At 43.4% G+C, this 72,089-nt stretch overlaps 1 non-coding gene across 1 annotated transcript; it reads right to left on the reverse strand.

Annotated features, from left to right (window-relative positions):
• Window positions 1-38,883: 38,883 nt before the first annotated feature.
• LOC140279109 (U5 spliceosomal RNA) lies at window positions 38,884-38,997 on the reverse strand. The gene has a single exon (XR_011909305.1). It is a non-coding gene; the product is annotated as a U5 spliceosomal RNA (small nuclear RNA).
• Between the last annotated feature and the right edge of the window lie 33,092 nt (window positions 38,998-72,089).

A 72,089-nucleotide genomic window follows, 5' to 3' on the forward strand; every position in this document is an offset into this window, starting at 1 on the left:
CCCGACTATACACCATCAAATGTGGGAGCGGAGTTGTTCGGCTGTGAGTAGGTGTGAATCTCTGACCATAATTGCTGAAAAATGTGTTAGAAAAGGTAAGAATGCCGGTCCATACATCATCAAAAGCGAGAGAGGTTGTGTTCGGCTGCAAGTAGGTGTGAATGTCCAGCCAAAATTACTCACAAACGGGTAAGAAAAGGTAGTATTGCCAGACCATATATGATCAAAACAGGGAGCGGAGGTGGTTCAGCTGCAAGAAGGTTTGAATGTCCGACTAAAGTTCAAATATATTAACAAAAGCGGGAGGAGAGGTCTTCGGATGAGAGTGGTTGAAAATTTCCGACCATAATGTATAAAATGCGGTGAAAAAAAGGAGTGATAGAACACTAAAAGGTGGACCGGAAGTGTTCGGCTGCAAGAAGGTGTGAATGTCCGACTATATTTGGTGAAAAGCAGGTGAAGCAAGGTCTGAATGCCCAACCTTACATCATCAAAAGCGAGATCAGAGGTGTTTGGCTGCAAGAAGGCCATAGTTTGCCAAAAGCGGGTAAGGTGCGAATGTCCGACTAAATATCAACAAAATTTGGGGCGGAGGTCTTCGGATGCAAGTGGGTGTGAATATCCCACCATACAAGTATGGTGGAGAGGAAGCTGTGAATAGCCGACCATAGTTTGGAAAAAGCGGGTAATAAAAGGTTTGAATGCCCGAACATACACCATCAAAAGAGGGAGCGGAGGTGTTCCGCTGTACGAAGGTGTGAATGTCCAACCATACTTGGTAAAAAGCGGGTAAGAAAAGGTTAATATACCCGACTGTACACAATCAATAGCGGGAGCGGATGTGTTCGGCTACAAGAAGGTGTGACAGTCCGACCATGGTTTGTAAAAAGCGGGTAAGAAAAGGTGCGAATGTCCGACAATGTATGATCAAAAGAGAGAGCGGAGGTTTTCGGATACAAGAAGGTTTGAATGTCCCACCATAGTTTGTAAAAAGCGGGTAAGAAAAGGTTCGAATGCCCGACTATACACCATCAAAAGCGGGAGCAGAGGTGTTCCGCTGTAAGATGGTGTGAATGTCCGACCATAGTTGGTAAAAAGCGGGTAAGAAAAGGTTAAAATACCCGACTGTACACAATCAATAGCGGGAGCGGAGTTGTTTGGCTACAAGAAGGTGTGAAAGTCCGACCATGGTTTGTAAAAACCGGGAAAAAAAGGCTCGAAAGCCCGACTATACACCATCAAAAAGAAGGTTTGAATGTCCATCAATAATTGCTTTAAAACAAGAAAGTAAATTTTCGAATATCAAACCGCACATGATCATAAGCGGGAGAGGAGGTGTTCGGCTGCAAGAAGGTGTGAATGTCCACCCATAATTCATGAAAAATGGGTAAAAAAAAAGGTGCGAATGCCTAACAATACATTATCAAAAGCAGGTGTGAATGTCAGATCATAATTTGTAAAAAGCTGATGAGAAAGGGTGAGAATGCCCGACTATACACCATCAAATGCGGGAGCGGTGGTGTTCGGCTCTGAGTAGGTGTGAATCTCCGACCATAATTGCTGAAGAATGTGTTAGAAAAGGTAAGAATGCTGGACCATACATCATCAAAAGCGGGAGAGGTGGTGTTCGGCTTCAAAAAGGTGTGACTGTTCGACTAAAGTTTGTAATAAGTGGGTAAGACAAGGTGCGAATGCCTGACAATGTATGATCAAAAGCGGGAGCGGAGGTGTTCAGCTGCAAGAAGATCTACATGTCCATCAATAATTGCTAGAAAACATGAAAGAAACTTTTCGAAAATCAAACCGCACATGATCATAAGTGGGATAGGAGGTGTTCAGCTGCAAGGTGTGAATGTCCACTCATAATTCCTGAAAAATGGGCAAAAAAAATGTGTGAATGCCCAACCATACATCATCAAAAGCAGGAGTGGAAGTGTTCGGCTACAAGAAGGTGTGAACGTCCAACCAAAATATGTAAAAATAAGTTAAGAAAAGGTTCGAATATCCAACCAAACATAATCAAAAGCGGGAGCAGAGCTGTTCGACTGCAAGTAGGTGTGAATGTCAGATCATAATTTGCAAAAAGCTGATGAGAAAGGGTGAGAATGACCGACTATACATCATCAAATGCGGGAGCGGAGTTGTTCGGCTGTGAGTAGGTGTGAATCTCCGACCATAATTGCTGAAAAATGTGTTAGAAAAGGTAAAAATGCCGGTCCATACATCATCAAAAGCGAGAGAGGTTGTGTTCGACTGCAAGTAGGTGTGAATGTCTAGCCATAATTACTCACAAACGGGTAAGAAAAGGTAGTAGCCAGACCATATATGATCAAAACAGGGAGCGGAGGTGGTTCAGCTGCAAGAAGGTTTGAATGTAAAACTAAAGTTCAAATATATTAACAAAAGCGGGAGGAGAGGTCTTCGGATGAGAGTGGTTGAAAATTACCTTTTCTTACCCGCTTTTTACCAACTATGGTCGGACATTCACACCTTCTTACAGCGGAACACCTCCGCTCCCTCTTTTGATAGTGTATGTTCGGGCATTCGAACCTATTCTTACCCCCTTTTTACAAACTATGCTCGGAGCTCCGCTCCGGTATTTGAGGGTGTATAGTCAGGCATTCTCAACCTTTCTCATCAGCTTTTTGCAAATTCAAATTCACACCTACTTGCAGTCGAACAGCTCTGCTCCCGCTTTTGATTATGTTTGGTTGGATATTCGAACCTTTTCTTTACTGCTTTTTAAAAACTTTGGTCGGACGTTCACACCTTCTTGCAGCCGAACACCTCCGCTTCCGCTTTTGATGGTATATATTCGGGCATTCGAACCTTTTCTTACCCGTTTTTTACAAACCATGGTCGGACTGTCACACATTCTTGTAGCCAAACACATCCGCTCCCGCTATTGATTGTGTACAGTCGGGTATTTTAACCTTTTCTTACCCGTTTTATACCAACTATGGTCTGACATTCACACCTTCTTACAGCGGAACTCCTCCGCTCCCTCTTTTGATGGTGTATGTTTGGGCATTCGAACCTTTTCTTACCCGCTTTTTACAAACTATGCTCGGACATTCAAACGTTCTTGTAGCCGAACACATCCACTCCTGCTTTTGATGATGTATGGTTGGGCATTCAAACCTACTTGTTGCCCGCTTTTCATTAATTTTGGGTGGACATTCACACCTTGTCACAGCCAAACACCTCCGCTCCCTGTTTTGATCATGTATGGTTGGACATTCGCACCTTTTCTCACCCGCTTTTTGCAAACTATGGTCGGCTGTTCACAGCTTCCTCTCCACCATACTTGTATGGTGGGATATTCACACCCACTTGCATCCGAAGACCTTTTGTTGATATTTAGTCGGTCATTCGCAGCTTACCCGCTTTTGGCAAACTAAGGCCTTCTTGCAGCCAAACACCTCTGATCTCGCTTTTGATGATGTAAGGTTGGGCATTCAGACCTTGCTTCACCTGCTTTTCACCAAATATAGTCAGACATTCACACCTTCTTGCAGCCGAACACTTCCGCTCCACCTTTTAGTGTTCTATCACACCTTTTTTTTCACCGCATTTTATAGATTATGGTTGGAAATTCTCAACCACTCTCATCCGAACACCTCTCCTCCCGCTTTTGTTAATATATTTGAACTTAAGTCGGACATTCACACCTTCTTGCAGCTGAACCACCTCCGCTCCCGCTTATGATCATGTGCGGTTTGATATTCAAAAATTTTCTTTCATGTTTTAAAGCAATTATTGATGGACATTCAAATCTTCTTGTAGCCGAACACATCCACTCCTGCTTTTGATGATGTATGGTTTGGCATTCGCACTCTTTTTTTACCCATTTTTCAGGAATTATGGGTGGACATTCAGACCTTCTTGCAGCCGAAAACCTCCGCTCCCTCTTTTGATCATACATTGTCGGGCATTCGCACCTTGTCTTACCCGCTTTTTATAAACTTTAGTCGGACATTCACACCTTCTTGCAGCTGAACGACCTCCGCTCCCTGTTTTGATCATGTATGGTCTGGCAATACTACCTTTTCTTACCCGTTTGTGAGTAATTAATCCCAAAATATTGAGCATAAAATAAGTCTTTATGCTGATGATGTGTTACTTTTCCTTCAGAACTCACAGACGTCTCTCACTCACACGATCACACTCATAAATAAATTCTCAGCACTTTCTGACTACTCTATCAACTGGTCTAAGACCACAGTTCTGCCCATTAACTGTAGGTTCCATAATATAACTGCGATCACTTTACAGTCAGGAAATATTAGATATTTAGGCATAAACATTTCCTCCAGGCTCTCAGAGCTAACAAAGCTAAATTATGTGCAATTATTAAAGACAGTAGAGGACGATCTCTCTCGTTGGAAGTCCTTACCTATATCACTTATGGGGAGAGTTACATCCATTAAAATGATGATACTACCAAAAGTTAACTATTTGTTTTCAATGATCCCCATAAAACCATCTGCTACTTGGTTTAAGTCACTAGATTCATGCATCTCCAAATTTCTGTGGAAAAACAAACCACCACGTATTAGTTTAAAAACCCTACAGAAGACCAAGGACAGTGGTGTATTAGATTTACCTCATTTTCAGCACTATTCCTTAGCCAATAGGTTACAATATATATCAAAATGGTTTAAACCTTGTTGTTGTCACAGTTCCCAGAGACGTTGTAATCGTTGAGGATTCTATATTCACCCCCTCATTAGAGGCACGTGTTGAAGATTGATGACACTGAATCTTCTTCTCTGTTCATTGCTGGCATCATTCCCAGCATCGTAAGTGTTCGTGGCATTGTTAGCCTCTTCTTCTGGATCTTGATATCGAGAATCCTTTTGTATTTCTGGTTTGTCAGTCCTCTCTCTTCGTTCACCGGAGTCTTTGTCTTTTTGTCCTTGAGTTTGCTGATTTTTTCTTCTTTTGATGCCTTGACACAATGTGACAGGTGATACCACGTGGGAGATCCTTTAACTTGGACTGCTGTCCCTGTGCTGCGAAATGGCTGTGCTGCTCAAATGGTCTCTCCTTCATCATGGTTACATGCTGCCATTCCGACATCTCGCCATTCCGACATGGGTCTCCAATTGTCGGAATGGCGACACTTAATTTTTTATCAAACGTCCCGCCATTCCGACACTTTTTTCCTCCTATGGTCGGAATGGCGGTATGTTTTTTTTTTTATTTAACATACCGCCATTCCGACAGTTCCTTTTAATAGCCTATTTTTTACCCAAAACATTTTGCACTAATGATATGCCGGCGCAAATACGCCCTAAAGTTTGGCGCACAAGCTCTGCACATCCAGAGGCCACAGCCTCGCAAACAAACTTTAATAATCTATTATCAAAATCCCCTGAATTTCAAATATAAAAATACAGATATTAATGTAACTCTGGCGAGACTGAAACTGATTAAGCAGAAATACAGTGTCAGTGAGCTGTCACAGCAGCCAGCTGGAGCGGAGCTCTCCACAGAGCCAATGCGTCTTTTGCACGCTGTCATCATATGCAAAAGTAATAATTGCAATAACAGATATCACGGCTACTGCACAGGACACAGTTGCGAGCACTCTGCCTTGCCTTGCCAATAGGAGAAGAGAGAAATGACAGCATAGAACGTATAAAACACAACAAAATGCAGTAAAATCGTTTATTCATGTTATTCACGTGATTTATGAGTACTCACTCCAATTTTGGGAAGCGCGGATGGGCTTTGCGCATTTGCTTTCTTTTAGTTAACTTTCGTTTCTTTTGGATTCTTGTGCGTGTTATGGAGCCGTTTTGGTCCTTGTTTGTAAGTCTTTTTTTCCTGGATTAAATTTTCGGAAGTTGAAACAAGTAGCATTGGAGTGTGTGATTGAAAACCACCGCGGACTGCTTCTCCTCCTCCAGTTGCCGAGACTTTGTGTTTTTGATAACGCTTGTCTATAAACATGTGTTAAACATATAAATTGCATGAACAGAAAGAAGGGACTCACCTGTTGAGTAACACACATTTCCTTATACGGAAAGCCTTGTCGGAATGGTGGGACATTTGAACGTCGGAATAGCGGGATGTCGGAATGGTGGGATGTCGGAATGGTGGGATGTCGGAATGGTGGGACGTTTGCATGTCGGAATGGTGGTATGTCGGAATGGTGGTATGTCGGAATGGCGGGATTTCGGAATGGTTGTTGCCACCCCCTTCATCATATACACAGTTATTTATACATCACCTTCCACCATGAAGCGTCCCTTTTTGTTTCTCTCTTTGTTCTTAAAATGCTGTTATGCATGTCTAAACCAATCCATTAAATTAGATCATTTTTGCAGTAAAGCGATCTACAATGTGCTTGGTCGCAAAGCTGCTCATCTGTGGTAAACAGCTCTTCAGAAAGGCATTCTTCAATTGATTTCACTAATTTTATGTAATAATTTTGTGATTTCCTACAAAACTACACTTCTTCTCCCATCTGTCTGAGTATTTAATATTGTCTGGGTCCCGTTAAAACATGTATTTTTCCCATCTAATTCCTTGTTTGCTTTAAAACAAGTATTGCCCATTTTCTATCCCTTCAGTAGCCAATCAGTTTGTATGGAGTACACTGGAGCAACTTGACTGATCAGTAAAACACTGCTTTTGTTGTCACCGCAAGGCTTCCCCCGTCGGTTGTTTCACTGAGACACTACTGAGTAACTATAACTCAACACAGTTTATACACATAACATTCATATACATACTAACAAACAAACAAACAATTATTTATCGCAATTTTCTCATCTCTGTTTGAACGTACACCCAGGTAAATATTCCTGTAGTCTTCTCATACCGACTATGGACCCATTCATTGTTTAACTTCACTGTTTTGCAAATCCTAATTGAATATTACAGATTGACATTGAACTTTACTGGATAAGCAGGTCTTCATTGCATTCAGCAGCCTATATGTGAGCATCTATGTGTAAGCTGTTCTTCTTTGCATTTATCAGCAGCAAGCAATTCTTCATTGCACATGCATATGAAAATAGTAAAACAATTCCAATGCGTTAGCGAAACCTTCTATATCAGGAGTGTCCATCATGATGCTGGGAATAGAACCTCTTTCCCAGAATAGTTCAACCTTCATTACTCAACTGATCATAACTCCGCAATGAGTACATTTCAAAGTATCATTCCTCTACATGTATTCAAAAATCTATGTGTAAATATTTAATATTTCTTATATTTGTTGATGTCATTCTGTGTGCATGTGGCCTAAACCCAATCTCTGTGTGGCAATTTTAATTTAAACAAGTTGGACTCTGCCTCTGATCATTTAAAAAAGGTGTGTACCAATATCAACCTTTCTCAGGTAATTGCTGATCCTACAAAACCAAAGAGATCCTTCAAGGTTGTCCCTGATTTGCTCAATCTTAACAAATCAAACGTAGAAAATCCGCAGTATCTGAACTTGGTGTTAGTTATCACCGCTCAATAGCCTGTATCAGAATTGCAAAAATGAAAAAATTAGGTCCACGCTTGGTATTCAGATCCTGAAACATCTCCATGAGCAGGCTTTTTTTTAACTGATCTGTTGAATAGTTATATGACACTGTTAAAATCCCAGATGAAGATCTAGCACTTGACCATTTTTGTAAATCTTCTAATTCCATAGTTGATAAACACGCCCCTTTTAAAAAGTATAGAACTTAGAACAGGTCTAGTCCCTGGCTTTCGGCAGAACTGTCTTCTTTACTTTTTTTTTTTTTTTCCCTTCAGAAGAATTGTAGTCTGAATACCTTTGATGCCAAACAGATTTGCTTTGCCAAGGGAAGTTTTATAAATGTAAAGCTCCCCTTGATGCCCATTTATTTATTTCTGTTTACAATATATGACATGAACTGAACTGAACCAGACCGGGGGACAAGGAAAGAAGAAGAGGAAAGAAGACTTGGACTGCTGTCCCTGTGCTGCAGTTCAGAGTACCCACCCTTTTTGGAGTCTCTGGGGGAGGCACTGGAGAATGCTCCTACCGGAGACTCCCTTGTTCTGCTGGGGGACTTCAATGCTCACGTGCGCAATGACAGTGAGACCTGGAGGGGTGTGATTGGGAGGAAAGGCCCCCCCGATCTGAACCAGAGTGGTGTTATGTTGTTGGACTTCTGTGCTGGTCATGGACTGTCCATAACGAACACCATGTTCAGACATAAGGGTGTCCATATGTGCACTTGGCACCAGGACACCCTTGGCCGCAGTTCGATGATCGACTTTGTGGTTGTATCATCGGACTTGCGGCCGTATGTCCTGGACACTCGGGTGAAGAGAGGGGCGGAGCTGTCAACTGATCAACGCCTGGTGGTGAGTTGGCTCCGCTGGTGGGGGAGGATGCCGATCAGACCTGGCAGGCCCAAACGTATTGTGAGGGTCTGCTGAGAGCGTTTGTCAGAATCCCCCGTCAGAAGGAGCTTTAACTCCCACCTCCGGCAGAGCTTCAACCATATCCCGGGGGAGGTGGGGGACATTGAGTCCGAATGGGCCATGTTCCGTGACTCCATTGCCGAGGCAGCTGATCGGAGTTGTGGCCGTAAGGTGGTCGGTGCCTGTCGTGGCGGCAACCCTCGAACCTGCTGGTGGACACCAGTGGTGAGGGAAGCCGTCAAGCTGAAGAAAGAGTCCTATCAGGCCTTTTTGGCCAGTGGGACCCTGGAAGCAGCTGATAGGTACCGACAGGCCAGACGGGCCGCGGCGTTGGCGGTTGCAGAGGCAAAAACTCGGGCCTGGGAGGAGTTCGGTGAGACCATGGAGAACGATTTACGGACGGCCTCGAAGAGATTCTGATCCACCATCCGGCGTCTCAGGGGGGGGGAGCGGCTCACAGTCAACACTGTTTACAGTGGGGACGGGGCTTTGCTGACCTCAACTAGGGATGTTGTGAGTCGGTGGGGGGAGTACTTCGAGGAACTCCTCAATCCTACCAACACGTGCTCGGAAGAGGCAGAGTCGGAGAGCTCGGAGATGACATGAACAGTTTCTGGGGCTGAGGTTGCCGAGGTGGTCAAAAAGCTCCTCGGTGGCAAGGCCCCGGGGGTGGATGAGGTCCGTCCTGAGTTTCTCAAGGCTCTGGATGTTGTAGGGCTGTCTTGGCTGACACGCCTCTGCAGCATCGCGTGGACATCAGGGACAGTGCCTCTGGACTGGCAGATTGGGGTGGTGGTCCCCCTCTTTAAAAAGGGGGACCGGAGGGTGTGTTCCAACTATAGTATAACACTCCTCAGCCTCCCTGGTAAGGTCTATTCGGGGGTATTGGAGAGGAGGATCCGTCGGATAATCGAGCCTCGGATTCAGGAGATGCAGTGTGGCTTTCGTCCTGGCCGTGGAACAGTGGACCAGCTCTATACCCTCGGCAGGATCCTGGAGGGTGCATGGGAGTTCGCCCAACCAGTCTACATGTGTTTTGTAGACTTGGAGAAAGCGTTCGACCGTGTCCCTCGTGGAGTCCTGTGGGGGGTGCCGTCCTGACTGTTGTTTGTGCCTATGCGCCAAACAGCCCTTGATAGGGGCCGTTCGGTCTCTGTATGACCGGTGCCAGAGTTTGGTCCGCATTGCCGGCAGTAAGTCGGATACGTTTCCGGTGAGAGTTGGACTCCGTCAGGGCTGCCCTTTGTCACCGATTCTGTTCCTAACTTTTATGGACAGAATTTCTAGGCGCAGCCAGGGCGTTGAGGGTGTCCGATTTGGCGACGTCAGAATCGGGTCTCTGCTTTTTGCAGATGATGTGGTTCTGTTAGCGTCGTCAGGCCGTGACCTTCAGCTCTCACTGGAGCGATTCGCAGCCGAGTGTGAAGCGGCTGGGATGAGAATCAGCACCTCCAAATCCGAGACTATGGTTCTCAGCCGGAAAAGGGTGGAATGCTCTCTCCGGGTCGGGAATGAGATCCTTCCCCAAGTGGAGGAGTTCAAGTATCTCGGGGTCTTGTTCACGAGTGAGGGACGAATGGAGCGGGAGATTGACGGGCGGATCGGTGCGGCGTCTGCAGTGTTGCGGGCTCTGCACCGACCCGTCGTTGTGAAGAGGGAGCTGAGCCAGAAGGCGAAGCTCTCTACTTACTGGTCAATCTACGTTCCCATCCTCACCTATGGTCACGAGTTGTGGGTAGTGACCGAAAGAACAAGATCGCGAATACAAGCGGCCGAAATGGGTTTCCTCCGCAGGGTGTCTGGGCTCTCCCTTAGAGATAGGGTGAGAAGCTCAGTCATCTGGGAGGGGCTCGGAGTAGAACCGCTGCTCCTCCGCATTGAGAGGAGTCAGATGAGGTGGCTCGGGCATCTGGTTAGGATGCCCCCTGGGCGCCTCTCTGGGGAGGTGTTCCGGGCATGTCCCACTGGGAGGAGACCCCGGGGAAGACCCAGGACACGCTGGAGAGACTATGTCTCTCGGCTGGCCTGGGAACGCCTCGGGGTCCCCCCGGAAGAGCTGGAGGAAGTGGCCGGGGACAGAGACGTCTGGGTTTCTCTACTCAAGCTGCAGCCCCCGCGACCCGACCCCCGGATAAGCGGCAGATGATGGATGGATGGATGGATGGTTTAGACAAGCATAACAGCATTTTAAGAACAAAGAGAGAAACAAAAAGGGACAACGCTTCATGGTGGAAGGTGATGTATAAATAACTGTGTATATGATGAAGGGGGTGGCAACACCCATTCCGAAATCCCGCCATTCTGACATCCCGCTATTCCGACATCCCACCATTCCGACATCCCACCATTCCGACATACCACCATTCCGACATGCAAACGTCCCACCATTCCGACATCCCACCATTCCGACATCCCGTTATTCCGACGTTCAAATGTCCCACCATTCCGACAAGGCTTTCCGTATAAGGAAATGTGTGTTACTCAACAGGTGAGTCCCTTCTTTCTGTTCATGCAATTTATATGTTTAACACATGTTTATAGACAAGCGTTATTAAAAACACAAAGTCTCGGCAACTGGAGGAGGAGAAGCAGTCCGCGGTGGTTTTCAATCACACACTCCAATGCAACTTGTTTCAACTTCCGAAAATTTAATCCAGGAAAAAAAGGCTTACAAACATGGACCAAAACGGCTCCATAACACGCACAAGAATCCAAAAGAAACGAAAGTTAACTAAAAGAAAGCAAATAAAAAGTATGAAGTGGTCAAAATTGGTTTTACGCATGCCTATGTGCGTCTGGCACATGCGTCTTCGGGCTCTCCCATGTTGGTTTGTGGATGAAAGCTATATGTTCAGCTGTAATGTCATGTAAAAACAATCTCTACATGACATTTACTCCCAGGTGTGACCAGTTAGGTCCTTAAGATATCAACAGGCTGTATAAAGCCTTGCGCAACGGCTGTGTGTTTGTGACAAATGCGCAAAGCCCATCCGCGCTTCCCAAAATTGGAGCGAGTACTCATAAATCACGTGAATAACATGAATAAACGTTTTTACTGCATTTTGTTGTGTTTTATACGTTCTATGCTGTCATTTCTCTCTTCTCCTATTGGCAAGGCAAGGCAGAGTGCTCGCAACTGTGTCCTGTGCAGTAGCCGTGATATCTGTTATTGCAATTATTACTTTTGCATATGATGACAGCGTGCAAAAGACGCATGGGCTCTGTGGAGAGCGCCGCTCCAGCTGGCTGCTGTGACAGCTCACTGACACTGTATTTCTGCTTAATCAGTTTCAGTCTCGCCAGAGTTACATTAATATCTGTATTTTTATATTTGAAATTCAGGGGATTTTGATAATAGATTATTAAAGTTTGTTTGCCGGCATATCATTAGTGCAAAATGTTTTGGGTAAAAAATAGGCTATTAAAAGGAACTGTCGGAATGGCGGTATGTTAAAAAAAAAAAAAACATACCGCCATTCCGACCATAGGAGGAAAAAAGTTTCGGAATGGCGGGACATTTGATAAAAAATTAAGTGTCGCCATTCCGACATGGGTCTCCAATTGTCGGAATGGCGACACTTAATTTTTGGTTTTATGGGGATCATTGAGAACAAATAGTTAACTTTTGGTAGTATCATCATTTTAATGGATGTAACTCTCCCCATAAATGATATAGTTAAGGACTTCCAATGAGAGAGATCGTCCTCTACTGTCTTTAATAATTGCACATAATTTAGCTTTGTTAGCTCTGAGAGCCTGGAGGAAATGTTTATGCCTAAATATCTAATATTTCCTGACTGTAAAGTGATCGCAGGTATATTATGGACCCTACAGTTAATGGGCAGAACTGTGGTCTTAGACCAGTTGATAGAGTAGTCAGAAAGTGCTGAGAATTTATTTATGAGTGTGATCGTGTGAGTGAGAGACGTCTGTGAGTTCTGAAGGAAAAGTAATACATCATCAGCATAAAGACTTATTTTATGCTCAATATTTTGGGATTAATTACTCACAAACGGTTAAGAAAAGGTAGTATTGCCAGACCATACATGATCAAAACAGGGAGCGGAGGTCGTTCAGCTGCAAGAAGGTGTGAATGTCCGACTAAAGTTTATAAAAAGCGGGTAAGACAAGGTGCGAATGCCCGACAATGTATGATCAAAAGAGGGAGCGGAGGTTTTCGGCTGCAAGAAGGTCTGAATGTCCACCCATAATTCCTGAAAAATGGGTAAAAAAAGAGTGCGAATGCCAAACCATACATCATCAAAAGCAGGAGTGGATGTGTTCGGCTACAAGAAGATTTGAATGTCCATCAATAATTGCTTTAAAACATGAAAGAAGATTTTCGAATATCAAACAGCACATGATCATAAGCGGGAGAGGAGTTGTTCAGCTACAAGAAGGTGTGAATGTCCACCCATAATTACTGAAAAATGGGTAAGAAAAGGTGAGAATGCCCAACCATACATCATCATAAGCAGGAGTGGATGTGTTCGGCTACAAGAAGGTTTAAATGTCCGACCATAGTTTGTAAAAAGCGGGTAAGAAAAGGTGAAAATACCCGACTGTACACAATCAAAAGAGGGAGCGGAGTTGTTCAGCAACAAAGAGTGAAAGTCTGACCATGGTTTGTAAAAAGTGGGTAAGAATGCCGGTCCATACATCATCAAAAGCGGGAGAGGTGGTGTTCGGCTGCAAGTAGGTGTGAATGTCCAGCCATAATTACTCACAAATGGGTAAGAAAAGGTAGTATTGCCAGACCATACATGATCAAAACAGGGAGCGGAGGTGGTTAAGCTGCAAGAAGGTGTTAATGTCCGACTAAGGTTTGTAAAAAGCGGGTAAGAAAAGGTGCGAATGCCCGACAATGTATGATCAAAAGAGGGAGCGGAGGTTTTCGGCTGAAAGAAGGTCTGAATGTCCAACCATAATTTGTAAAAACCGGGGAAGAAAAGGCTCGAAAGCCCGACTATACACCATCAAAAGCTGGAGCGGAGGTGTTCAGCTGCAAGGTCTGAATGTCCATCAATAATTGCTAGAAAACATGAAAGAGAATTTTCGAATATCAAACCGCACATGATAATAAGCGGGAGAGGTGGTGTTCAGCTGCAAGTAGGTGTGAATGTCCAGCCATAATTACTCACAAATGGGTAAGAAAAGGTAGTATTGCCAGACCATACATGATCAAAACAGGGAGCAGAGGTGGTTAAGCTGCAAGAAGGTGTTAATGTCCGACTAAGGTTTGTAAAAAGCGGGTAAGAAAAGGTGCGAATGCCCGACAATGTATGATCAAAAGAGGGAGCGGAGGTTTTCGGCTGAAAGAAGGTCTGAATGTCCAACCATAATTTGTAAAAACCGGGGAAGAAAAGCCTCGAAAGCCCGACTATACACCATCAAAAGCTGGAGCGGAGGTGTTCAGCTGCAAGGTCTGAATGTCCATCAATAATTGCTAGAAAACATGAAAGAGAATTTTCGAATATCAAACCGCACATGATAATAAGCGGGAGAGGTGGTGTTCAGCTGCAAGTAGGTGTGAATGTCCAGCCATAATTACTCACAAATGGGTAAGAAAAGGTAGTATTGCCAGACCATACATGATCAAAACAGGGAGCAGAGGTGGTTAAGCTGCAAGAAGGTGTTAATGTCCGACTAAGGTTTGTAAAAAGCGGGTAAGAAAAGGTGCGAATGCCCGACAATGTATGATCAAAAGAGGGAGCGGAGGTTTTCGGCTGAAAGAAGGTCTGAATGTCCAACCATAATTTGTAAAAACCGGGGAAGAAAAGGCTCGAAAGCCCGACTATACACCATCAAAAGCTGGAGCGGAGGTGTTCAGCTGCAAGGTCTGAATGTCCATCAATAATTGCTAGAAAACATGAAAGAGAATTTTCGAATATCAAACCGCACATGATAATAAGCGGGAGAGGAGGTGTTCAGCTGCAAGAAGGTGTGAATGTCCACCCATAATTACTGAAAAATGGGTAAGAAAAGGTGCGAATTCCCAACCATACATCATCAAATGCACGAGTGGATGTGTTCGGCTACAAGAAGGTTTGAATGTCCGACCATAGTTTGTAAAAAGCGGGTAAGAAAAGGTTCGAATGCCCAAACATACACCATCAAAAGAGGGAGCGGAGGTGTTCCGCTGTAAGAAGGTGTGAAAGTCCGACCATGGTTTGTAAAAAGCGGGTAAGAAAAGGTTAAAATACCCGACTGTAAACAATCAATAGCGGGAGCGGAGTTGTTCGGCTACTAAAAGGTGTGAAAGTCCGACCCTGGTTTTAAAAAGCGGGTAAGAAAAGGTTCGAATGCCCGAACATACACCATCAAAATAGGTAGCGGAGGTGTTCCGCTGTAAGACGGTGTGAATGTCCGATCATAGTTGGTAAAAAGCGGGTAAGAAAAGGTTAAAATACCCGACTGTACACCATCAAAAGAGGGAGCTGAGTTGTTCAGCTAAGAGAAGGTGTGAAAGTCCGACCATGGTTTGTAAAAAGCGGGTAAGAAAAGGTTCGTATGCCAGAATATACACTATCAAAACCGGAAGCGTAGGTGTTCGGCTGCAAGAAGGTGTGAACGTCCGACCAAAGTTTTTGAAAAAGCAGTTAAGAAAAGGTTCGAATATCTAACCAAACATAATCAAAAGCGGGAGCAGAGCTGTTCGACTGCAAGTAGGTGTGAATGTCAGAGAATAATTTGCAAAAAGCTGATGAGAAAGGGTGAGAAATCCCGACTATACACCATCAAATGCGGTAGCGGAGTTGTTCGGCTGTGAGTAGGTGTGATTCTCCAACCATAATTGCTGAAAAATGTGTTAGAAAAGGTAAGAATGCCGGTCCATACATCATCAAAAGCGGGAGAGGTGGTGTTCGGCTGCAAGTAGGTGTGAATGTCCATTAATAATTGCTTTAAAACATGAAAGAAAATTTTCGAATATCAAACCTTACATGATCATTAGCGGGAGAGGAGGTGTTCAGCTGCAAGAAGGTGTGAATATCCACCGATAATTACTGAAAAATGGGTAGGAAAAGATGCGAATGTCCAACCATAAATCATCAAAAGCAGGAGTGGAGTTGTTCAGCTACAAGAAGGTATGAAAGTCCAACCATGGTTTGTAAAAAGCGGGTAAGAGAAGGTTCGAATACCCGAATATATACCATCAAAAGCGGAAGCGGAGGTGTTCGGCTGCAAGAAGGTGTGAACGTCCGACCAAAGTTTGTAAAAAGCAGTTAAGAAAAGGTTTGAATATCCAACCGAACATAATCAAAAGCGGGAGCAGAGCTGTTCGACTGCAAGTAGGTGTGAATATCAGATCATAATTTGCAAAAAGCTGTTGAGAAAGGGTGAGAATGCCCGACTATACACTATCAAATGTGGGAGCGGAGGTGTTCGTCTGTGAGTAGGTGTGAATGTCCGACCATAATTGCTGAAAAATGTGTTAGAAAAGGTAAGAATGCCGGACCATATATCATCAAAAGCGGGAGAGGTTGTGTTCGGCTGCAAGTAGGTGTGAATGTCAGACCATAATTGCTGAAAAATGTGTTAGAAAAGGTAAGAATACTGAACCATACATCATCAAAAGCGGTAGAGGTGGTGTTCGGCTGCAAGAAGGTGTGAAAGTCCGACAATGGTTTGTAAAAAGCGGGTAATAAAAGGTTCGAATGCCCGAATATACATCATCAAAAGCGGAAGCGGAGGTGTTCGGATGCAAGAAGGTGTGAACGTCCGACCAAAGTTTGTAAAAAGCAGTGAAAAGCGAGAAAAAGCTTTTCGTGAGTTCTGCATGATTTGGGATTTTGCTTATAAAATGCATTACTTCACTCAAACTATGTTAAAACTGATTTGTTCTTCATATTTACCATGTCTACAAAGATTTAAACAAAAAAACAACGTTGTACTTTGCAGTAAAAGAAAGAGCAAATCTAAAGTTTCAGGAATCCGAGTATAAGCCTGCTTTCATGAGTTCTGCACGATTTCGGATTTTGCTATAAAATGATTTGCTTTGCTCAAACCAAGTTAAAACTGCTTTGTCCTTCCATATTCATCAATGTCTAGATCGACTTCAACAAAGAAAAACATTGGACTTTGAAGAAGTTGAAATCCATCTACACATTGATAAATATGAAGGAAAAAAGCAGTTCCCACTTGCCCATAAGAAAATAAGCTTATTCTCGGATTCCTGATCAGTTCAGGAAACTTCAGTTTTGCTCTTTCTTCTACTGCACAATACAATGTTTTTCTTTGTTGAAGTCGATCTAGACATTGATAAATATGAATGAAAAAGCAGTTTTAACTTGGTTTGAGTGAATGAATTCATTTTATACATAAAATCCGAAATCGTGCAGAACTCATGAAAATAAGCTTATTCTCGGATTCCTAAAACTTTTGATTGGCTCTTTCTTTTACTGCAAAGTACAACGTTGTTTTTTTGTTTAAATCTATCGAGACATTGATAAATATGAAGGTAAAAGCCGTTTTAACATAGTTTGAGTGAACGAATTGATTTTATAGATAAAATCCCAAATCATGCAGAACTCCTCAAAAGGGGCGTATGGCTTAATCACAAGTGTGGCTCTTTCTCATTCAGGGTAGTATGAGGAAGTTTATGCTTGAAATATATGTAGAAATGGGTACATATGAAGGACAAAGCAGTGTTAACTTAGTTTGAGTGAAGGAATTCATTTTATACATAAAATCCCAAATCATGCAGAACGTATGAAAATAAGCTTATTCTCGGATTCCTGATCCTTCAGTTTTGCTCTTTCTTCTACTGCAAAATACAATGTTGTTCTTTGTTGAAGTCGATCTAGACATTGATAAATATGAAGGAAAAAGCAGTTTTAACTTGGTTTGAGTGAATGAATTCATTTTATACATAAAATCCCAAATCATGCAGAACGTATGAAAAGAAGCTTATTCTCGGATTCCTGATCCTTCAGTTTTGCTCTTTCTTCTACTGCAAAATACAATGTTGTTCTTTGTTGAAGTCGATCTAGACATTGATAAATATGAAGGAAAAAGCAGTTTTAACTTGGTTTGAGTGAATGAATTCATTTTATACATAAAATCCCAAATCATGCAGAACGTATGAAAAGAAGCTTATTCTCGGATTCCTGATCCTTCAGTTTTGCTCTTTCTTCTACTGCAAAATACAATGTTGTTCTTTGTTGAAGTCGATCTAGACATTGATAAATATGAAGGAAAAAGCAGTTTTAACTTGGTTTGAGTGAATGAATTCATTTTATACATAAAATCCGAAATCGTGCAGAACTCATGAAAATAAGCTTATTCTCGGATTCCTAAAACTTTTGATTTGCTCTTTCTTTTATTGCAAAGTACAACGTTGTTTTTTGTTTAAATCTATCGAGATATTGATAAATATGAAGGTAAAAGCCGTTTTAACATAGTTTGAGTGAAGGAATTAATTTTATAGATAAAATCCCAAACCATGCAGAACTCCTCAAAAGGGTCGTATGGCTTAATCACAAGTTTGGCTCTTTCTCATTCAGGGTAGTATGAGAAAGTTTATGCTTGAAATATATGTAGAAATGGGTACATATGAAGGACAAAGCAGTGTTAACTTAGTTTGCGTGAAGGAATTCATTTTATACATAAAATCCGAAATCGTGCAGAACTCATGAAAATAAGCTTATTCTCGGATTCCTAAAACTTTTGATTTGCACTTTCTTTTACTGCAAAGTACAACGTTGTTTTTTGTTGAAATCTATCTAGACATTGATAAATACGAGCCGAAACTCTGCTGCCGCTTTTGATAATTTATGGTTGGGCATTCTCACCCTTTCTCATCAGCTTTTTGCAAATTATTCTCTGACATTCACACCTACTTGCAGTCGAACAGCTCTGCTCCCGCTTTTGATTATGTTTGGTTAGATATTCGAACCTTTTCTTAACTGCTTTTTCACAAACTTTGGTCGGACGTTCACACCTTCTTGCAGCCGAACACCTACGCTTCCGGTTTTGATAGTGTATATTCGGGCATACGAACCTTTTCTTACCCGCTTTTTAAAACCAGGGTCGGACTTTCACACCTTTTAGTAGCCGAACAACTCCGCTCCCGCTATTGATTGTTTACAGTCGGGTATTTTAACCTTTTCTTACCCGCTTTTTACAAACCATGGTCGGACTTTCACACCTTCTCTTAGCTGAACAACTCCGCTCCCTCTTTTGATTGTGTACAGTCGGGTATTTTAACCTTTTCTTACCCGCTTTTTACCAACTATGATCGGACATTCACACCTTCTTACAGCGGAACACCTCCGCTCCCTCTTTTGATGGTGTATGTTTGGGCATTCGAACCTTTTCTTACCCGCTTTTTACAAACTATGGTCGGACATTCAAACCTTCTTGTAGCCGAACACATCCACTCGTGCATTTGATGATGTATGGTTGGGAATTCGCACCTTTTCTTACCCATTTTTCAGTAATTATGGGTGGACATTCACACCTTCTTGCAGCTGAACACCTCCTCTCCCGCTTATTATCATGTGCGGTTTGATATTCGAAAATTCTCTTTCATGTTTTCTAGCAATTATTGATGGACATTCAGACCTTGCAGCTGAACACCTCCGCTCCAGCTTTTGATGGTGTATAGTCGGGCTTTCGAGCCTTTTCTTCCCCGGTTTTTACAAATTATGGTTGGACATTCAGACCTTCTTTCAGCCGAAAACCTCCGCTCCCTCTTTTGATCATACATTGTCGGGCATTCGCACCTTTTCTTACCCGCTTTTTACAAACCTTAGTCGGACATTAACACCTTCTTGCAGCTTAACCACCTCCGCTCCCTGTTTTGATCATGTATGGTCTGGCAATACTACCTTTTCTTACCCATTTGTGAGTAATTATGGCTGGACATTCACACCTACTTGCAGCCGAACACCACCTCTCCCGCTTTTGATGATGTATGGACCGGCATTCTTACCCACTTTTTACAAACCATGGTCAGACTTTCACTCTTTGTTGCTGAACAACTCCGCTCCCTCTTTTGATTGTGTACAGTCGGGTATTTTCACCTTTTCTTACCCGCTTTTTACAAACTATGGTCGGACATTTAAACCTTCTTGTAGCCGAACACATCCACTCCTGCTTATGATGATGTATGGTTGGGCATTCTCACCTTTTCTTACCCATTTTTCAGTAATTATGGGTGGACATTCACACCTTCTTGTAGCTGAACAACTCCTCTCCCGCTTATGATCATGTGCTGTTTGATATTCGAAAATCTTCTTTCATGTTTTAAAGCAATTATTGATGGACATTCAAATCTTCTTGTAGCCGAACACATCCACTCCTGCTTTTGATGATGTATGGTTTGGCATTCGCACTCTTTTTTTACCCATTTTTCAGGAATTATGGGTGGACATTCAGACCTTCTTGCAGCCGAAAACCTCCGCTCCCTCTTTTGATCATACATTGTCGGGCATTCGCACCTTGTCTTACCCGCTTTTTATAAACTTTAGTCGGACATTCACACCTTCTTGCAGCTGAACGACCTCCGCTCCCTGTTTTGATCATGTATGGTCTGGCAATACTACCTTTTCTTAACCGTTTGTGAGTAATTAATCCCAAAATATTGAGCATAAAATAAGTCTTTATGCTGATGATGTATTACTTTTCCTTCAGAACTCACAGACGTCTCTCACTCACACGATCACACTCATAAATAAATTCTCAGCACTTTCTGACTACTCTATCAACTGGTCTAAGACCACAGTTCTGCCCATTAACTGTAGGGTCCATAATATACCTGTGATCACTTTACAGTCAGGAAATATTAGATATTTAGGCATAAACATTTCCTCCAGGCTCTCAGAGCTAACAAAGCTAAATTATGTGCAATTATTAAAGACAGTAGAGGACGATCTCTCTCGTTGGAAGTCCTTAACTATATCATTTATGGGGAGAGTTACATCCATTAAAATGATGATACTACCAAAAGTTAACTATTTGTTCTCAATGATCCCCATAAAACCAAAAATTAAGTGTCGCCATTCCGACAATTGGAGACCCATGTCGGAATGGCGACACTTAATTTTTTATCAAATGTCCCGCCATTCCGAAACTTTTTTCCTCCTATGGTCGGAATGGCGGTATGTTTTTTTTTTTTTTAACATACCGCCATTCCGACAGTTCCTTTTAATAGCCTATTTTTTACCCAAAACATTTTGCACTAATGATATGCCGGCAAACAAACTTTAATAATCTATTATCAAAATCCCCTGAATTTCAAATATAAAAATACAGATATTAATGTAACTCTGGCGAGACTGAAACTGATTAAGCAGAAATACAGTGTCAGTGAGCTGTCACAGCAGCCAGCTGGAGCGGCGCTCTCCACAGAGCCCATGCGTCTTTTGCACGCTGTCATCATATGCAAAAGTAATAATTGCAATAACAGATATCACGGCTACTGCACAGGACACAGTTGCGAGCACTCTGCCTTGCCTTGCCAATAGGAGAAGAGAGAAATGACAGCATAGAACGTATAAAACACAACAAAATGCAGTAAAAACGTTTATTCATGTTATTCACGTGATTTATGAGTACTCGCTCCAATTTTGGGAAGCGCGGATGGGCTTTGCGCATTTGTCACAAACACACAGCCGTTGCGCAAGGCTTTATACAGCCTGTTGATATCTTAAGGACCTAACTGGTCACACCTGGGAGTAAATGTCATGTAGAGATTGTTTTTACATGACATTACAGCTGAACATATAGCTTTCATCCACAAACCAACGTGGGAGAGCCCGAAGACGCATGTGCCAGACGCACATAGGCATGCGTAAAACCAATTTTGACCACTTCATACTTTTTATTTGCTTTCTGTTAGTTAACTTTCGTTTCTTTTGGATTCTTGTGCGTGTTATGGAGCCGTTTTGGTCCATGTTTGTAAGCCTTTTTTTCCTGGATTAAATTTTCGGAAGTTGAAACAAGTTGCATTGGAGTGTGTGATTGAAAACCACCGCGGACTGCTTCTCCTCCTCCAGTTGCCGAGACTTTGTGTTTTTAATAACGCTTGTCTATAAACATGTGTTAAACATATAAATTGCATGAACAGAAAGAAGGGACTCACCTGTTGAGTAACACACATTTCCTTATACGGAAAGCCTTGTCGGAATGGTGGGACATTTGAACGTCGGAATAACGGGATGTCGGAATGGTGGGACGTTTGCATGTCGGAATGGTGGTATGTCGGAATGGTGGTATGTCGGAATGGTGGGATGTCGGAATAGCGGGATGTCGGAATGGCGGGATTTCGGAATGGGTGTTGCCACCCCCTTCGTCATATACACAGTTATTTATACATCACCTTCCACCATGAAGCGTTGTCCCTTTTTGTTTCTCTCTTTGTTCTTAAAATGCTGTTATGCATGTCTAAACCATCCATCCATCCATCCATCATCTGCCGCTTATCCGGGGGTCGGGTCGCGGGGGCTGCAGCTTGAGTAGAGAAACCCAGACGTCTCTGTCCCCGGCCACTTCCTCCAGCTCTTCCGGGGGGACCCCGAGGCGTTCCCAGGCCAGCCGAGAGACATAGTCTCTCCAGCGTGTCCTGGGTCTTCCCCGGGGTCTCCTCCCAGTGGGACATGCCCGGAACACCTCCCCAGAGAGGCGCCCAGGGGGCATCCTAACCAGATGCCCGAGCCACCTCATCTGACTCCTCTCAATGCGGAGGAGCAGCGGTTCTACTCCGAGCCCCTCCCAGATGACTGAGCTTCTCACCCTATCTCTAAGGGAGAGCCCAGACACCCTGCGGAGGAAACCCATTTCGGCCGCTTGTATTCGCGATCTTGTTCTTTCGGTCACTACCCAGAACTCGTGACCATAGGTGAGGATGGGAACGTAGATTGACCAGTAAGTAGAGAGCTTCGCCTTCTGGCTCAGCTCCCTCTTCACAACGACGGGTCGGTGCAGAGCCCGCAACACTGCAGACGCCGCACCGATCCGCCCGTCAATCTCCCGCTCCATTCGTCCCTCACTCGTGAACAAGACCCCGAGATACTTGAACTCCTCCACTTGGGGAAGGATCTCATTCCCGACCCGGAGAGAGCATTCCACCCTTTTCCGGCTGAGAACCATAGTCTCGGATTTGGAGGTGCTGATTCTCATCCCAGCCGCTTCACACTCGGCTGCGAATTGCTCCAGTGAGAGCTGAAGGTCACGGCCTGACGACGCTAACAGAACCACATCATCTGCAAAAAGCAGAGACCCGATTCTGACGTCGCCAAATCGGACACCCTCAACGCCCTGGCTGCGCCTAGAAATTCTGTCCATAAAAGTTAGGAACAGAATCGGTGACAAAGGGCAGCCCTGACGGAGTCCAACTCTCACCGGAAACGTATCCGACTTACTGCCGGCAATGCGGACCAAACTCTGGCACCGGTCATACAGAGACCGAACGGCCCCTATCAAGGGCTGTTTGGCGCATAGGCACAAACAACAGTCAGGACGGCACCCCCCACAGGACTCCACGAGGGACACGGTCGAACGCTTTCTCCAAGTCTACAAAACACATGTAGACTGGTTGGGCGAACTCCCATGCACCCTCCAGGATCCTGCCGAGGGTATAGAGCTGGTCCACTGTTCCACGGCCAGGACGAAAGCCACACTGCATCTCCTGAATCCGAGGCTCGATTATCCGACGGATCCTCCTCTCCAATACCCCCGAATAGACCTTACCAGGGAGGCTGAGGAGTGTTATACTATAGTTGGAACACACCCTCCGGTCCCCCTTTTTAAAGAGGGGGACCACCACCCCAATCTGCCAGTCCAGAGGCACTGTCCCTGATGTCCACGCGATGCTGCAGAGGCGTGTCAGCCAAGACAGCCCTACAACATCCAGAGCCTTGAGAAACTCAGGACGGACCTCATCCACCCCCGGGGCCTTGCCACCGAGGAGCTTTTTGACCACCTCGGCAACCTCAGCCCCAGAAATGGGAGGCCCCGTCTCCGAGCTCTCCGACTCTGCCTCTTCCGAGCACGTGTTGGTAGGATTGAGGAGTTCCTCGAAGTACTCCCCCCACCGACTCACAACATCCCTAGTTGAGGTCAGCAAAGCCCCGTCCCCACTGTAAACAGTGTTGACTGTGAGCCGCTCCCCCCCCCTGAGACGCCGGATGGTGGATCAGAATCTCTTCGAGGCCGTCCGTAAATCGTTCTCCATGGTCTCACCGAACTCCTCCCAGGCCCGAGTTTTTGCCTCTGCAACCGCCAACGCCGCGGCCCGTCTGGCCTGTCGGTACCTATCAGCTGCTTCCAGGGTCCCACTGGCCAAAAAGGCCTGATAAGACTCTTTCTTCAGCTTGACGGCTTCCCTCACCACTGGTGTCCACCAGCAGGTTCGAGGGTTGCCGCCACGACAGGCACCGACCACCTTACGGCCACAACTCCGATCAGCTGCCTCGGCAATGGAGTCACGGAACATGGCCCATTCGGACTCAATGTCAATGGTTGAAGCTCTGCCGGAGGTGGGAGTTAAAGCTCCTTCTGACGGGGGATTCTGACAAACGCTCCCAGCAGACCCTCACAATACGTTTGGGCCTGCCAGGTCTGATCGGCATCCTCCCCCACCAGCGGAGCCAACTCACCACCAGGCGTTGATCAGTTGACAGCTCCGCCCCTCTCTTCACCCGAGTGTCCAGGACATACGGCCGCAAGTCCGATGATACAACCACAAAGTCGATCATCGAACTGCGGCCAAGGGTGTCCTGGTGCCAAGTGCACATATGGACACCCTTATGTCTGAACATGGTGTTCGTTATGGACAGTCCATGACCAGCACAGAAGTCCAACAACATAACACCACTCTGGTTCAGATCGGGGGGGCCGTTCCTCCCAATCACACCCCTCCAGGTCTCACTGTCATTGCGCACGTGAGCATTGAAGTCCCCCAGCAGAACGAGGGAGTCTCCGGTAGGAGCATTCTCCAGTGCCTCCCCCAGAGACTCCAAAAAGGGTGGGTACTCTGAACTGCAGCACAGGGACAGCAGTCCAAGTCTTCTTTCCTCTTCTTCTTTCCTTGTCCCCCGGTCTGGTTCAGTTCAGTTCATGTCATATATTGTAAACAGAAATAAATAAATGGGCATCAAGGGGAGCTTTACATTTATAAAACTTCCCTTGGCAAAGCAAATCTGTTTGGCATCAAAGGTATTCAGACTACAATTCTTCTGAAGGGAAAAAAAAAAAAAAAGTAAAGAAGACAGTTCTGCCGAAAGCCAGGGACTAGACCTGTTCTAAGTTCTATACTTTTTAAAAGGGGCGTGTTTATCAACTATGGAATTAGAAGATTTACAAAAATGGTCAAGTGCTAGATCTTCATCTGGGATTTTAACAGTGTCATATAACTATTCAACAGATCAGTTAAAAAAAAGCCTGCTCATGGAGATGTTTCAGGATCTGAATACCAAGCGTGGACCTAATTTTTTCATTTTTGCAATTCTGATACAGGCTATTGAGCGGTGATAACTAACACCAAGTTCAGATACTGCGGATTTTCTACGTTTGATTTGTTAAGATTGAGCAAATCAGGGACAACCTTGAAGGATCTCTTTGGTTTTGTAGGATCAGCAATTACCTGAGAAAGGTTGATATTGGTACACACCTTTTTTAAATGATCAGAGGCAGAGTCCAACTTGTTTAAATTAAAATTGCCACACAGAGATTGGGTTTAGGCCACATGCACACAGAATGACATCAACAAATATAAGAAATATTAAATATTTACACATAGATTTTTGAATACATGTAGAGGAATGATACTTTGAAATGTGCTCATTGCGGAGTTATGATCAGTTGAGTAATGAAGGTTGAACTATTCTGGGAAAGAGGTTCTATTCCCAGCATCATGATGGACACTCCTGATATAGAAGGTTTCGCTAACGCATTGGAATTGTTTTACTATTTTCATATGCATGTGCAATGAAGAATTGCTTGCTGCTGATAAATGCAAAGAAGAACAGCTTACACATAGATGCTCACATATAGGCTGCTGAATGCAATGAAGACCTGCTTATCCAGTAAAGTTCAATGTCAATCTGTAATATTCAATTAGGATTTGCAAAACAGTGAAGTTAAACAATGAATGGGTCCATAGTCGGTATGAGAAGACTACAGGAATATTTACCTGGGTGTACGTTCAAACAGAGATGAGAAAATTGTGATAAATAATTGTTTGTTTGTTTGTTAGTATGTATATGAATGTTATGTGTATAAACTGTGTTGAGTTATAGTTACTCAGTAGTGTCTCAGTGAAACAACCGACGGGGGAAGCCTTGCGGTGACAACAAAAGCAGTGTTTTATTGATCAGTCAAGTTGCTCCAGTGTACTCCATACAAACTGATTGGCTACTGAAGGGATAGAAAATGGGCAATACTTGTTTTAAAGCAAACAAGGAATTAGATGGGAAAAATACATGTTTTAACGGGACCCAGACAATATTAAATACTCAGACAGATGGGAGAAGAAGTGTAGTTTTGTAGGAAATCACAAAATTATTACATAAAATTAGTGAAATCAATTGAAGAATGCCTTTCTGAAGAGCTGTTTACCACAGATGAGCAGCTTTGCGACCAAGCACATTGTAGATCGCTTTACTGCAAAAATGATCTAATTTAATGGATTGGTTTAGACATGCATAACAGCATTTTAAGAACAAAGAGAGAAACAAAAAGGGACGCTTCATGGTGGAAGGTGATGTATAAATAACTGTGTATATGATGAAGGGGGTGGCAACAACCATTCCGAAATCCCGCCATTCTGACATCCCGCTATTCCGACATCCCACCATTCCGACATCCCACCATTCCGACATACCACCATTCCGACATGCAAACGTCCCACCATTCCGACATCCCACCATTCCGACATCCCACCATTCCGACATCCCGCTATTCCGACGTTCAAATGTCCCACCATTCCGACAAGGCTTTCCGTATAAGGAAATGTGTGTTACTCAACAGGTGAGTCCCTTCTTTCTGTTCATGCAATTTATATGTTTAACACATGTTTATAGACAAGCGTTATCAAAAACACAAAGTCTCGGCAACTGGAGGAGGAGAAGCAGTCCGCGGTGGTTTTCAATCACACACTCCAATGCTACTTGTTTCAACTTCCGAAAATTTAATCCAGGAAAAAAAGACTTACAAACATGGACCAAAACGGCTCCATAACACGCACAAGAATCCAAAAGAAACGAAAGTTAACTAAAAGAAAGCAAATGCGCAAAGCCCATCCGCGCTTCCCAAAATTGGAGTGAGTACTCATAAATCACGTGAATAACATGAATAAACGATTTTACTGCATTTTGTTGTGTTTTATACGTTCTATGCTGTCATTTCTCTCTTCTCCTATTGGCAAGGCAAGGCAGAGTGCTCGCAACTGTGTCCTATGCAGTAGCCGTGATATCTGTTATTGCAATTATTACTTTTGCATATGATGACAGCGTGCAAAAGACGCATTGGCTCTGTGGAGAGCTCCGCTCCAGCTGGCTGCTGTGACAGCTCACTGACACTGTATTTCTGCTTAATCAGTTTCAGTCTCGCCAGAGTTACATTAATATCTGTATTTTTATATTTGAAATTCAGGGGATTTTGATAATAGATTATTAAAGTTTGTTTGCGAGGCTGTGGCCTCTGGATGTGCAGAGCTTGTGCGCCAAACTTTAGGGCGTATTTGCGCCGGCATATCATTAGTGCAAAATGTTTTGGGTAAAAAATAGGCTATTAAAAGGAACTGTCGGAATGGCGGTATGTTAAATAAAAAAAAAAACATACCGCCATTCCGACCATAGGAGGAAAAAAGTGTCGGAATGGCGGGACGTTTGATAAAAAATTAAGTGTTGCCATTCCGACAATTGGAGACCCATGTCGGAATGGCGAGATGTCGGAATGGCAGCATGTAACCATGATGAAGGAGAGACCATTTGAGCAGCACAGCCATTTCGCAGCACAGGGACAGCAGTCCAAGTTAAAGGATCTCCCACGTGGTATCACCTGTCACATTGTGTCAAGGCATCAAAAGAAGAAAAAATCAGCAAACTCAAGGACAAAAAGACGAAGACTCCGGTGAACGAAGAGAGAGGACTGACAAACCAGAAATACAAAAGGATTCTCGATATCAAGATCCAGAAGAAGAGGCTAACAATGCCACGAACACTTACGATGCTGGGAATGATGCCAGCAATGAACAGAGAAGAAGATTCAGTGTCATCAATCTTCAACACGTGCCTCTAATGAGGGGGTGAATATAGAATCCTCAACGATTACAACGTCTCTGGGAACTGTGACAACAACAAGGTTTAAACCATTTTGATATATATTGTAACCTATTGGCTAAGGAATAGTGCTGAAAATGAGGTAAATCTAATACACCACTGTCCTTGGTCTTCTGTAGGGTTTTTAAACTAATACGTGGTGGTTTGTTTTTCCACAGAAATTTGGAGATGCATGAATCTAGTGACTTAAACCAAGTAGCAGATGGTTTTATGGGGATCATTGAAAACAAATAGTTAACTTTTGGTAGTATCATCATTTTAATGGATGTAACTCTCCCCATAAGTGATATAGGTAAGGACTTCCAACGAGAGAGATCGTCCTCTACTGTCTTTAATAATTGCACATAATTTAGCTTTGTTAGCTCTGAGAGCCTGGAGGAAATGTTTATGCCTAAATATCTAATATTTCCTGACTGTAAAGTGATCGCAGTTATATTATGGACCCTACAGTTAATGGGCAGAACTGTGGTCTTAGACCAGTTGATAGAGTAGTCAGAAAGTGCTGAGAATTTATTTATGAGTGTGATCGTGTGAGTGAGAGACGTCTGTGAGTTCTGAAGGAAAAGTAACACATCATCAGCATAAAGACTTATTTTATGCTCAATATTTTGGGATTAATTACTCACAAACGGGTAAGAAAAGGTAGTATTGCCAGACCATACATGATCAAAACAGGGAGCGGAGGTCGTTCAGCTGCAAGAAGGTGTGAATGCCCGACTAAAGTTTATAAAAAGCGGGTAAGACAAGGTGCGAATGCCCGACAATGTATGATCAAAAGAGGGAGCGGAGGTTTTCGGCTGCAAGAAGGTCTGAATGTCCACCCATAATTCCTGAAAAATGATTAAAAAAAGAGTGCGAATGCCAAACCATACATCATCAAAAGCAGGAGTGGATGTGTTCGGCTACAAGAAGATTTGAATGTCCATCAATAATTGCTTTAAAACATGAAAGAAAATTTTCGAATATCAAACCGCACATGATCATAAGCGGGAGCGGAGGTGGTTCAGCTGCAAGAAGGTGTGAATGTCCGACTTAAGTTCAAATATATTAACAAAAGCGGGAGGAGAGGTGTTCGGATGAGAGTGGTTGAGAATTTCCAACCATAATCTATAAAATGCGGTGAAAAAAAAGGTGTGATAGAACACTAAAAGGTGGAGCGGAAGTGTTCGGCTGCAAGAAGGTGTGAATGTCTGACTATATTTGGTGAAAAGCAGGTGAAGCAAGGTCTGAATGCCCAACCTTACATTCTCAAAAGCGAGATCAGAGGTGTTTGGCTGCAAGAAGGCCTTAGTTTGCCAAAAGCGGGTAAGCTGCGAATGACCGACTAAATATCAACAAAAGGTCTTCGGATGCAAGTGGGTGTGAATATCCCACCATACAAGTATGGTGGAGAGGAAGCTGTGAACAGCCGACCATAGTTTGCAAAAAGCGGGTGAGAAAAGGTGCGAATGTCCAACCATACATGATCAAAACAGGGAGCGGAGGTGTTTGGCTGTGACAAGGTGTGAATGTCCACCCAAAATTAATGAAAAGCGGGCAACAAGTAGGTTTGAATGCCCAACCATACATCATCAAAAGCAGGAGTGGATGTGTTCGGCTACAAGAAGGTTTGAATGTCCGAGCATAGTTTGTAAAAAGCGGGTAAGAAAAGGTTCGAATGCCCAAACATACACCATCAAAAGAGGGAGCGGAGGAGTTCCGCTGTAAGAAGGTGTGAATGTCAGACCATAGTTGGTATAAAACGGGTAAGAAAAGGTTAAAATACCCGACTGTACACAATCAATAGCGGGAGCGGATGTGTTTGGCTACAAGAATGTGTGACAGTCCGACCATGGTTTGTAAAAAACGGGTAAGAAAAGGTTCGAATGCCCGAATATATACCATCAAAAGCGGAAGCGGAGGTGTTCGGCTGCAAGAAGGTGTGAACGTCCGACCAAAGTTTTTAAAAAGCAGTAAAGAAAAGGTTCGAATATCCAACCAAACATAATCAAAAGCGGGAGCAGAGCTGTTCGACTGCAAGTAGGTGTGAATTTGAATTTGCAAAAAGCTGATGAGAAAGGTTGAGAATGCCTGACTATACACCATCAAATACCGGAGCGGAGCTCCGAGCATAGTTTGTAAAAAGGGGGTAAGAATAGGTTCGAATGCCCGAACATACACTATCAAAAGAGGGAGCGGAGGTGTTCCGCTGTAAGAAGGTGTGAATGTCCGACCATAGTTGGTAAAAAGCGGGTAAGAAAAGGTTAAAATACCCGACTGTACACTGTAGTCGGACATTCACACCTTCTTGCAGCCGAACACTTCCGCTCCACCTTTTAGTGTTCTATCACACCTTTTTTTTCACCGCATTTTATACATTATGGTTGGAAATTTTCAACCACTCTCATCCGAAGACCTCTCCTCCCGCTTTTGTTAATATATTTGAACTTTAGTTTTACATTCAAACCTTCTTGCAGCTGAACCACCTCCGCTCCCTGTTTTGATCATATATGGTCTGGCTACTACCTTTTCTTACCCGTTTGTGAGTAATTATGGCTGGACATTCACACCTACTTGCAGTCGAACACAACCTCTCTCGCTTTTGATGATGTATGGACCGGCATTTTTACCTTTTCTAACACATTTTTCAGCAATTATGGTCGGAGATTCACACCTACTCACAGCCGAACAACTCCGCTCCCGCATTTGATGATGTATAGTCGGTCATTCTCACCCTTTCTCATCAGCTTTTTGCAAATTATGATCTGACATTCACACCTACTTGCAGTCGAACAGCTCTGCTCCCGCTTTTGATTATGTTTGGTTGGATATTCGAACCTTTTCTTAACTTCTTTTTACATATTTTGGTTGGACGTTCACACCTTCTTGTAGCCGAACACTTCCACTCCTGCTTTTGATGATGTATGGTTGGGCATTCACACATTTTTTTTGCCCATTTTTCAGGAATTATGAGTGGAAATTCACACCTTGCAGCTGAACACCTCCTATCCCACTTATGATCATGTGCGGTTTGATTTTCGAAAAGTTTCTTTCATGTTTTCTAGCAATTATTGATGGACATGTAGACCTTCTTGCAGCTGAACACCTCCGCTCCCGCTTTTGATCATACATTGTCAGGCATTCGCACCTTGTCTTACCCACTTATTACAAACTTTAGTCGAACAGTCACACCTTTTTGAAGCCGAACACCACCTCTCCCGCTTTTGATGATGTATGGTCCAGCATTCTTACCTTTTCTAACACATTCTTCAGCAATTATGGTCGGAGATTCACACCTACTCAGAGCCGAACACCACCGCTCCCGCATTTGATGGTGTATAGTCGGGCATTCTCACCCTTTCTCATCAGCTTTTTACAAATTATGATCTGACATTCACACCTGCTTTTGATAATGTATTGTTAGGCATTCGCACCTTTTTTTTTACCCATTTTTCATGAATTATGGGTGGACATTCACACCTTCTTGCAGCCGAACACCTCCTCTCCCGCTTATGATCATGTGCGGTTTGATATTCGAAAATTTACTTTCTTGTTTTAAAGCAATTATTGATGGACATTCAAACCTTCTTTTTGATGGTGTATAGTCGGGCTTTCGAGCCTTTTTTTCCCGGTTTTTACAAACCATGGTCGGACTTTCACACCTTCTTGTAGCCGAACAACTCTGCTCCCGCTATTGATTGTGTACAGTCGGGTATTTTAACCTTTTCTTACCCGCTTTTTACCAACTATGGTCGTACATTCACACCATCTTACAGCGGAACACGTCTGCTCCCGCTTTTGATGGTGTATAGTCGGGCATTCGAACCTTTTCTTACCCGCTTTTTACAAACTATGGTGGGACATTCAAACCTTCTTGTATCCGAAAACCTCCGCTCTCTCTTTTGATCATACATTGTCGGACATTCGCACCTTTTCTTACCCGCTTTTTACAAACCATGGTCGGACTTTCACATCTTCTTGTAGCCGAACACATCCGCTCCCGCTATTGATTGTGTACAGTCGGGTATTTTAACCTTTTCTTACCCGCTTTTTACCAAGTATGGTCGGACATTCACACCTTCGTACAGCGGAACACCTCCGCTCCCTCTTTTGATGGTGTATGTTCGGGCATTCAAACCTTTTCTTACCCGCTTTTTCCAAACTATGGTCAGCTATTCACAGCTTCCTCTCCACCATACTTGTATGGTGGGATATTCACACCCACTTGCATCCGAAGACCTCCGCCCCAAATTTTGTTGATATTTAGTCGGACATTCGAACCTTACCCGCTTTTGGCAAACTATGGCCTTCTTGCAGCCAAACACCTCTGATCTCGCTTTTGATGATGTAAGGTTGGGCATTCAGACCTTGCTTCACCTGCTTTTCACCAAATATAGTCGGACATTCACACCCACTTGCATCCGAAGACCTCCGCCCCAAATTTTGTTGATATTTAGTCGGACATTCGCACCTTACCCGCTTTTGGCAAACTATGGCCTTCTTGCAGCCAAACACCTCTGATCTCGCTTTTGATGATGTAAGGTTGGGCATTCAGACCTTGCTTCACCTGCTTTTCACCAAATATAGTCGGACATTCACACCTTCTTGCAGCCGAACACTTCCGCTCCACCTTTTAGTGTTCTATCACACCTTTTTTTCACCGCATTTTATACATTATGGTCGGAAATTTTCAACCACTCTCATCCGAAGACCTCTCCTCCCGCTTTTGTTAATATATTTGAACTTTAGTCGGACATTCAAACCTTCTTGCAGCTGAACCACCTCCGCTCCCTGTTTTGATCATATATGGTCTGGCAATACTACCTTTTCTTACCCGTTTGTGAGTAATTATGGCTGGACATTCACACCTACTTGCAGCCGAACACAACCTCTCTCGCTTTTGATGATGTATGGACCGGCATTCTTACCTTTTCTAACACATTTTTCAGCAATTATGGTCGGAGATTCACACCTACTCACAGCCGAACAACTCCGCTCCCGCATTTGATGGTGTATAGTCGGGCATTCTCAACCTTTCTCATCAGCTTTTTGCAAATTATGATCTGACATTCACACCTACTTGCAGTCGAACAGCTCTGCTCCCGCTTTTGATGATGTATGGACCGGCATTTTTACCTTTTCTAACACATTTTTCAGCAATTATGGTCGGAGATTCACACCTACTCACAGCCGAACAACTCCGCTCCCGCATTTGATGATGTATAGTCGGGCATTCTCACCCTTTCTCATCAGCTTTTTGCAAATTATGATCTGACATTCACACCTACTTGCAGTCGAACAGCTCTGCTCCCGCTTTTGATTATGTTTGGTTGGATATTCGAACCTTTTCTTAACTTCTTTTTACATATTTTGGTTGGACGTTCACACCTTCTTGTAGCCGAACACTTCCACTCCTGCTTTTGATGATGTATGGTTGGGCATTCACACATTTTTTTTGCCCATTTTTCAGGAATTATGGGTGGACATTCACACCTTGCAGCTGAACACCTCCTATCCCACTTATGATCATGTGCGGTTTGATATTCGAAAATTTACTTCCCGCTATTGATTGTGTACAGTCGGGTATTTTAACCTTTTCTTACCCGCTTTTTACCAACTATGGTCGGACATTCACACCGTCTTACAGCGGAACACCTCTGCTCCCGCTTTTGATGGTGTATAGTCGGGCATTCGAAGCTTTTCTTACCCGCTTTTTACAAACTATGGTGGGACATTCAAACCTTCTTGTATCCGAAAACCTCCGCTCTCTCTTTTGATCATACATTGTCGGACATTCGCACCTTTTCTTACCCGCTTTTTACAAACCATGGTCGGACTTTCACATCTTCTTGTAGCCGAACACATCCGCTCCCGCTATTGATTGTGTACAGTCGGGTATTTTAACCTTTTCTTACCCGCTTTTTACCAACTATGGTCGGACATTCACACCTTCGTACAGCGGAACACCTCCGCTCCCTCTTTTGATGGTGTATGTTCGGGCATTCAAACCTTTTCTTACCCGCTTTTTCCAAACTATGGTCGGCTATTCACAGCTTCCTCTCCACCATACTTGTATGGTGGAATATTCACACCCACTTGCATCCGAAGACCTCCGCCCCAAATTTTGTTGATATTTAGTCGGACATTCGCACCTTACCCGCTTTTGGAAAACTATGGCCTTCTTGCAGCCAAACACCTCTGATCTCGCTTTTGATGATGTAAGGTTGGGCATTCAGACCTTGCTTCACCTGCTTTTCACCAAATATAGTCGGACATTCACACCTTCTTGCAGCCGAACACTTCCGCTTTTAGTGTTCTATGAGGCATTCACATATTTTTTTTCACCGTATTTTATAGATTATGGTTGGAAATTCTCACCCACTCTCATCTGAAGACCTCTCCTCCCGCTTTTGTTAATATATAGTCGGGCATTCGAACCTTTTCTTACCCGCTTTTTACAAATTATAGTCGAACATTCACACCTACTTGCAGCTGAATACTTCCGCTCCACCTTTTAGGTATGTATGGTTGGCATTTGCACCTCTTTTTATACTGATTGCTGAAGATTAAGTTGTACTTTCTCAAACTACAACATTTTTTTATTTGTTGAAACTTGATTTGAAGTGGATAAATAAGGAGGACAAACAGTTTTAAGTCAGGCTGATAGAAGGAATTAATTTTATAGCAAAATCTGTACTTCGTCATATGTCGAGAGATGCTTATTGCTGAAGAAGTTCTTTCTCATTCTACAAAGTACAACGTTGTTTATCGTTGAAACTTGATTAGACATGAATAAATATGAAGGACAAAGCAGTCTTAACTTGGTTTGAGTTAAGGAATTCGTTTTATAGGAGAATCCGAATTCGTGCATAACTCATAAAATAGAGCTTATTTTCGGATTCCTGAAGAATGATTCTGGTTCTTTCTCATAATACAAAGTTTGTTGTTTATTGTTGAAACTTCATCAGAAGTGAAGAAATAAATGAATGCCTATCAACAAATGTGGGATCTAAACTCTAGTGCTTCCTCTAAAATAATTTCCTTTCTCAATTTAGAAATGTGTGTGTGTAAGTCACAACACCCGTGACACCAAAACGGCTTTCTTTTCTCTACACTCTGCACTATGAGCACACACACCAAATCAGAAAGGCTTTTTTCTCTCTTTTCTACATTATGGACTGTGGGGACACAAAACCGCTCTCTCTCTTTTTTTTTTTTATCGTGTGCCAGGGCGTTGTCTCATGTATTAGATTATGCTTAAGATACGAATGGGTTTATCAGTCACATCAGAATCCATACATACTGATCCTCCCGTAATAAAATGGTCGGATCTTATCAAACACACTTTGTTTCTTGTGACAATCAAGTCAGCGAAACAGCGTATACACGTCAAGACACTGAATCAAGTTTGCCACAAGAACTCATAAGTTTGGCAGTATTGCTCTGCCATCAGCAATGATACACCCATTTTATTTTCGTGAGACATGTGCAAGCACCTGTTCATCTACTGTTCTATCACTATGAATTAGTAATCTATTATCAATAAGGATACTTCTACAACTACTATCAAAGTATGTCCGGACTTCTTATGTTGTCAGTTGCTATATATGAATAAGTGGGTAGCTACTGACAAGCATTAAGCATGTCACACAGCCCAAACATATAACATTTCAGGACACACCACACAGTTAACAACCACAGTGAAGCGTGTCAAAGCCCAAACATGTAACATTCAACAGGACACTTACACAACACATTCAAATCAAACAGTCAGACAACATACAAGAACATATACCCCAGCCGGCATTGCTCCCTGCCTATTTTCGTACAGCACACTATGTGTGCGCACACCTTTATTCACAAACTCTTCAACTTATACTCTTTTACCGAAGCTGCTACAGCTCGATTGGCCAAATACCCTTAGATCCTATTTCGGTGAATTTGACATCTGCCTTGTATGTAACAGATTAGCGGTTTAGCAGTTTTAATTTAGTTTGAGTGAAGGAATTAATTTTATAGCAAAATCCGAAATCGTGAAGAACTAAGCTTATTCTCGGATTCCTGAATCTTTAGATTTGCTCTTTCTTTTACTGCAAAGTACAATGTTGAGCAGCACTAATGAGTTGTTTCTATTTTTGGCAGGCTTTACCTTTGCGGGTGAAGCCCTTTCTGTCTGTGCAAAAGAAATCTTCTTATTGTGCAGAGTGACTTCTTTGAGTAGAGTCGCCTTACTTGTTGCGACTGTGCCGATGTTCGAAGCTGGAGTGCAAAGTTGTTGCTTGAATGGTGCTTGCTGGAGCGTGCGGGAGTGCAAAGTTATACCATTTAAAAGGGCTGAAGAGTGCTCAGTGCAGCGGGTGGGCGACACTCTGGCCACCTTGAAAACCGAGATTACATCCACTACCAGGGGCAGCCCAAGTTCTGCCGCAAGTGTGGTGAGCATGGGCACCTGGTTGAGGCTTGTACCAAGGTGTTATGTGGGAAGAGCAGAGAAATTGGGCAAACTTTTGGAGAGTGTCCAAATGGCAGGAAATGTAATCTCTGTGGAGAATTAAATCACCTCTTCAGAGATTGCCCTAAATCTTTTGCCAACAAATTAAAGACGGTAAAGCCACAGTCAAGCCAACAAAGAGAAGGACCAAAGGTGGCAGTTGGTGAACAAAGTGAAGAGGTTGACCCAATAAATTCAAACTTCCCGCCAAAAGCTTGGATTGGAAGTGAGGAGCAAAAAGGGGAGGGGCCTGTAGAGGCCTCACCACTCAGTGTTGAAGTCTGTGAGAATTCACAGGCAGAGGGTGGAGCTACGCTAAATGAGGAGGAAGAGCAGACAGGTGAGTCTAGTGAAGATACTCACCTCCCCGAAGGTCAACAGCCGAAGAGGACGGCATCTGAGCCTCTGATTCCCCAGTGGTATCAGAGAAGAGGGGAAGGGTTAGGTCCCTTTCAGACAGTTCTTCAGTGGAAGAACCTAGAGTCTTCCCCTCCGACTCACCAAATGAGGTCTCCTTTTTAACTTCAGCTCTGCACTCGACCCCCAGGGACTCAAAGTTAAATGCAACATTGCGTCAGAGGCCAACACCGAGAGTCCGAAAATGAAATATAGATCAACCTACTCACTTTTCACCTAAAGAAATGAAGGAAGAGCTAGTTTCCCAAGAAATAACCTGTGTGTAATTTGTTTTGATAACTTAGAAAAACGAAAATGACATACCTACTTTCCTTTATGCTTTTAATGGTTCTCACCTTCTCAACACTAAATGTGAGAAGTGTGAAATCAAAGACAAGAGCCCAGAGTATTTTATTCATCTTAGACTCCATAAAATCAGATGTGTTTTTAATACAAGAATGTGGACTACCTTTTTTAAAAACCATAGACAATGGGAGGAAATGTGGCCCCATTTATCGATATGGAGTGGCTCAAATCAAAATAAAAATGATGGTGTGGCCATTCTAATTAAAAATCCGCATGTTCTGGTGAAAGGTAGCACAGTGGTGAGAGACGGACGGGCACTTTTAGCACACTTGAATTTTATGGGGCAAGACTTTAACCTCTTAAATATTTATGGTTTCAATGGAAAAAATGAAAGGTATGACCTTTTAGAAGATATACAGCTTTACATGCTAGGGCAAGTACCTTTAGTTGTAGGAGGGGATTTTAACTGTATCTTGAGCAGGAAAGATAGAAAAAGAGCAGGGGTAGATTTTAAAGTGGATAAGACTTCGATTTTACTTCAGGGCATATGCAGGGATTTTAAGCTTACTGACTGTTTTAAAACCATGCATCCCAGAGAGGAGGGCTTCACCTGGTTTAGTCATGATGGCACCAGAGCCTCTCGCATTGATTATTTCTTTACTAGAGATTGCCCACCCACTGATGTTAGATTAACCCCTGTTTTCTTTTCAGACCACCTTATGCTCTCCTGCACCCTTTCACCCCCTTCTGGTGTGACGGTAGGAAGTGGTCTGTGGAAACTCAACTGTTCCCTGTTGGAGGATGAAATCATAGTCAGTCAGTACAGGGAATGTTATAAAGAGTGGCAGACCCTTCAAGACCTCTACGAAACACATGCACAATGGTGGGAAATGGTGAAGGAAACGACCCAGACTTTTTTTAAACAGCAAGGTAAACGTAAAAAAAGGAAAGAGAATAGATGTATGATGGGACTACATAAACGCTTACAGCGCTACTTTAAACTAAATCAGTGTGGCATAGACTTTAAAGAAGAAATCAAAGATGTCAAAAAGGAAATGTCAGTTTTAGCAGAAATAAAGAGTAAAGGAATTTTTGTAAGAAGCAGGGAGCAGGAAATTGAGGAAGGTGAAAAAGAAAGAAAGTTATAAATAAAAAGGAGTGTATTCAAAATCTAAAAAGAGAAGATGGGTTTTTAACAAAATCCACACAAGAGATGATTGAAACTGTACATACCTTTTATAGTAACATGTACAAAGAGAAACCAGTGCACTTGGAAACATCGGCAGAAATCTTAAAATTCGTTGACAAAACCGTAAAAGAGAATGCACACTTGACACAGAATTTTACTGCTTTAGAGTTAAAAAAATGCCTAACAGGTTTTAAGAGAAGTCGAGCTCCGGGTTTAGACGGGCTTCCTGCAGAATTCTATCTGACCTATTGGGACCTTTTATCATCAGACATTTTAGATGTTTTTAAAGATTTTGAAAAACTCGACCGACTGCCTGACAGTTTTAGAGTGGGAATAGTGACTCTACTTTATAAAAAAAATGATAAGACTGACCTAAAGAATTGGAGGCCCATCACACTTTTAAACTTTGACTGTAAACTTTTTAGCAAGGTTTTAGCGACACGGATGTCCTCTGTTTTAGAGGAGGTAATTCACCCAGACCAAGCTTGTGCCATCTCAGGGAGACAACTCACCGACAGCCTCGTACTGATTCGAGACATCATTGATTACGCTAGAGACAGAAACACCCGGCTTGTCATCTTAAATTTAGACTTTGAAAAAGCATTTGATCGGGTCTCGCATCAATATCTCTTTCAGGTGTTGCAGCCATCGAAAAGGGCCCGATTGTTCCTACTTGGTGAGCTTTGCTTGGTTGAGACGCTTGCCCCCCCCCCCCTGCTCCTCGGCTGACCAAGTAGAAACAATCTATTCGATGGCTGCCTTGTCTTGTAAGGCGACTCTACTCAGAGAAGTCACTCTGCAAAGTAGCAAGATTTCTTTTGCACAGACAGAAAGGGCTTCACCCGCAAAGGTAAAGCCTGCCAATAATAGAAACAACTCATTAGTGCTGCTCTCCACGGAAGTCTTTAGTAAAAGGCGAAAGACTTGTATGTTATGAAGAGAAACCAGAGTACGTATCCGTCACTGCGGGAGCAGGGCATCAGGCTAGTTGGTATAGCCACCTTCCCCATGGTGAGCTTTGCTTGGTTGAGACGCTCCACCACCCCCCCCCCCCCCCCCCCTGCTCCTCGGCTGACCAAGTAGGAACAATCGGGCCCTATTCGATGGCTGCCTTGTCTTTTACTCTATGCAAAAGACAAGGCAGCAACAAAAACACCACGAGAATCCCGTATTGAGGCTTTGTTCTGACCGCTCATTCGGTGTCGCGTTTCTTTCAAGCAATTCTCCCGGTTAGCCGACACTCGGCTCGCTCCCATAGCCGTGTTAAAGTCTACTTCGCATTCACTCTCTTTTCTCAGCAGACTCTTGGGATTTTATCTATAAAATGAATTCCTTCACTCAAACTATGTTAAAACTGCTTTGTCGTTCATATTTACCATGTCTAGAAAGATTTAAACAAAAAAAACAACGTTGTACTTTGCAGTAAAAGAAAGAGCAAATCTAAAGTTTCAGGAATCCGAGAATAAGCTTACTTTCATGAGTGCTTCACGATTTCGGATTTTGCTATAAAATGAATTCCTTCACTCAAACTAAATTAAAACTGCTAAACCGCTAATCTGTTACATGTAAGGCAGATGTCAAATTCACCGAAATAGGATCTAAGGGTATTCGGCCAATCGAGCTGTAGCAGCTTCGGTAAAAGAGTATAAGTTGAAGAGTTTGTGAATAAAGGTGTGCGCACACATAGTGTGCTGTACGAAAATAGGCAGGGAGCAATGCCGGCTGGGGTATATGTTCTTGTATGTTGTCTGACTGTTTGATTTGAATGTGTTGTGTAAGTGTCCTGTTGAATGTTACATGTTTGGGCTTTGACACGCTTCACTGTGGTTGTTAACTGTGTGGTGTGTCCTGAAATGTTATATGTTTGGGCTGTGTGACATGCTTAATGCTTGTCAGTAGCTCCCCACTTATTCATATATAGCAACTGACAACATAAGAAGTCCGGACATACTTTGATAGTAGTTGTAGAAGTATCCTTATTGATAATAGATCACTAATTCATAGTGATAGAACAGTAGATGAACAGGTGCTTGCACATGTCTCACGAAAATAAAATGGGTGTATCATTGCTGATGGCAGAGCAATACTGCCAAACTTATGAGTTCTTGTGGCAAACTTGATTCAGTGTCTTGACGTGTATACGCTGTTTCGCTGACTTGATTGTCACAAGAAACAAAGTGTGTTTGATAAGATCCGACCATTTTATTACGGGAGGATCAGTATGTATGGATTCTGATGTGACTGATAAACCCATTCGTATCTTAAGCATAATCTAATACATGAGACAACGCCCTGGCACACGATAAAAAAAAAAAGAGAGAGAGCGGTTTTGTGTCCCCACAGTCCATAATGTAGAAAAGAGAGAAAAAAGCCTTTCTGATTTGGTGTGTGTGCTCATAGTGCAGAGTGTAGAGAAAAGAAAGCCGTTTTGGTGTCACGGGTGTTGTGACTTACACACACACATTTCTAAATTGAGAAAGGAAATTATTTTAGAGGAAGCACTAGAGTTTAGATCCCACATTTGTTGATAGGCATTCATTTATTTCTTCACTTCTGATGAAGTTTCAACAATAAACAACAAACTTTGTATTATGAGAAAGAACCAGAATCATTCTTCAGGAATCCGAAAATAAGCTCTATTTTATGAGTTATGCACGAATTCGGATTCTCCTATAAAACGAATTCCTTAACTCAAACCAAGTTAAGACTGCTTTGTCCTTCATATTTATTCATGTCTAATCAAGTTTCAACGATAAACAACGTTGTACTTTGTAGAATGAGAAAGAACTTCTTCAGCAATAAGCATCTCTCGACATATGAGGAAATACAGATTTTGCTATAAAATTAATTCCTTCTATCAGCCTGACTTAAAACTGTTTGTCCTCCTTATTTATCCACTTCAAATCAAGTTTCAACAATTAAAAAAATTTGTAGTTTGAGAAAGAACAACTTAATCTTCAGCAATCAGTATAAAAAGAGGTGCAAATGCCAACCATACATACCTAAAAGGTGGAGCGGAAGTATTCAGCTGCAAGTAGGTGTGAATGTTCGACCATAATTAGTAAAAAGCGGGTAAGAAAAGGTTCGAATGCCCGACTATATATTAACAAAAGCGGGAGGAGATGTCTTCGGATGAGAGTGGGTGAGAATTTCCAACCATAATCTATAAAATACGGTGAAAAAATATATGTGAATGCCTCATAGAACACTAAAAGCGGAAGTGTTCGGCTGCAAGAAGGTGTGAATGTCCGACTATATTTAGTGAAAAGCAGGTGAAGCAAGGTCTGAATGCCCAACCTTACATCATCAAAAGCGAGATCAGAGGTGTTTGGCTGCAAGAAGGCCATAGTTTGCCAAAAGCGGGTAAGGTGCGAATGACCGACTAAATATCAACAAAAGTGGGGGAGGAGGTCTTCGGATGCAAGTGGGTGTGAATATCCCACCATACAAGTATGGTGGAGAGGAAGCTGTGAATGGCCGACCATAGTAAAAGGCGGGTGAGAGAAGGTGCGAATGTCAAACCATACATAATCAAAAGAAGGAGCGGAGGTGTTCTGCTGTAAGAAGGTGTGAATGTCCAACCATAGTTGGTAAAAAGCGGGTAAGAAAAGGTTAAAATACCCGACTGTACACAATCAATAGCGGGAGCGGAGTTGTTCGGCTACTAAAAGGTGTGAAAGTCCGACCATGGTTTGTAAAAAGCGGGTAAGAAAAGGTGCGAATGCCCGACAATGTATGATCAAAAGAGGGAGTGGAGGTTTTCGGCTGCAAGAAGGTCTGAATTTCCAACCATAATTTGTAAAAACCGGGGAAGAAAAGGCTCGAAAGCCCGACTATACACCATAGAAAGTGGGAGCGGAGGTGTTCAGCTGCAAGACGGTCTGAATGTCCATCAATAATTGCTAGAAAACATGAAAGAAAATTTTCGAATATCAAACTGCACATGATCATAAGCGGGAGAGGAGGTGTTCAGCTGCAAGAAGGTGTGAATGTCTACCCATAATTACTGAAAAATGGGTAAGAAAAGGTGCGAATGCCTAACCATACATCATCAAAAGAGGGAGCGGAGGTGTTCCGCTGTAAGACGGTGTGAATGTCCGACCATAGATGGTAAAAAGCGGGTAAGAAAAGGTTAAATTACCCGACTGTACACAATCAAAAGAGGAAGCGGAGTTGTTCAGCTAAGAGAAGGTGTGAACGTCCGACCAAAGTTTGTGAAAAAGCAGTTAAGAAAAGGTTCGAATATCTAACCAAACATAATCAAAAGCGGGAGCAGAGCTGTTCGACTGCAAGTAGGTGTGAATGTCAGAGAATAATTTGCAAAAAGCTGATGAGAAAGGGTGAGAAATCCCGACTATACACCATCAAATGCGGTAGCGGAGTTGTTCGGCTGTGAGTAGGTGTGATTCTCCAACCATAATTGCTGAAAAATGTGTTAGAAAAGGTAAGAATGCCGGTCCATACATCATCAAAAGCGGGAGAGGTGGTGTTCGGCTGCAAGTAGGTGTGAATGTCCATTAATAATTGCTTTAAAACATGAAAGAAAATTTTCGAATATCAAACCTTACATGATCATTAGCGGGAGAGGAGGTGTTCAGCTGCAAGAAGGTGTGAATATCCACCCATAATTACTGAAAAATCGGTAGGAAAAGATGCGAATGTCCAACCATAAATCATCAAAAGCAGGAGTGGAGTTGTTCAGCTACAAGAAGGTATGAAAGTCCAACCATGGTTTGTAAAAAGCGGGTAAGAGAAGGTTCGAATACCCGAATATATACCATCAAAAGCGGAAGCGGAGGTGTTCGGCTGCAAGAAGGTGTGAACGTCCGACCAAAGTTTGTAAAAAGCAGTTAAGAAAAGGTTTGAATATCCAACCGAACATAATCAAAAGCGGGAGCAGAGCTGTTCGACTGCAAGTAGGTGTGAATGTCAGATCATAATTGCTGAAAAATGTGATAGAAAAGACTAGAATGCCGGACAATACATCATCAAAAGCGGGAGAGGTGGTTTTTCGGCTGCAAGTAGGTGTGAATGTCCAGCCATAATTACTCACAAACGGGGGAAGAAAAGGTAGTATTTTCAGACCACACATGATCAAAACAGGGAATGGAGGTGGTTCAGCAGCAAGGTGTGAATGTCTGACTAAAGTTTGTAAAAACCGTGTAAGTCAAGGGGCGAATGCCCGACAATGTATGATCAAAAGAGGGAGCGGAGGTTTTCGGCTGCAAGGTCTGAATGTCCAACCACAATTTGTAAAAATCGGGGAAGAAAAGGCTCGAAAGCCCGACTATACACCATCAAAAGCGGGAGCAGAGTTGTTCAGGTGCAAGAAGGTCTGAATGTCCGACCAAAAATTACTGAAAAATGGGTAAGAAAAGGTGCGAATGCCAAATCATAAATCATCAAAAGCAGGAGCGGATGTGTTCGGCTACAAGAAGGTTTGAATGTCCAACCATAGTAAGTAATAGGCGGGTAAGAAAAGGCTCGAATGCCCGACTATATACCATCAAAAGCGGAAGCGGAGGTGTTCGGCTGCAAGACGGTGTGAACGTCCGACCAAAGTTTGTAAAAAGCAGTTAAGAAAAGGTTCGAATATCCAACCAAACATAATCAAAAGCGGGAGCAGAGCTGTTCGACTGCAAGTAGGTGTGAATGTCAGATCCTAATTTGCAAAAAGCTGATGAGAAAGGGTGAGAATGACCGACTATACATCATCAAATGCGGGAGCGGAGTTGTTCGGCTGTGAGTAGGTGTGAATCTCCGACCATAATTGCTGAAAAATGTGTTAGAAAAGGTAAAAATGCCGGTCCATACATCATCAAAAGCGAGAGAGGTTGTGTTCGACTGCAAGTAGGTGTGAATGTCCAGCCATAATTACTCACAAACGGGTAAGAAAAGGTAGTAGCCAGACCATATATGATCAAAACAGGGAGCGGAGGTGGTTCAGCTGCAAGAAGGTTTGAATGTAAAACTAAAGTTCAAATATATTAACAAAAGCGGGAGGAGAGGTCTTCGGATGAGAGTGGTTGAAAATTTCCAACCATAATGTATAAAATGCGGTGAAAAAAAAGGTGTGATAGAACACTAAAAGGTGGAGCGGAAGTGTTTGGCTGCAAGAAGGTGTGAATGTCCGACTACAGTGTACAGTCGGGTATTTTAACCTTTTCTTACCCGCTTTTTACCAACTATGGTCGGACATTCACACCTTCTTACAGCGGAACACCTCCGCTCCCTCTTTTGATAGTGTATGTTCGGGCATTCGAACCTATTCTTACCCCCTTTTTACAAACTATGCTCGGAGCTCCGCTCCGGTATTTGATGGTGTATAGTCAGGCATTCTCAACCTTTCTCATCAGCTTTTTGCAAATTCAAATTCACACCTACTTGCAGTCGAACAGCTCTGCTCCCGCTTTTGATTATGTTTGGTTGGATATTCGAACCTTTTCTTTACTGCTTTTTAAAAACTTTGGTCGGACGTTCACACCTTCTTGCAGCCGAACACCTCCGCTTCCGCTTTTGATGGTATATATTCGGGCATTCGAACCTTTTCTTACCCGTTTTTTACAAACCATGGTCGGACTGTCACACATTCTTGTAGCCAAACACATCCGCTCCCGCTATTGATTGTGTACAGTCGGGTATTTTAACCTTTTCTTACCCGTTTTATACCAACTATGGTCTGACATTCACACCTTCTTACAGCGGAACTCCTCCGCTCCCTCTTTTGATGGTGTATGTTTGGGCATTCGAACCTTTTCTTACCCGCTTTTTACAAACTATGCTCGGACATTCAAACCTTCTTGTAGCCGAACACATCCACTCCTGCTTTTGATGATGTATGGTTGGGCATTCAAACCTACTTGTTGCCCGCTTTTCATTAATTTTGGGTGGACATTCACACCTTGTCACAGCCAAACACCTCCGCTCCCTGTTTTGATCATGTATGGTTGGACATTCGCACCTTTTCTCACCCGCTTTTTGCAAACTATGGTCGGCTGTTCACAGCTTCCTCTCCACCATACTTGTATGGTGGGATATTCACACCCACTTGCATCCGAAGACCTTTTGTTGATATTTAGTCGGTCATTCGCAGCTTACCCGCTTTTGGCAAACTAAGGCCTTCTTGCAGCCAACAACCTCTGATCTCGCTTTTGATGATGTAAGGTTGGGCATTCAGACCTTGCTTCACCTGCTTTTCACCAAATATAGTCAGACATTCACACCTTCTTGCAGCCGAACACTTCCGCTCCACCTTTTAGTGTTCTATCACACCTTTTTTTTCACCGCATTTTATAGATTATGGTTGGAAATTCTCAACCACTCTCATCCGAACACCTCTCCTCCCACTTTTGTTAATATATTTGAACTTAAGTCGGACATTCACACCTTCTTGCAGCTGAACCACCTCCGCTCCCGCTTATGATCATGTGCGGTTTGATATTCGAAAATTTTCTTTCATGTTTTAAAGCAATTATTGATGGACATTCAAATCTTCTTGTAGCCGAACACATCCACTCCTGCTTTTGATGATGTATGGTTTGGCATTCGCACTCTTTTTTTACCCATTTTTCAGGAATTATGGGTGGACATTCAGACCTTCTTGCAGCCGAAAACCTCCGCTCCCTCTTTTGATCATACATTGTCGGGCATTCGCACCTTGTCTTACCCGCTTTTTATAAACTTTAGTCGGACATTCACACCTTCTTGCAGCTGAACGACCTCCGCTCCCTGTTTTGATCATGTATGGTCTGGCAATACTACCTTTTCTTACCCGTTTGTGAGTAATTAATCCCAAAATATTGAGCATAAAATAAGTCTTTATGCTGATGATGTGTTACTTTTCCTTCAGAACTCACAGACGTCTCTCACTCACACGATCACACTCATAAATAAATTCTCAGCACTTTCTGACTACTCTATCAACTGGTCTAAGACCACAGTTCTGCCCATTAACTGTAGGGTCCATAATATAACTGCGATCACTTTACAGTCAGGAAATATTAGATATTTAGGCATAAACATTTCCTCCAGGCTCTCAGAGCTAACAAAGCTAAATTATGTGCAATTATTAAAGACAGTAGAGGACGATCTCTCTCGTTGGAAGTCCTTACCTATATCACTTATGGGGAGAGTTACATCCATTAAAATGATGATACTACCAAAAGTTAACTATTTGTTTTCAATGATCCCCATAAAACCATCTGCTACTTGGTTTAAGTCACTAGATTCATGCATCTCCAAATTTCTGTGGAAAAACAAACCACCACGTATTAGTTTAAAAACCCTACAGAAGACCAAGGACAGTGGTGTATTAGATTTACCTCATTTTCAGCACTATTCCTTAGCCAATAGGTTACAATATATATCAAAATGGTTTAAACCTTGTTGTTGTCACAGTTCCCAGAGACGTTGTAATCGTTGAGGATTCTATATTCACCCCCTCATTAGAGGCACGTGTTGAAGATTGATGACACTGAATCTTCTTCTCTGTTCATTGCTGGCATCATTCCCAGCATCGTAAGTGTTCGTGGCATTGTTAGCCTCTTCTTCTGGATCTTGATATCGAGAATCCTTTTGTATTTCTGGTTTGTCAGTCCTCTCTCTTCGTTCACCGGAGTCTTCGTCTTTTTGTCCTTGAGTTTGCTGATTTTTTCTTCTTTTGATGCCTTGACACAATGTGACAGGTGATACCACGTGGGAGATCCTTTAACTTGGACTGCTGTCCCTGTGCTGCGAAATGGCTGTGCTGCTCAAATGGTCTCTCCTTCATCATGGTTACATGCTGCCATTCCGACGTCCCGCCATTCCGACACTTTTTTCCTCCTATGGTCGGAATGGCGGTATGTTTTTTTTTTAATTTAACATACCGCCATTCCGACAGTTCCTTTTAATAGCCTATTTTTTACCCAAAACATTTTGCACTAATGATATGCCGGCGCAAATACGCCCTAAAGTTTGGCGCACAAGCTCTGCACATCCAGAGGCCACAGCCTCGCAAACAAACTTTAATAATCTATTATCAAAATCCCCTGAATTTCAAATATAAAAATACAGATATTAATGTAACTCTGGCGAGACTGAAACTGATTAAGCAGAAATACAGTGTCAGTGAGCTGTCACAGCAGCCAGCTGGAGCGGAGCTCTCCACAGAGCCAATGCGTCTTTTGCACGCTGTCATCATATGCAAAAGTAATAATTGCAATAACAGATATCACGGCTACTGCACAGGACACAGTTGCGAGCACTCTGCCTTGCCTTGCCAATAGGAGAAGAGAGAAATGACAGCATAGAACGTATAAAACACAACAAAATGCAGTAAAATCGTTTATTCATGTTATTCACGTGATTTATGAGTACTCACTCCAATTTTGGGAAGCGCGGATGGGCTTTGCGCATTTGCTTTCTTTTAGTTAACTTTCGTTTCTTTTGGATTCTTGTGCGTGTTATGGAGCCGTTTTGGTCCATGTTTGTAAGTCTTTTTTTCCTGGATTAAATTTTCGGAAGTTGAAACAAGTAGCATTGGAGTGTGTGATTGAAAACCACCGCGGACTGCTTCTCCTCCTCCAGTTGCCGAGACTTTGTGTTTTTGATAACGCTTGTCTATAAACATGTGTTAAACATATAAATTGCATGAAGAGAAAGAAGGGACTCACCTGTTGAGTAACACACATTTCCTTATACGGAAAGCCTTGTCGGAATGGTGGGACATTTGAACGTCGGAATAGCGGGATGTCGGAATGGTGGGATGTCGGAATGGTGGGATGTCGGAATGGTGGGACGTTTGCATGTCGGAATGGTGGTATGTCGGAATGGTGGGATGTCGGAATGGTGGGATGTCGGAATAGCGGGATGTCAGAATGGCGGGATTTCGGAATGGTTGTTGCCACCCCCTTCATCATATACACAGTTATTTATACATCACCTTCCACCATGAAGCGTCCCTTTTTGTTTCTCTCTTTGTTCTTAAAATGCTGTTATGCATGTCTAAACCAATCCATTAAATTAGATCATTTTTGCAGTAAAGCGATCTACAATGTGCTTGGTCGCAAAGCTGCTCATCTGTGGTAAACAGCTCTTCAGAAAGGCATTCTTCAATTGATTTCACTAATTTTATGTAATAATTTTGTGATTTCCTACAAAACTACACTTCTTCTCCCATCTTTCTGAGTATTTAATATTGTCTGGGTCCCGTTAAAACATGTATTTTTCCCATCTAATTCCTTGTTTGCTTTAAAACAAGTATTGCCCATTTTCTATCCCTTCAGTAGCCAATCAGTTTGTATGGAGTACACTGGAGCAACTTGACTGATCAGTAAAACACTGCTTTTGTTGTCACCGCAAGGCTTCCCCCGTCGGTTGTTTCACTGAGACACTACTGAGTAACTATAACTCAACACAGTTTATACACATAACATTCATATACATACTAACAAACAAACAAACAATTATTTATCGCAATTTTCTCATCTCTGTTTGAACGTACACCCAGGTAAATATTCCTGTAGTCTTCTCATACCGACTATGGACCCATTCATTGTTTAACTTCACTGTTTTGCAAATCCTAATTGAATATTACAGATTGACATTGAACTTTACTGGATAAGCAGGTCTTCATTGCATTCAGCAGCCTATATGTGAGCATCTATGTGTAAGCTGTTCTTCTTTGCATTTATCAGCAGCAAGCAATTCTTCATTGCACATGCATATGAAAATAGTAAAACAATTCCAATGCGTTAGCGAAACCTTCTATATCAGGAGTGTCCATCATGATGCTGGGAATAGAACCTCTTTCCCAGAATAGTTCAACCTTCATTACTCAACTGATCATAACTCCGCAATGAGCACATTTCAAAGTATCATTCCTCTACATGTATTCAAAAATCTATGTGTAAATATTTAATATTTCTTATATTTGTTGATGTCATTCTGTGTGCATGTGGCCTAAACCCAATCTCTGTGTGGCAATTTTAATTTAAACAAGTTGGACTCTGCCTCTGATCATTTAAAAAAGGTGTGTACCAATATCAACCTTTCTCAGGTAATTGCTGATCCTACAAAACCAAAGAGATCCTTCAAGGTTGTCCCTGATTTGCTCAATCTTAACAAATCAAACGTAGAAAATCCGCAGTATCTGAACTTGGTGTTAGTTATCACCGCTCAATAGCCTGTATCAGAATTGCAAAAATGAAAAAATTAGGTCCACGCTTGGTATTCAGATCCTGAAACATCTCCATGAGCAGGCTTTTTTTTAACTGATCTGTTGAATAGTTATATGACACTGTTAAAATCCCAGATGAAGATCTAGCACTTGACCATTTTTGTAAATCTTCTAATTCCATAGTTGATAAACACGCCCCTTTTAAAAAGTATAGAACTTAGAACAGGTCTAGTCCCTGGCTTTCGGCAGAACTGTCTTCTTTACTTTTTTTTTTTTTTTCCCTTCAGAAGAATTGTAGTCTGAATACCTTTGATGCCAAACAGATTTGCTTTGCCAAGGGAAGTTTTATAAATGTAAAGCTCCCCTTGATGCCCATTTATTTATTTCTGTTTACAATATATGACATGAACTGAACTGAACCAGACCGGGGGACAAGGAAAGAAGAAGAGGAAAGAAGACTTGGACTGCTGTCCCTGTGCTGCAGTTCAGAGTACCCACCCTTTTGGGAGTCTCTGGGGGAGGCACTGGAGAATGCTCCTACCGGAGACTCCCTCGTTCTGCTGGGGGACTTCAATGCTCACGTGCGCAATGACAGTGAGACCTGGAGGGGTGTGATTGGGAGGAAAGGCCCCCCCGATCTGAACCAGAGTGGTGTTATGTTGTTGGACTTCTGTGCTGGTCATGGACTGTCCATAACGAACACCATGTTCAGACATAAGGGTGTCCATATGTGCACTTGGCACCAGGACACCCTTGGCCGCAGTTCGATGATCGACTTTGTGGTTGTATCATCGGACTTGCGGCCGTATGTCCTGGACACTCGGGTGAAGAGAGGGGCGGAGCTGTCAACTGATCAACGCCTGGTGGTGAGTTGGCTCCGCTGGTGGGGGAGGATGCCGATCAGACCTGGCAGGCCCAAACGTATTGTGAGGGTCTGCTGAGAGCGTTTGTCAGAATCCCCCGTCAGAAGGAGCTTTAACTCCCACCTCCGGCAGAGCTTCAACCATATCCCGGGGGAGGTGGGGGACATTGAGTCCGAATGGGCCATGTTCCGTGACTCCATTGCCGAGGCAGCTGATCGGAGTTGTGGCCGTAAGGTGGTCGGTGCCTGTCGTGGCGGCAACCCTCGAACCTGCTGGTGGACACCAGTGGTGAGGGAAGCCGTCAAGCTGAAGAAAGAGTCCTATCAGGCCTTTTTGGCCAGTGGGACCCTGGAAGCAGCTGAAAGGTACCGACAGGCCAGACGGGCCGCGGCGTTGGCGGTTGCAGAGGCAAAAACTCGGGCCTGGGAGGAGTTCGGTGAGACCATGGAGAACGATTTACGGACGGCCTCGAAGAGATTCTGATCCACCATCCGGCGTCTCAGGGGGGGGGAGCGGCTCACAGTCAACACTGTTTACAGTGGGGACGGGGCTTTGCTGACCTCAACTAGGGATGTTGTGAGTCGGTGGGGGGAGTACTTCGAGGAACTCCTCAATCCTACCAACACGTGCTCGGAAGAGGCAGAGTCGGAGAGCTCGGAGACGGGGCCTCCCATTTCTGGGGCTGAGGTTGCCGAGGTGGTCAAAAAGCTCCTCGGTGGCAAGGCCCCGGGGGTGGATGAGGTCCGTCCTGAGTTTCTCAAGGCTCTGGATGTTGTAGGGCTGTCTTGGCTGACACGCCTCTGCAGCATCGCGTGGACATCAGGGACAGTGCCTCTGGACTGGCAGATTGGGGTGGTGGTCCCCCTCTTTAAAAAGGGGGACCGGAGGGTGTGTTCCAACTATAGTATAACACTCCTCAGCCTCCCTGGTAAGGTCTATTCGGGGGTATTGGAGAGGAGGATCCGTCGGATAATCGAGCCTCGGATTCAGGAGATGCAGTGTGGCTTTCGTCCTGGCCGTGGAACAGTGGACCAGCTCTATACCCTCGTCAGGATCCTGGAGGGTGCATGGGAGTTCGCCCAACCAGTCTACATGTGTTTTGTAGACTTGGAGAAAGCGTTCGACCGTGTCCCTCGTGGAGTCCTGTGGGGGGTGCCGTCCTGACTGTTGTTTGTGCCTATGCGCCAAACAGCCCTTGATAGGGGCCGTTCGGTCTCTGTATGACCGGTGCCAGAGTTTGGTCCGCATTGCCGGCAGTAAGTCGGATACGTTTCCGGTGAGAGTTGGACTCCGTCAGGGCTGTCCTTTGTCACCGATTCTGTTCCTAACTTTTATGGACAGAATTTCTAGGCGCAGCCAGGGCGTTGAGGGTGTCCGATTTGGCGACGTCAGAATCGGGTCTCTGCTTTTTGCAGATGATGTGGTTCTGTTAGCGTCGTCAGGCCGTGACCTTCAGCTCTCACTGGAGCGATTCGCAGCCGAGTGTGAAGCGGCTGGGATGAGAATCAGCACCTCCAAATCCGAGACTATGGTTCTCAGCCGGAAAAGGGTGGAATGCTCTCTCCGGGTCGGGAATGAGATCCTTCCCCAAGTGGAGGAGTTCAAGTATCTCGGGGTCTTGTTCACGAGTGAGGGACGAATGGAGCGGGAGATTGACGGGCGGATCGGTGCGGCGTCTGCAGTGTTGCGGGCTCTGCACCGACCCGTCGTTGTGAAGAGGGAGCTGAGCCAGAAGGCGAAGCTCTCTACTTACTGGTCAATCTACGTTCCCATCCTCACCTATGGTCACGAGTTGTGGGTAGTGACCGAAAGAACAAGATCGCGAATACAAGCGGCCGAAATGGGTTTCCTCCGCAGGGTGTCTGGGCTCTCCCTTAGAGATAGGGTGAGAAGCTCAGTCATCTGGGAGGGGCTCGGAGTAGAACCGCTGCTCCTCCGCATTGAGAGGAGTCAGATGAGGTGGCTCGGGCATCTGGTTAGGATGCCCCCTGGGCGCCTCTCTGGGGAGGTGTTCCGGGCATGTCCCACTGGGAGGAGACCCCGGGGAAGACCCAGGACACGCTGGAGAGACTATGTCTCTCGGCTGGCCTGGGAACGCCTCGGGGTCCCCCCGGAAGAGCTGGAGGAAGTGGCCGGGGACAGAGACGTCTGGGTTTCTCTACTCAAGCTGCAGCCCCCGCGACCCGACCCCCGGATAAGCGGCAGATGATGGATGGATGGATGGATGGTTTAGACATGCATAACAGCATTTTAAGAACAAAGAGAGAAACAAAAAGGGACAACGCTTCATGGTGGAAGGTGATGTATAAATAACTGTGTATATGACGAAGGGGGTGGCAACACCCATTCCGAAATCCCGCCATTCTGACATCCCGCTATTCCGACATCCCACCATTCCGACATCCCACCATTCCGACATACCACCATTCCGACATGCAAACGTCCCACCATTCCGACATCCCACCATTCCGACATCCCGTTATTCCGACGTTCAAATGTCCCACCATTCCGACAAGGCTTTCCGTATAAGGAAATGTGTGTTACTCAACAGGTGAGTCCCTTCTTTCTGTTCATGCAATTTATATGTTTAACACATGTTTATAGACAAGCGTTATTAAAAACACAAAGTCTCGGCAACTGGAGGAGGAGAAGCAGTCCGCGGTGGTTTTCAATCACACACTCCAATGCAACTTGTTTCAACTTCCGAAAATTTAATCCAGGAAAAAAAGGCTTACAAACATGGACCAAAACGGCTCCATAACACGCACAAGAATCCAAAAGAAACGAAAGTTAACTAAAAGAAAGCAAATAAAAAGTATGAAGTGGTCAAAATTGGTTTTACGCATGCCTATGTGCGTCTGGCACATGCGTCTTCGGGCTCTCCCACGTTGGTTTGTGGATGAAAGCTATATGTTCAGCTGTAATGTCATGTAAAAACAATCTCTACATGACATTTACTCCCAGGTGTGACCAGTTAGGTCCTTAAGATATCAACAGGCTGTATAAAGCCTTGCGCAACGGCTGTGTGTTTGTGACAAATGCGCAAAGCCCATCCGCGCTTCCCAAAATTGGAGCGAGTACTCATAAATCACGTGAATAACATGAATAAACGTTTTTACTGCATTTTGTTGTGTTTTATACGTTCTATGCTGTCATTTCTCTCTTCTCCTATTGGCAAGGCAAGGCAGAGTGCTCGCAACTGTGTCCTGTGCAGTAGCCGTGATATCTGTTATTGCAATTATTACTTTTGCATATGATGACAGCGTGCAAAAGACGCATGGGCTCTGTGGAGAGCGCCGCTCCAGCTGGCTGCTGTGACAGCTCACTGACACTGTATTTCTGCTTAATCAGTTTCAGTCTCGCCAGAGTTACATTAATATCTGTATTTTTATATTTGAAATTCAGGGGATTTTGATAATAGATTATTAAAGTTTGTTTGCCGGCATATCATTAGTGCAAAATGTTTTGGGTAAAAAATAGGCTATTAAAAGGAACTGTCGGAATGGCGGTATGTTAAAAAAAAAAAAAAACATACCGCCATTCCGACCATAGGAGGAAAAAAGTTTCGGAATGGCGGGACATTTGATAAAAAATTAAGTGTCGCCATTCCGACATGGGTCTCCAATTGTCGGAATGGCGACACTTAATTTTTGGTTTTATGGGGATCATTGAGAACAAATAGTTAACTTTTGGTAGTATCATCATTTTAATGGATGTAACTCTCCCCATAAATGATATAGTTAAGGACTTCCAACGAGAGAGATCGTCCTCTACTGTCTTTAATAATTGCACATAATTTAGCTTTGTTAGCTCTGAGAGCCTGGAGGAAATGTTTATGCCTAAATATCTAATATTTCCTGACTGTAAAGTGATCGCAGGTATATTATGGACCCTACAGTTAATGGGCAGAACTGTGGTCTTAGACCAGTTGATAGAGTAGTCAGAAAGTGCTGAGAATTTATTTATGAGTGTGATCGTGTGAGTGAGAGACGTCTGTGAGTTCTGAAGGAAAAGTAATACATCATCAGCATAAAGACTTATTTTATGCTCAATATTTTGGGATTAATTACTCACAAACGGTTAAGAAAAGGTAGTATTGCCAGACCATACATGATCAAAACAGGGAGCGGAGGTCGTTCAGCTGCAAGAAGGTGTGAATGTCCGACTAAAGTTTATAAAAAGCGGGTAAGACAAGGTGCGAATGCCCGACAATGTATGATCAAAAGAGGGAGCGGAGGTTTTCGGCTGCAAGAAGGTCTGAATGTCCACCCATAATTCCTGAAAAATGGGTAAAAAAAGAGTGCGAATGCCAAACCATACATCATCAAAAGCAGGAGTGGATGTGTTCGGCTACAAGAAGATTTGAATGTCCATCAATAATTGCTTTAAAACATGAAAGAAGATTTTCGAATATCAAACAGCACATGATCATAAGCGGGAGAGGAGTTGTTCAGCTACAAGAAGGTGTGAATGTCCACCCATAATTACTGAAAAATGGGTAAGAAAAGGTGAGAATGCCCAACCATACATCATCATAAGCAGGAGTGGATGTGTTCGGCTACAAGAAGGTTTAAATGTCCGACCATAGTTTGTAAAAAGCGGGTAAGAAAAGGTGAAAATACCCGACTGTACACAATCAAAAGAGGGAGCGGAGTTGTTCAGCAACAAAGAGTGAAAGTCTGACCATGGTTTGTAAAAAGTGGGTAAGAATGCCGGTCCATACATCATCAAAAGCGGGAGAGGTGGTGTTCAGCTGCAAGTAGGTGTGAATGTCCAGCCATAATTACTCACAAATGGGTAAGAAAAGGTAGTATTGCCAGACCATACATGATCAAAACAGGGAGCGGAGGTGGTTAAGCTGCAAGAAGGTGTTAATGTCCGACTAAGGTTTGTAAAAAGCGGGTAAGAAAAGGTGCGAATGCCCGACAATGTATGATCAAAAGAGGGAGCGGAGGTTTTCGGCTGAAAGAAGGTCTGAATGTCCAACCATAATTTGTAAAAACCGGGGAAGAAAAGGCTCGAAAGCCCGACGATACACCATCAAAAGCTGGAGCGGAGGTGTTCAGCTGCAAGGTCTGAATGTCCATCAATAATTGCTAGAAAACATGAAAGAGAATTTTCGAATATCAAACCGCACATGATAATAAGCGGGAGAGGAGGTGTTCAGCTGCAAGAAGGTGTGAATGTCCACCCATAATTACTGAAAAATGGGTAAGAAAAGGTGCGAATTCCCAACCATACATCATCAAATGCACGAGTGGATGTGTTCGGCTACAAGAAGGTTTGAATGTCCGACCATAGTTTGTAAAAAGCGGGTAAGAAAAGGTTCGAATGCCCAAACATACACCATCAAAAGAGGGAGCGGAGGTGTTCCGCTGTAAGAAGGTGTGAATGTCCGATCATACTTGGTAAAAAGCGGGTAAGAAAAGGTTAAAATACCCGACTGTACACAATCAAAAGATGGAGCGGAGTTGTTCAGCTAAGAGAAGGTGTGAAAGTCCGACCATGGTTTGTAAAAAGCGGGTAAGAAAAGGTTAAAATACCCGACTGTACACAATCAATAGCGGGAGCGGAGTTGTTCGGCTACTAAAAGGTGTGAAAGTCCGACCCTGGTTTTAAAAAGCGGGTAAGAAAAGGTTCGAATGCCCGAACATACACCATCAAAAGAGGTAGCGGAGGTGTTCCGCTGTAAGACGGTGTGAATGTCCGATCATAGTTGGTAAAAAGCGGGTAAGAAAAGGTTAAAATACCCGACTGTACACCATCAAAAGAGGGAGCGGAGTTGTTCAGCTAAGAGAAGGTTTGAAAGTCCGACCATGGTTTGTAAAAAGCGGGTAAGAAAAGGTTCGTATGCCCGAATATACACTATCAAAACCGGAAGTGTAGGTGTTCGGCTGCAAGAAGGTGTGAACGTCCGACCAAAGTTTGTGAAAAAGCAGTTAAGAAAAGGTTCGAATATCTAACCAAACATAATCAAAAGCGGGAGCAGAGCTGTTCGACTGCAAGTAGGTGTGAATGTCAGAGAATAATTTGCAAAAAGCTGATGAGAAAGGGTGAGAAATCCCGACTTTACACCATCAAATGCGGTAGCGGAGTTGTTCGGCTGTGAGTAGGTGTGATTCTCCAACCATAATTGCTGAAAAATGTGTTAGAAAAGGTAAGAATGCCGGTCCATACATCATCAAAAGCGGGAGAGGTGGTGTTCGGCTGCAAGTAGGTGTGAATGTCCATTAATAATTGCTTTAAAACATGAAAGAAAATTTTCGAATATCAAACCTTACATGATCATTAGCGGGAGAGGAGGTGTTCAGCTGCAAGAAGGTGTGAATATCCACCCATAATTACTGAAAAATGGGTAGGAAAAGATGCGAATGTCCAACCATAAATCATCAAAAGCAGGAGTGGAGTTGTTCAGCTACAAGAAGGTATGAAAGTCCAACCATGGTTTGTAAAAAGCGGGTAAGAGAAGGTTCGAATACCCGAATATATACCATCAAAAGCGGAAGCGGAGGTGTTCGGCTGCAAGAAGGTGTGAACGTCCGACCAAAGTTTGTAAAAAGCAGTTAAGAAAAGGTTTGAATATCCAACCGAACATAATCAAAAGTGGGAGCAGAGCTGTTCGACTGCAAGTAGGTGTGAATGTCAGATCATAATTGCTGAAAAATGTGATAGAAAAGACTAGAATGCCGGACAATACATCATCAAAAGCGGGAGAGGTGGTTTTTCGGCTGCAAGTAGGTGTGAATGTCCAGACATAATTACTCACAAACGGGGGAAGAAAAGGTAGTATTTCCAGACGACACATGATCAAAACAGGGAATGGAGGTGGTTCAGCTGCAAGGTGTGAATGTCTGACTAAAGTTTGTAAAAACCGTGTAAGACAAGGGGCGAATGCCCGACAATGTATGATCAAAAGAGGGAGCGGAGGTTTTCGGCTGCAAGGTCTGAATGTCCAACCACAATTTGTAAAAATCGGGGAAGAAAAGGCTCGAAAGCCTGACTATACACCATCAAAAGCGGGAGCAGAGGTGTTCCGGTGCAAGAAGGTCTGAATGTCCGACCAAAAATTACTGAAAAATGGGTAAGAAAAGGTGCGAATGCCAAATCATACATCATCAAAAGCAGGAGCGGATGTGTTCGGCTACAAGAAGGTTTGAATGTCCAACCATAGTAAGTAATAGGCGGGGAAGAAAAGGCTCGAATGCCCGACTATATACCATCAAAAGCGGAAGCGGAGGTGTTCGGCTGCAAGACGGTGTGAACGTCCGACCAAAGTTTGTAAAAAGCAGTTAAGAAAATGTTCGAATATCCAACCAAACATAATCAAAAGCGGGAGCAGAGCTGTTCGACTGCAAGTAGGTGTGAATATCAGATCATAATTTGCAAAAAGCTGTTGAGAAAGGGTGAGAATGCCCGACTATACACTATCAAATGTGGGAGCGGAGGTGTTCGTCTGTGAGTAGGTGTGAATGTCAGACCATAATTGCTGAAAAATGTGTTAGAAAAGGTAAGAATACTGAACCATACATCATCAAAAGCGGTAGAGGTGGTGTTCGGCTGCAAGAAGGTGTGAAAGTCCGACAATGGTTTGTAAGAAGCGGGTAATAAAAGGTTCGAATGCCCGAATATACATCATCAAAAGCGGAAGCGGAGGTGTTCGGATGCAAGAAGGTGTGAACGTCCGACCAAAGTTTGTAAAAAGCAGTGAAAAGCGAGAAAAAGCTTTTCGTGAGTTCTGCATGATTTGGGATTTTGCTTATAAAATGCATTACTTCACTCAAACTATGTTAAAACTGATTTGTTCTTCATATTTACCATGTCTACAAAGATTTAAACAAAAAAACAACGTTGTACTTTGCAGTAAAAGAAAGAGCAAATCTAAAGTTTCAGGAATCCGAGTATAAGCCTGCTTTCATGAGTTCTGCACGATTTCGGATTTTGCTATAAAATGAATTGCTTTGCTCAAACCAAGTTAAAACTGCTTTGTCCTTCCATATTCATCAATGTCTAGATCGACTTCAACAAAGAAAAACATTGGACTTTGAAGAAGTTGAAATCCATCTACACATTGATAAATATGAAGGACAAAGCAGTTCCCACTTGCCCATAAGAAAATAAGCTTATTCTCGGATTCCTGATCAGTTCAGGAAACTTCAGTTTTGCTCTTTCTTCTACTGCAAAATACAATGTTTTTCTTTGTTGAAGTCGATCTAGACATTGATAAATATGAATGAAAAAGCAGTTTTAACTTGGTTTGAGTGAATGAATTCATTTTATACATAAAATCCGAAATCGTGCAGAACTCATGAAAATAAGCTTATTCTCGGATTCCTAAAACTTTTGATTGGCTCTTTCTTTTACTGCAAAGTACAACGTTGTTTTTTTGTTTAAATCTATCGAGACATTGATAAATATGAAGGTAAAAGCCGTTTTAACATAGTTTGAGTGAAGGAATTGATTTTATAGATAAAATCCCAAATCATGCAGAACTCCTCAAAAGGGGCGTATGGCTTAATCACAAGTGTGGCTCTTTCTCATTCAGGGTAGTATGAGGAAGTTTATGCTTGAAATATATGTAGAAATGGTTACATATGAAGGACAAAGCAGTGTTAACTTAGTTTGAGTGAAGGAATTCATTTTATACATAAAATCCCAAATCATGCAGAACGTATGAAAAGAAGCTTATTCTCGGATTCCTGATCCTTCAGTTTTGCTCTTTCTTCTACTGCAAAATACAATGTTGTTCTTTGTTGAAGTCGATCTAGACATTGATAAATATGAAGGAAAAAGCAGTTTTAACTTGGTTTGAGTGAATGAATTCATTTTATACATAAAATCCCAAATCATGCAGAACGTATGAAAAGAAGCTTATTCTCGGATTCCTGATCCTTCAGTTTTGCTCTTTCTTCTACTGCAAAATACAATGTTGTTCTTTGTTGAAGTCGATCTAGACATTGATAAATATGAAGGAAAAAGCAGTTTTAACTTGGTTTGAGTGAATGAATTCATTTTATACATAAAATCCGAAATCGTGCAGAACTCATGAAAATAAGCTTATTCTCGGATTCCTAAAACTTTTGATTTGCTCTTTCTTTTATTGCAAAGTACAACGTTGTTTTTTTGTTTAAATCTATCGAGACATTGATAAATATGAAGGTAAAAGCCGTTTTAACATAGTTTGAGTGAAGGAATTAATTTTATAGATAAAATCCCAAACCATGCAGAACTCCTCAAAAGGGTCGTATGGCTTAATCACAAGTTTGGCTCTTTCTCATTCAGGGTAGTATGAGAAAGTTTATGCTTGAAATATATGTAGAAATGGGTACATATGAAGGACAAAGCAGTGTTAACTTAGTTTGCGTGAAGGAATTCATTTTATACATAAAATCCGAAATCGTGCAGAACTCATGAAAATAAGCTTATTCTCGGATTCCTAAAACTTTTGATTTGCACTTTCTTTTACTGCAAAGTACAACGTTGTTTTTTGTTGAAATCTATCTAGACATTGATAAATATGAGCCGAAACTCTGCTGCCGCTTTTGATAATTTATGGTTGGGCATTCTCACCCTTTCTCATCAGCTTTTTGCAAATTATTCTCTGACATTCACACCTACTTGCAGTCGAACAGCTGTGCTCCCGCTTTTGATTATGTTTGGTTAGATATTCGAACCTTTTCTTAACTGCTTTTTCACAAACTTTGGTCGGACGTTCACACCTTCTTGCAGCCGAACACCTACGCTTCCGGTTTTGATAGTGTATATTCGGGCATACGAACCTTTTCTTACCCGCTTTTTACAAACCATGGTCGGACTTTCACACCTTCTCTTAGCTGAACAACTCCGCTCCCTCTTTTGATGGTGTACAGTCGGGTATTTTAACCTTTTCTTACCCGCTTTTTACCAACTATGATCGGACATTCACACCGTCTTACAGCGGAACACCTCCGCTACCTCTTTTGATGGTGTATGTTCGGGCATTCGAACCTTTTCTTACCCGCTTTTTAAAACCAGGGTCGGACTTTCACACCTTTTAGTAGCCGAACAACTCCGCTCCCGCTATTGATTGTGTACAGTCGGGTATTTTAACCTTTTCTTACCCGCTTTTTACAAACCATGGTCGGACTTTCGCACCTTCTCTTAGCTGAACAACTCCGTTCCCTCTTTTGATTGTGTACAGTCGGGTATTTTAACCTTTTCTTACCCGCTTTTTACCAACTATGATTGGACATTCACACCTTCTTACAGCGGAACACCTCCGCTCCCTCTTTTGATGGTGTATGTTTGGGCATTCGAACCTTTTCTTACCCGCTTTTTACAAACTATGGTCGGACATTCAAACCTTCTTGTAGCCGAACACATCCACTCGTGCATTTGATGATGTATGGTTGGGAATTCGCACCTTTTCTTACCCATTTTTCAGTAATTATGGGTGGACATTCACACCTTCTTGCAGCTGAACACCTCCTCTCCCGCTTATTATCATGTGCGGTTTGATTTTCGAAAATTCTCTTTCATGTTTTCTAGCAATTATTGATGGACATTCAGACCTTGCAGCTGAACACCTCCGCTCCAGCTTTTGATGGTGTATAGTCGGGCTTTCGAGCCTTTTCTTCCCCGGTTTTTACAAATTATGGTTGGACATTCAGACCTTCTTTCAGCCGAAAACCTCCGCTCCCTCTTTTGATCATACATTGTCGGGCATTCGCACCTTTTCTTACCCGCTTTTTACAAACCTTAGTCGGACATTAACACCTTCTTGCAGCTTAACCACCTCCGCTCCCTGTTTTGATCATGTATGGTCTGGCAATACTACCTTTTCTTACCCATTTGTGAGTAATTATGGCTGGACATTCACACCTACTTGCAGCCGAACACCACCTCTCCCGCTTTTGATGATGTATGGACCGGCATTCTTACCCACTTTTTACAAACCATGGTCAGACTTTCACTCTTTGTTGCTGAACAACTCCGCTCCCTCTTTTGATTGTGTACAGTCGGGTATTTTCACCTTTTCTTACCCGCTTTTTACAAACTATGGTCGGACATTTAAACCTTCTTGTAGCCGAACACATCCACTCCTGCTTATGATGATGTATGGTTGGGCATTCTCACCTTTTCTTACCCATTTTTCAGTAATTATGGGTGGACATTCACACCTTCTTGTAGCTGAACAACTCCTCTCCCGCTTATGATCATGTGCTGTTTGATATTCGAAAATCTTCTTTCATGTTTTAAAGCAATTATTGATGGACATTCAAATCTTCTTGTAGCCGAACACATCCACTCCTGCTTTTGATGATGTATGGTTTGGCATTCGCACTCTTTTTTTACCCATTTTTCAGGAATTATGGGTGGACATTCAGACCTTCTTGCAGCCGAAAACCTCCGCTCCCTCTTTTGATCATACATTGTCGGGCATTCGCACCTTGTCTTACCCGCTTTTTATAAACTTTAGTCGGACATTCACACCTTCTTGCAGCTGAACGACCTCCGCTCCCTGTTTTGATCATGTATGGTCTGGCAATACTACCTTTTCTTAACCGTTTGTGAGTAATTAATCCCAAAATATTGAGCATAAAATAAGTCTTTATGCTGATGATGTATTACTTTTCCTTCAGAACTCACAGACGTCTCTCACTCACACGATCACACTCATAAATAAATTCTCAGCACTTTCTGACTACTCTATCAACTGGTCTAAGACCACAGTTCTGCCCATTAACTGTAGGGTCCATAATATACCTGCGATCACTTTACAGTCAGGAAATATTAGATATTTAGGCATAAACATTTCCTCCAGGCTCTCAGAGCTAACAAAGCTAAATTATGTGCAATTATTAAAGACAGTAGAGGACGATCTCTCTCGTTGGAAGTCCTTAACTATATCATTTATGGGGAGAGTTACATCCATTAAAATGATGATACTACCAAAAGTTAACTATTTGTTCTCAATGATCCCCATAAAACCAGAAATTAAGTGTCGCCATTCCGACAATTGGAGACCCATGTCGGAATGGCGACACTTAATTTTTTATCAAATGTCCCGCCATTCCGAAACTTTTTTCCTCCTATGGTTGGAATGGCGGTATGTTTTTTTTTTTTTTAACATACCGCCATTCCGACAGTTCCTTTTAATAGCCTATTTTTTACCCAAAACATTTTGCACTAATGATATGCCGGCAAACAAACTTTAATAATCTATTATCAAAATCCCCTGAATTTCAAATATAAAAATACAGATATTAATGTAACTCTGGCGAGACTGAAACTGATTAAGCAGAAATACAGTGTCAGTGAGCTGTCACAGCAGCCAGCTGGAGCGGCGCTCTCCACAGAGCCCATGCGTCTTTTGCACGCTGTCATCATATGCAAAAGTAATAATTGCAATAACAGATATCACGGCTACTGCACAGGACACAGTTGCGAGCACTCTGCCTTGCCTTGCCAATAGGAGAAGAGAGAAATGACAGCATAGAACGTATAAAACACAACAAAATGCAGTAAAAACGTTTATTCATGTTATTCACGTGATTTATGAGTACTCGCTCCAATTTTGGGAAGCGCGGATGGGCTTTGCGCATTTGTCACAAACACACAGCCGTTGCGCAAGGCTTTATACAGCCTGTTGATATCTTAAGGACCTAACTGGTCACACCTGGGAGTAAATGTCATGTAGAGATTGTTTTTACATGACATTACAGCTGAACATATAGCTTTCATCCACAAACCAACGTGGGAGAGCCCGAAGACGCATGTGCCAGACGCACATAGGCATGCGTAAAACCAATTTTGACCACTTCATACTTTTTATTTGCTTTCTTTTAGTTAACTTTCGTTTCTTTTGGATTCTTGTGCGTGTTATGGAGCCGTTTTGGTCCATGTTTGTAAGCCTTTTTTTCCTGGATTAAATTTTCGGAAGTTGAAACAAGTTGCATTGGAGTGTGTGATTGAAAACCACCGCGGACTGCTTCTCCTCCTCCAGTTGCCGAGACTTTGTGTTTTTAATAACGCTTGTCTATAAACATGTGTTAAACATATAAATTGCATGAACAGAAAGAAGGGACTCACCTGTTGAGTAACACACATTTCCTTATACGGAAAGCCTTGTCGGAATGGTGGGACATTTGAACATCGGAATGGTGGGATGTCGGAATGGTGGGATGTCGGAATGGTGGGATGTCGGAATGGTGGGACGTTTGCATGTCGGAATGGTGGTATGTCGGAATGGTGGGATGTCGGAATGGTGGGATGTCGGAATAGCGGGATGTCAGAATGGCGGGATTTCGGAATGGGTGTTGCCACCCCCTTCGTCATATACACAGTTATTTATACATCACCTTCCACCATGAAGCGTTGTCCCTTTTTGTTTCTCTCTTTGTTCTTAAAATGCTGTTATGCATGTCTAAACCATCCATCCATCCATCATCTGCCGCTTATCCGGGGGTCGGGTCGCGGGGGCTGCAGCTTGAGTAGAGAAACCCAGACGTCTCTGTCCCCGGCCACTTCCTCCAGCTCTTCCGGGGGGACCCCGAGGCGTTCCCAGGCCAGCCGAGAGACATAGTCTCTCCAGCGTGTCCTGGGTCTTCCCCGGGGTCTCCTCCCAGTGGGACATGCCCGGAACACCTCCCCAGAGAGGCGCCCAGGGGGCATCCTAACCAGATGCCCGAGCCACCTCATCTGACTCCTCTCAATGCGGAGGAGCAGCGGTTCTACTCCGAGCCCCTCCCAGATGACTGAGCTTCTCACCCTATCTCTAAGGGAGAGCCCAGACACCCTGCGGAGGAAACCCATTTCGGCCGCTTGTATTCGCGATCTTGTTCTTTCGGTCACTACCCACAACTCGTGACCATAGGTGAGGATGGGAACGTAGATTGACCACTAAGTAGAGAGCTTCGCCTTCTGGCTCAGCTTCCTCTTCACAACGACGGGTCGGTGCAGAGCCCGCAACACTGCAGACGCCGCACCGATCCGCCCGTCAATCTCCCGCTCCATTCGTCCCTCACTCGTGAACAAGACCCCGAGATACTTGAACTCCTCCACTTGGGGAAGGATCTCATTCCCGACCCGGAGAGAGCATTCCACCCTTTTCCGGCTGAGAACCATAGTCTCGGATTTGGAGGTGCTGATTCTCATCCCAGCCGCTTCACACTCGGCTGCGAATCGCTCCAGTGAGAGCTGAAGGTCACGGCCTGACGACGCTAACAGAACCACATCATCTGCAAAAAGCAGAGACCCGATTCTGACGTCGCCAAATCGGACACCCTCAACGCCCTGGCTGCGCCTAGAAATTCTGTCCATAAAAGTTAGGAACAGAATCGGTGACAAAGGACAGCCCTGACGGAGTCCAACTCTCACCGGAAACGTATCCGACTTACTGCCGGCAATGCGGACCAAACTCTGGCACCGGTCATACAGAGACCGAACGGCCCCTATCAAGGGCTGTTTGGCGCATAGGCACAAACAACAGTCAGGACGGCACCCCCCACAGGACTCCACGAGGGACACGGTCGAACGCTTTCTCCAAGTCTACAAAACACATGTAGACTGGTTGGGCGAACTCCCATGCACCCTCCAGGATCCTGCCGAGGGTATAGAGCTGGTCCACTGTTCCACGGCCAGGACGAAAGCCACACTGCATCTCCTGAATCCGAGGCTCGATTATCCGACGGATCCTCCTCTCCAATACCCCCGAATAGACCTTACCAGGGAGGCTGAGGAGTGTTATACTATAGTTGGAACACACCCTCCGGTCCCCCTTTTTAAAGAGGGGGACCACCACCCCAATCTGCCAGTCCAGAGGCACTGTCCCTGATGTCCACGCGATGCTGCAGAGGCGTGTCAGCCAAGACAGCCCTACAACATCCAGAGCCTTGAGAAACTCAGGACGGACCTCATCCACCCCCGGGGCCTTGCCACCGAGGAGCTTTTTGACCACCTCGGCAACCTCAGCCCCAGAAATGGGAGGCCCCGTCTCCGAGCTCTCCGACTCTGCCTCTTCCGAGCACGTGTTGGTAGGATTGAGGAGTTCCTCGAAGTACTCCCCCCACCGACTCACAACATCCCTAGTTGAGGTCAGCAAAGCCCCGTCCCCACTGTAAACAGTGTTGACTGTGAGCCGCTCCCCCCCCCTGAGACGCCGGATGGTGGATCAGAATCTCTTCGAGGCCGTCCGTAAATCGTTCTCCATGGTCTCACCGAACTCCTCCCAGGCCCGAGTTTTTGCCTCTGCAACCGCCAACGCCGCGGCCCGTCTGGCCTGTCGGTACCTTTCAGCTGCTTCCAGGGTCCCACTGGCCAAAAAGGCCTGATAGGACTCTTTCTTCAGCTTGACGGCTTCCCTCACCACTGGTGTCCACCAGCAGGTTCGAGGGTTGCCGCCACGACAGGCACCGACCACCTTACGGCCACAACTCCGATCAGCTGCCTCGGCAATGGAGTCACGGAACATGGCCCATTCGGACTCAATGTCCCCCACCTCCCCCGGGATATGGTTGAAGCTCTGCCGGAGGTGGGAGTTAAAGCTCCTTCTGACGGGGGATTCTGACAAACGCTCCCAGCAGACCCTCACAATACGTTTGGGCCTGCCAGGTCTGATCGGCATCCTCCCCCACCAGCGGAGCCAACTCACCACCAGGCGTTGATCAGTTGACAGCTCCGCCCCTCTCTTCACCCGAGTGTCCAGGACATACGGCCGCAAGTCCGATGATACAACCACAAAGTCGATCATCGAACTGCGGCCAAGGGTGTCCTGGTGCCAAGTGCACATATGGACACCCTTATGTCTGAACATGGTGTTCGTTATGGACAGTCCATGACCAGCACAGAAGTCCAACAACATAACACCACTCTGGTTCAGATCGGGGGGGCCGTTCCTCCCAATCACACCCCTCCAGGTCTCACTGTCATTGCGCACGTGAGCATTGAAGTCCCCCAGCAGAACGAGGGAGTCTCCGGTAGGAGCATTCTCCAGTGCCTCCCCCAGAGACTCCAAAAAGGGTGGGTACTCTGAACTGCAGCACAGGGACAGCAGTCCAAGTCTTCTTTCCTCTTCTTCTTTCCTTGTCCCCCGGTCTGGTTCAGTTCAGTTCATGTCATATATTGTAAACAGAAATAAATAAATGGGCATCAAGGGGAGCTTTACATTTATAAAACTTCCCTTGGCAAAGCAAATCTGTTTGGCATCAAAGGTATTCAGACTACAATTCTTCTGAAGGGAAAAAAAAAAAAAAGTAAAGAAGACAGTTCTGCCGAAAGCCAGGGACTAGACCTGTTCTAAGTTCTATACTTTTTAAAAGGGGCGTGTTTATCAACTATGGAATTAGAAGATTTACAAAAATGGTCAAGTGCTAGATCTTCATCTGGGATTTTAACAGTGTCATATAACTATTCAACAGATCAGTTAAAAAAAAGCCTGCTCATGGAGATGTTTCAGGATCTGAATACCAAGCGTGGACCTAATTTTTTCATTTTTGCAATTCTGATACAGGCTATTGAGCGGTGATAACTAACACCAAGTTCAGATACTGCGGATTTTCTACGTTTGATTTGTTAAGATTGAGCAAATCAGGGACAACCTTGAAGGATCTCTTTGGTTTTGTAGGATCAGCAATTACCTGAGAAAGGTTGATATTGGTACACACCTTTTTTAAATGATCAGAGGCAGAGTCCAACTTGTTTAAATTAAAATTGCCACACAGAGATTGGGTTTAGGCCACATGCACACAGAATGACATCAACAAATATAAGAAATATTAAATATTTACACATAGATTTTTGAATACATGTAGAGGAATGATACTTTGAAATGTGCTCATTGCGGAGTTATGATCAGTTGAGTAATGAAGGTTGAACTATTCTGGGAAAGAGGTTCTATTCCCAGCATCATGATGGACACTCCTGATATAGAAGGTTTCGCTAACGCATTGGAATTGTTTTACTATTTTCATATGCATGTGCAATGAAGAATTGCTTGCTGCTGATAAATGCAAAGAAGAACAGCTTACACATAGATGCTCACATATAGGCTGCTGAATGCAATGAAGACCTGCTTATCCAGTAAAGTTCAATGTCAATCTGTAATATTCAATTAGGATTTGCAAAACAGTGAAGTTAAACAATGAATGGGTCCATAGTCGGTATGAGAAGACTACAGGAATATTTACCTGGGTGTACGTTCAAACAGAGATGAGAAAATTGTGATAAATAATTGTTTGTTTGTTTGTTAGTATGTATATGAATGTTATGTGTATAAACTGTGTTGAGTTATAGTTACTCAGTAGTGTCTCAGTGAAACAACCGACGGGGGAAGCCTTGCGGTGACAACAAAAGCAGTGTTTTATTGATCAGTCAAGTTGCTCCAGTGTACTCAATACAAACTGATTGGCTACTGAAGGGATAGAAAATGGGCAATACTTGTTTTAAAGCAAACAAGGAATTAGATGGGAAAAATACATGTTTTAACGGGACCCAGACAATATTAAATACTCAGACAGATGGGAGAAGAAGTGTAGTTTTGTAGGAAATCACAAAATTATTACATAAAATTAGTGAAATCAATTGAAGAATGCCTTTCTGAAGAGCTGTTTACCACAGATGAGCAGCTTTGTGACCAAGCACATTGTAGATCGCTTTACTGCAAAAATTATCTAATTTAATGGATTGGTTTAGACATGCATAACAGCATTTTAAGAACAAAGAGAGAAACAAAAAGGGACGCTTCATGGTGGAAGGTGATGTATAAATAACTGTGTATATGATGAAGGGGGTGGCAACAACCATTCCGAAATCCCGCCATTCTGACATCCCGCTATTCCGACATCCCACCATTCCGACATACCACCATTCCGACATACCACCATTCCGACATGCAAACGTCCCACCATTCCGACATCCCACCATTCCGACATCCCACCATTCCGACATCCCGCTATTCCGACGTTCAAATGTCCCACCATTCCGACAAGGCTTTCCGTATAAGGAAATGTGTGTTACTCAACAGGTGAGTCCCTTCTTTCTGTTCATGCAATTTATATGTTTAACACATGTTTATAGACAAGCGTTATCAAAAACACAAAGTCTCGGCAACTGGAGGAGGAGAAGCAGTCCGCGGTGGTTTTCAATCACACACTCCAATGCTACTTGTTTCAACTTCCGAAAATTTAATCCAGGAAAAAAAGACTTACAAACATGGACCAAAACGGCTCCATAACACGCACAAGAATCCAAAAGAAACGAAAGTTAACTAAAAGAAAGCAAATGCGCAAAGCCCATCCGCGCTTCCCAAAATTGGAGTGAGTACTCATAAATCACGTGAATAACATGAATAAACGATTTTACTGAATTTTGTTGTGTTTTATACGTTCTATGCTGTCATTTCTCTCTTCTCCTATTGGCAAGGCAAGGCAGAGTGCTCGCAACTGTGTCCTGTGCAGTAGCCGTGATATCTGTTATTGCAATTATTACTTTTGCATATGATGACAGCGTGCAAAAGACGCATTGGCTCTGTGGAGAGCTCCGCTCCAGCTGGCTGCTGTGACAGCTCACTGACACTGTATTTCTGCTTAATCAGTTTCAGTCTCGCCAGAGTTACATTAATATCTGTATTTTTATATTTGAAATTCAGGGGATTTTGATAATAGATTATTAAAGTTTGTTTGCGAGGCTGTGGCCTCTGGATGTGCAGAGCTTGTGCGCCAAACTTTAGGGCGTATTTGCGCCGGCATATCATTAGTGCAAAATGTTTTGGGTAAAAAATAGGCTATTAAAAGGAACTGTCGGAATAGCGGTATGTTAAATTAAAAAAAAAACATACCGCCATTCCGACCATAGGAGGAAAAAAGTGTCGGAATGGCGGGACGTTTGATAAAAAATTAAGTGTCGCCATTCCGACAATTGGAGACCCATGTCGGAATGGCGAGATGTCGGAATGGCAGCATGTAACCATGATGAAGGAGAGACCATTTGAGCAGCACAGCCATTTCGCAGCACAGGGACAGCAGTCCAAGTTAAAGGATCTCCCACGTGGTATCACCTGTCACATTGTGTCAAGGCATCAAAAGAAGAAAAAATCAGCAAACTCAAGGACAAAAAGACGAAGACTCCGGTGAACGAAGAGAGAGGACTGACAAACCAGAAATACAAAAGGATTCTCGATATCAAGATCCAGAAGAAGAGGCTAACAATGCCACGAACACTTACGATGCTGGGAATGATGCCAGCAATGAACAGAGAAGAAGATTCAGTGTCATCAATCTTCAACACGTGCCTCTAATGAGGGGGTGAATATAGAATCCTCAACGATTACAACGTCTCTGGGAACTGTGACAACAACAAGGTTTAAACCATTTTGATATATATTGTAACCTATTGGCTAAGGAATAGTGCTGAAAATGAGGTAAATCTAATACACCACTGTCCTTGGTCTTCTGTAGGGTTTTTAAACTAATACGTGGTGGTTTGTTTTTCCACAGAAATTTGGAGATGCATGAATCTAGTGACTTAAACCAAGTAGCAGATGGTTTTATGGGGATCATTGAAAACAAATAGTTAACTTTTGGTAGTATCATCATTTTAATGGATGTAACTCTCCCCATAAGTGATATAGGTAAGGACTTCCAACGAGAGAGATCGTCCTCTACTGTCTTTAATAATTGCACATAATTTAGCTTTGTTAGCTCTGAGAGCCTGGAGGAAATGTTTATGCCTAAATATCTAATATTTCCTGACTGTAAAGTGATCGCAGTTATATTATGGACCCTACAGTTAATGGGCAGAACTGTGGTCTTAGACCAGTTGATAGAGTAGTCAGAAAGTGCTGAGAATTTATTTATGAGTGTGATCGTGTGAGTGAGAGACGTCTGTGAGTTCTGAAGGAAAAGTAACACATCATCAGCATAAAGACTTATTTTATGCTCAATATTTTGGGATTAATTACTCACAAACGGGTAAGAAAAGGTAGTATTGCCAGACCATACATGATCAAAACAGGGAGCGGAGGTCGTTCAGCTGCAAGAAGGTGTGAATGTCCGACTAAAGTTTATAAAAAGCGGGTAAGACAAGGTGCGAATGCCCGACAATGTATGATCAAAAGAGGGAGCGGAGGTTTTCGGCTGCAAGAAGGTCTGAATGTCCACCCATAATTCCTGAAAAATGGGTAAAAAAAGAGTGCGAATGCCAAACCATACATCATCAAAAGCAGGAGTGGATGTGTTCGGCTACAAGAAGATTTGAATGTCCATCAATAATTGCTTTAAAACATGAAAGAAAATTTTCGAATATCAAACCGCACATGATCATAAGCGGGAGCGGAGGTGGTTCAGCTGCAAGAAGGTGTGAATGTCCGACTTAAGTTCAAATATATTAACAAAAGCGGGAGGAGAGGTGTTCGGATGAGAGTGGTTGAGAATTTCCAACCATAATCTATAAAATGCGGTGAAAAAAAAGGTGTGATAGAACACTAAAAGGTGGAGCGGAAGTGTTCGGCTGCAAGAAGGTGTGAATGTCTGACTATATTTGGTGAAAAGCAGGTGAAGCAAGGTCTGAATGCCCAACCTTACATCATCAAAAGCGAGATCAGAGGTGTTTGGCTGCAAGAAGGCCTTAGTTTGCCAAAAGCGGGTAAGCTGCGAATGACCGACTAAATATCAACAAAAGGTCTTCGGATGCAAGTGGGTGTGAATATCCCACCATACAAGTATGGTGGAGAGGAAGCTGTGAACAGCCGACCATAGTTTGCAAAAAGCGGGTGAGAAAAGGTGCGAATGTCCAACCATACATGATCAAAACAGGGAGCGGAGGTGTTTGGCTGTGACAAGGTGTGAATGTCCACCCAAAATTAATGAAAAGCGGGCAACAAGTAGGTTTGAATGCCCAACCATACATCATCAAAAGCAGGAGTGGATGTGTTCGGCTACAAGAAGGTTTGAATGTCCGAGCATAGTTTGTAAAAAGCGGGTAAGAAAAGGTTCGAATGCCCAAACATACACCATCAAAAGAGGGAGCGGAGGAGTTCCGCTGTAAGAAGGTGTGAATGTCAGACCATAGTTGGTATAAAACGGGTAAGAAAAGGTTAAAATACCCGACTGTACACAATCAATAGCGGGAGCGGATGTGTTTGGCTACAAGAATGTGTGACAGTCCGACCATGGTTTGTAAAAAACGGGTAAGAAAAGGTTCGAATGCCCGAATATATACCATCAAAAGCGGAAGCGGAGGTGTTCGGCTGCAAGAAGGTGTGAACGTCCGACCAAAGTTTTTAAAAAGCAGTAAAGAAAAGGTTCGAATATCCAACCAAACATAATCAAAAGCGGGAGCAGAGCTGTTCGACTGCAAGTAGGTGTGAATTTGAATTTGCAAAAAGCTGATGAGAAAGGTTGAGAATGCCTGACTATACACCATCAAATACCGGAGCGGAGCTCCGAGCATAGTTTGTAAAAAGGGGGTAAGAATAGGTTCGAATGCCCGAACATACACTATCAAAAGAGGGAGCGGAGGTGTTCCGCTGTAAGAAGGTGTGAATGTCCGACCATAGTTGGTAAAAAGCGGGTAAGAAAAGGTTAAAATACCCGACTGTACACTGTAGTCGGACATTCACACCTTCTTGCAGCCGAACACTTCCGCTCCACCTTTTAGTGTTCTATCACACCTTTTTTTTCACCGCATTTTATACATTATGGTTGGAAATTTTCAACCACTCTCATCCGAAGACCTCTCCTCCCGCTTTTGTTAATATATTTGAACTTTAGTTTTACATTCAAACCTTCTTGCAGCTGAACCACCTCCGCTCCCTGTTTTGATCATATATGGTCTGGCTACTACCTTTTCTTACCCGTTTGTGAGTAATTATGGCTGGACATTCACACCTACTTGCAGTCGAACACAACCTCTCTCGCTTTTGATGATGTATGGACCGGCATTTTTACCTTTTCTAACACATTTTTCAGCAATTATGGTCGGAGATTCACACCTACTCACAGCCGAACAACTCCGCTCCCGCATTTGATGATGTATAGTCGGTCATTCTCAC

Source organism: Leuresthes tenuis, unplaced genomic scaffold (genome assembly GCF_036924035.1).
Source record: "Leuresthes tenuis unplaced genomic scaffold, fLeuTen1.0.hap1 SCAF_20, whole genome shotgun sequence".
NCBI lineage: Eukaryota > Metazoa > Chordata > Actinopteri > Atheriniformes > Atherinopsidae > Leuresthes > Leuresthes tenuis.